The sequence below is a fragment of the Amblyomma mixtum genome, chromosome 6 (assembly GCF_055824585.1).
Source record: "Amblyomma mixtum isolate Tamu chromosome 6, ASM5582458v1, whole genome shotgun sequence".
Classification (NCBI taxonomy): Eukaryota; Metazoa; Arthropoda; class Arachnida; order Ixodida; family Ixodidae; genus Amblyomma; species Amblyomma mixtum.
The window spans coordinates 5,384,594-5,455,491 of NC_143017.1; positions in this window are offsets into that span (position 1 = coordinate 5,384,594).

Genomic DNA, 70,898 nt, shown 5'->3' on the forward strand with positions numbered 1-70,898 from the left:
TTTTCGACAGCCTCGAAACAATACGCGGGGGCTCGGAAAGCAGCGGGTAAAATTTCTGATTGGTTTTTGAGGAAGGAAAATGCGCCGTTTCTGTCCTCCAAAGCTTCGAAACCAGTAGACCGGGAGCTTGGAAAGCAAAGGGTAAAATTTGTGAATAGGTTTTTGAGGAAACGAAATGCACCATATCTGTTTTCCACAGCCCCGAAACCAATGCGCGGGGGCACGGAAAGCAAGGGTAAAATTTGTGATTAGTTTTTGAGGAAAGAAAATGCGCCGTATGTTTACCACAGCTCCGAAACCAATACGCGGGGGCTCGGAAAGCTGAGGGTAAAATTTTTTCATTGGCTTTTGAGAAAAAGAAACGCGCCGTATCTGCCTTCCACGGCTTCGAAACCAGTAGACCAGGGGCTTGGAAAGCGAAGGGTAAAATTTGTGAATAGATTTTGAGGAAGGGAAATGCGCCGTATCTGTTTTCCACAGCTCCGAAACCAATACTCGGGGGCTCGGAAAGCAGAGGGTAAACTTTGTTCATTGGTTTATGAGGAAATGAAATGCGCCGTATCAGCCTTCCGCAGCTTCGAAATCAGTAGACCGGGGGCTTGGAAAGCAGAGGGTAAAATTTGTGCTTTGGTGTTTGAGGAAAGGAAATGCGCCGTATCTGCCTTCCACAGCTTCGAAACCAGTAGACGGGGGCTTGGAAAGCTGAGGGTAAAATTTGTGTATTGGTTTTTGAGGAAAAGAAATGCGCCGTATCCGCCTTCCACAGCTTCGAAACCAGTAGACCGGGAGCTTGGAAACCAAAGGGTAAAATTTGTGCATAGGTTTTTGAGGAAGGGAAATGCGCCGTATCTGTCCACCAAAGCTTCGAAAGCAGTAGAGCGGAAGCTTGGAAAGCAAATGGTAAAATATGTGAATCGGTTTTTGAGGAAAGGAAATTCACTGTATCTGTTTTCCACAGCCCCGAGACCAATACGCGGGGGCTCGGAAAGCAAGGGTAAAATTTGTGATTGGTTTTTGAGGAAAGAAAATGCGAAGTATGTTTACCACAGCTCCGAAACCAATAGACCGGGAGCTTGGAAACCAAAGGGTAAAATTTGTGCATAGGTTTTTGAGGAAGGGAAATGCGCCGTATCTGTCCACCAAAGCTTCGAAAGCAGTAGAGCGGAAGCTTGGAAAGCAAATGGTAAAATATGTGAATCGGTTTTTGAGGAAAGGAAATTCACTGTATCTGTTTTCCACAGCCCCGAGACCAATACGCGGGGGCTCGGAAAGCAGAGGGTAAAATTTGTGTTTGGTTTTTGAGGAAATGAAATTCGCCATATCTCCCTTCCACAGCTTCGAAACCAATACGCGGGGGCTCGGAAAACAAAGGGTAAAATTTGTGATTGTTTTTTGAGGAAAGGAAATGCGCCGTATCTGCCTCCACAGCTTCGAAACCAGTAGACCGGGGACTTGGAAAGCAGAGGGTAACATTTGTGCATTGGTTTTTGAGGAAAGGAAATGCGCCGTATCTGCCCTCCACAGCTTCGAAAGGAGTAAACCGGGAGCTTGGAAAGCAAAGGGTAAAATTTGTGAATAGGATTTTGAGGAAAGGAAATCCACAGTATCTGTTTTCCACAGCCCCGAAACCAATACGCAGGGGCTCGTAAAGCAGAGGGCAAAATTTGTGATTGGTTTTTGCGGAAGGGAAATGCGCCGTATCTGTTTTCCACAGCTCCGAAACCAATACACGGGGGCTCGGAAAGCAGATATAATTGGTGAATAGGTTTTTGAGGAAAGGAAATGCACCATATCTGTATTCACAGCCCAGAAACCAATACGCGGAGGTACGGAAAGCAGAGGGTAAAATTTGTGATTGGTTTTTGAGGAAAGGAAATGCGCCGTATCTGTCCTCCGAAGGTTCGAAACCAGTAGACCGGGAGCTTGGAAATCAAAGGGTAAAATTTGTGAATAGGTTTTTGAGGAAAGGAAATGCACCGTATCTGTTTTCCGCAGCCCCGAAACCAATAAGCAGGGGCTCGAAAATCAGAGGGTAAAATTAGTTCATTGGTTTATGAGGAAGTGAAATGCGCTGTATCTGCCTTCTACAGCTTCGAAATTAGTAGACCGGGGGCTTGGAAAACAGACGGTAAAATTTGTTCATTAGTTTTTTAGGAAAGGAAATGCGCTGTATCTGCCTTCCACGGCTTCGAAACCAGCAGAGGGTAAAATTAGTGCATTGGTTTCTGAGGAAAGAAAATGCGCCGTATCAGTCCTACAAAGCTTCGAAACCAGGAGACCGGGATCTTGGAAAGCAAAGGGTAAAATTTGTGAATAGGATTTTGAGGAAAGTAAATGAACTGTATCTGTTTTCCGCAGCCCCGAAACCAATACGCGGAGGCTCGTAAAGCAGAGGGTAAAATTTGTGACTGGTTTTTGAGGAAGGGAAATGCGCCGTATCTGTTTTCCACAGCTCCGAAACCAATACGCGGGGCTCGGAAAGCAGAGGGTATAATTTGTAAATAGGTTTTTGAGGAAAGGAAATGCGCCATATCTGTTTTCACAGCCCAGAAACCAATACGCAGGGGCACAGAAAGCAGACGGTAAAATTTCTGATTGGTTTTCGAGGATAGGAAATGCGCCGTATCTGTCCTCCAAAACGTCGAAACAAGTAGACCGGGAGCTTGGAAATCAAAGTTTAAAATTTGTGAATCGGTTTTTGAGGAAGGGAAATGCGCCGTATCTCCCTTCCACAGCTTTGAAACCAGTAGACCAGGGACTTGGAAAGCTGAGGGTAAAATTTGTGCATTGGTTTTTTAGGAAAATAAATGCGCCGTATCTGTCTTCCACAGCTTCGAAACCAGTAGACAGGGGGCTCGGAAAGCAAAAGGTAAAATTGGAAATTGGTTTTTGAGAAAAGAAAACGCGCCGTATCTGTCCTCCAAAGCTTCGAAACCAGTAGACCGGGAGCTTGGAAAGCAAAGGGTCAAATTTCTGAATAGGTTTTTGAGGAAAGGAAATGCACCATACCTGTTTTCCACAGCCCAGAAACTAATGCGCGGGGGCACGGAAAGCAAGGGTAAAATTTGTGATTAGTTTTTGAGGAAAGAAAATGCGCCGTATGTTTACCACAGCTCCGAAACCAATACGCGGGGGCTCGGAAAGCTGAGGGTAAAATTTTTTCATTGGCTTTTGAGAAAAAGAAACGCGCCGTATCTGCCTTCCACGGCTTCGAAACCAGTAGACCAGGGCCTTGGAAAGCGAAGGGTAAAATTTGTGAATAGGTTTTTGAGGAAGGGAAATGCGCCGTATCTGTTTTCCACAGCTCCGAAACCACAGCTCCGACGAATCAGCCTTCCGCAGCTTCGAAATCAGTAGACCGGGGGCTTGGAAAGCAGAGGGTAAAATTTGTGAATAGGTTTTTGAGGAAGGGAAATGCGCCGTATCTGTCCACCAAAGCTTCGAAAGCAGCAGACCGGAAGCTTGGAAAGCAAAGGGTAAAATATGTGAATCGGTTTTTAAGGAAAGTAAATTCACTGTATCTGTTTTCCACAGCCCCGAGACCAATACGCGGAGGCTCGGAAAGCAAGGGTAAAATTTGTGACTGGTTTTTGAGGAAGGGAAATGCGCCGTATCTGTTTTCCACAGCCCGAAACCAATACGCGGGGGCTCGGAAAGCAGAGGGTAAAATTTGTTCAATAGTTTTTGAGGAAATGGAATTCGCCGTATCTGCCTTCCACAGCTTCGACAATACGCGGGGGCTCGGAAAGCAGAGGGTAAAATTTGTGATTGTTTTTTGAGGAAAGGAAATGCACTGTATCTGTTTTCCACAGCCCGAAACCAATACACGGGGGCTCCGAAAGCAGAGGATATAATTGGTGAATAGGTTTTTGAGGAAAGGAAATGCGCCGTATCTGTTTTCCACAGCTCCGAAACCAATACGCGGGGGCTCGGAAAGCTGAGGGTAAAATTTTTTCATTGGTTTTTGAGGAAAAGAAATGCGCCGTATCCGCCTTGCACAGCTTCGAAACCAGTAGACCGGGAGCTTGGAAAGGAAATGGTAAAATATGTGAATCGGTTTTTGAGGAAAGGAAATTCACTGTATCTGTTTTCCATAGCCCCGAGACCAATACGCGGGGGCTCGGAAAGCAAGGGTAAAATTTGTGATTGGTTTTTGAGGAAAGAAAATGCGAAGTATGTTTACCACAGCTCCGAAACCAATACGCGGGGGCTTCGAAAGTAGAGGGTAAAATTTTTTCATTGGTTTTTGAGGAAAAGACACGCGCCGTATCTCCCTTCCACAGCTTCGAAACCAGTAGACCGGGGGCTTGGAATGCAGAGGGTAAAATTTGTGCATTGGTTATTGAGGAAAAGAAATGCGCCGTATCTGCCTTCCACAGCTTCGAAACCAGTAGACCGGAAGCTTGGAAAGCAGAGGGTAAAATTTGTGAATATGTTTTTGAGGAAAGGAAACGCGCCGTATCTGTTTTCCACAGCACAGAAACCAATACGCAGGGGCACAGAAAGCAGACGGTCAAATTTCTGATTGGTTTTCGAGGATAGGAAATGCGCTGTATCTGTCCTCCAAAGCGTCGAAACCAGTAGACCGAAAGCTTGGCAATCAAAGTGTAAAATTTGTGAATAGGTGTTTGAGGAAGGGAAATGCGCCGTATCTCCCTTCCACAGCTTTGAAACCAGTAGACCGGGGACTTGGAAAGCTGAGGGTAAAATTTGTGCATTGGTTTTTGAGGAAAATAAATGCGCCGTATCAGTTTTCCACAGCTCCGAAACCAATACGCGGGGGCTCGGAAAGCTGAGGGTAAAATTTTTTCATTGGTTTTTGAGGAAAAGACACGCGCCGTATCTGCCTTCCTCAGCTTCGACACCAGTAGACCAGGGGATTGGAAAGCAAAGGGTAAAATTTGTGAATAGGTGTTTGAGGAAGGGAAATGCGCCGTATCTGTTTTCGACAGCCCCGAAACAATACGCGGGGGCTCGGAAAGCAGAGGGTAAAATTTCTGTTTGGCTTTTGATAAAAAGAAACGCGCCGTATCTGCCTTCCACGGCTTCGAAACCAGTAGACCAGGGGCTTGGAAAGCGAAGGGTAAAATTTGTGAATAGGTTTTTGAGGAAGAGAAATGCGCCGTATCTGTTTTCCACAGCTCCGAAACCAATACTCGGGGGCTCGGAAAGCAGAGGGTAAACTTTGGTCATTGGTTTATGAGGAAATGAAATGCGCCGTATTAGCCTTCCCAGCTTTGAAATCAGTAGACCGGGGGCTTGGAAAGCAGAGGGTAAAATTTGTGCTTTGGTGTTTGAGGAAAGGAAATGCGCCGTATCTGCCTTCCACAGCTTCGAAACCAGTAGACGGGGGCTTGGAAAGCAGAGGGTAAAATTTGTGTATTGGTTTTTGAGGAAGGGAAATGCACCGTATCTGTCCACCAAAACTTCGAAAGCAGTAGACCGGAAGCTTGGAAAGCAAAGGGTAAAATATGTGAATCGGTTTTTGAGGAAAGGAAATTCACTGTATCTGTTTTCCACAGCCCCGAGACCAATACGCGGGGGCTCGGAAAGCAAGGGTAAAATTTGTGATTGGTTTTTGAGGAAAGAAAATGCGAAGTATGTTTACCACAGCTCCGAAACCAATATGCGGGGGCTCGGAAAGCTGAGGGTAAAATTTTTTCATTGGTTTTTGATGAAAAGAAACGCGCCGTATCTGCCTTCCTCAGCTTCGAAACCAGTAGACCAGGGGCTTGGAAAGCAAAGGGTAAAATTTGTGCATAGGTTTTTGAGGAAGGGAAATGCGCCGTATCTGTTTTCCACAGCCCCGAGACCAATACGCGCGGGCTCGGAAAGCAGAGGGTAAAATTTGTGTTTGGTTTTTGAGGAAATGAAATTCGCCGTCTCTGCCTTCCACAGCTTCGAAACCAATACGCGGGGGCTCGGAAAGCAGAGGGTAAAATTTGTGATTGTTTTTTGAGGAAAGGAAATGCACTGTATCTGTTTTCCACAGCCCTAAACCAATACACGGGGGCTCGGAAAGCAGAGGATATAATTGTTGAATAGGTTTTTGAGGAAAGGAAATGCGCCGTATCTGTTTTCCACAGCTCCGAAACCAATACGCGGGGGCTCGGAAAGCTGAGGGTAAAATTTTTTCATTGGTTTTTGAGGAAAAGACACGCGCCGTATCTGCCTTCCTCAGCATCGAAACCAGTAGACCAGGGGCTTGGAAAGCAAAGGGTAAAATTTGTGAATAGGTGTTTGAGGAAGGGAAATGCGCCGTATCTGTTTTCCACAGCTCCGAAACCAATACTCGGGGGCTCGGAAAGCACAGTGTAAACTTTGTTCATTGGTTTATGAGGAAATGAAATGCGCCGTATCAGCCTTCCGCAGCTTCGAAATCAGTAGACCGGGGGCTTGGAAAGCAGGGGGTAAAATTTGTGCTGTGGTGTTTGAGGAAAGGAAATGCGCCGTATCTGAATTCCACAGCTTCGAAACAAGTAGACGGGGGCTTGGAAAGCAGAGGGTAATATTTGTGTATTGGTTTTTGAGGAAAATAAATGCGCCGTATCCGCCTTCCACAGCTTCGAAACCAGTAGACCGGGAGCTTGGAAACCAAAGGGTAAAATTTGTGAATAGGTTTTTGAGGAAGGGAAATGCACCGTATCTGTTTTCCACAGCTCCGAAACCAATACTCGGGGGCTCGGAAAGCAGAGGGTAAACTTTGTTCATTGGTTTTTGAGGAAAAGACACGCGCCGTATCTGCCTTCCTCAGCTTCGAAACCAGTAGACCAGGGGCTTGGAAAGCAATGGGTAAAATTTGTGAATAGGTGTTTGAGGAAGGGAAATGCGCCGTATCTGTTTTCCACAGCTCCGAAACCAATACTCGGGGGCTCGGAAAGCAGAGGGTAAACTTTGTTCATTGGTTTATGAGGAAATGAAATGCGCCGTATCAGCCTTCCGCAGCTTCGAAATCAGTAGACCGGGGGCTTGGAAAGCAGGGGGTAAAATTTGTGCTGTGGTGTTTGAGGAAAGGAAATGCGCCGTATCTGAATTCCACAGCTTCGAAACAAGTAGACGGGGGCTTGGAAAGCAGAGGGTAAAATTTGTGTATTGGTTTTTGAGGAAAAGAAATGCGCCGTATCCGCCTTCCACAGCTTCGAAACCAGTAGACCGGGAGCTTGGAAACCAAAGGGTAAAATTTGTGAATAGGTTTTTGAGGAAGGAAATGCACCGTATCTGTCCACCAAAGCTTCGAAAGCAGTAGACCGGAAGCTTGGAAAGCAAAGGGTAAAATTTGTGAATAGTTGTTTGAGGAAGGGAAATGCGCCGTATCTGTTTTTCACAGCTCCGAAACCAATACTCGGGGCTCGGAAAGCAGAGGGTAAACTTTGTTCATTGGTTTTTGAGGAAAAGACACGCGCCGTATCTGCCTTCCTCAGCTTCGAAACCAGTAGACCAGGGGCTTGGAAAGCAAGGGGTAAAATTTGTGAATAGGTGTTTGAGGAAGGGAAATGCGCCGTATCTGTTTTCCACAGCTCCGAAACCAATACTCGGGGGCTCGGAAAGCAGAGGGTAAACTTTGTTCATTGGTTTATGAGGAAATGAAATGCGCCGTATCAGCCTTCCGCAGCTTCGAAATCAGTAGACCGGGGGCTTGGAAAGCAGAGGGTAAAATTTGTGCTGTGGTGTTTGAGGAAAGGAAATGCGCCGTATCTGCCTTCCACAGCTTCGAAACCAGTAGACAGGGGCTTGGAAAGCAGAGGGTAAAATTTGTGTATTTGTTTTTGAGGAAAAGAAATGCGCCGTATCCGCCTTCCACAGCTTCGAAACCAGTAGACCGGGAGCTTGGAAAGCAAATGGTAAAATATGTGAATCGGTTTTTGAGGAAAGGAAATTCACTGTATCTGTTTTCCACAGCCCCGAGACCAATACGCGGGGGCTCGGAAAGCAAGGGTAAAATTTGTGATTGGTTTATGAGGAAAGAAAATGCGAAGTATGTTTACCACAGCTCCGAAACCAATACGCGGGGGCTTGGAAAGTAGAGGGTAAAATTTTTTCATTGGTTTTTGAGGAAAAGACACGCGCCGTATCTCCCTTCCACAGCTTCGAAACCAGTAGACCGGGGGCTTGGAATGCAGAGGGTAAAATTTGTGCATTGGTTATTGAGGAAAAGAAATGCGCCGTATCTGCCTTCCACAGCTTCGAAACCAGTAGACCGGAAGCTTGGAAAGCAAAGGGTAAAATTTGTGAATAGGTTTTTGAGGAAAGGAAACGCGCCGTATCTGCATTCCACAGCACAGAAACCAATACGCAGGGGCACAGAAAGCAGACGGTCAAATTTCTGATTGGTTTTCGAGGATAGGAAATGCGCTGTATCTGTCCTCCAAAGCGTCGAAACCAGTAGACCGAAAGCTTGGCAATCAAAGTGTAAAATTTGTGAATAGGTGTTTGAGGAAGGGAAATGCGCCGTATCTCCCTTCCACAGCTTTGAAACCAGTAGACCGGGGACTTGGAAAGCTGAGGGTAAAATTTGTGCATTGGTTTTTGAGGAAAATAAATGCGCCGTATCAGTTTTCCACAGCTCCGAAACCAATACGCGGGGGCTCGGAAAGCTGAGGGTAAAATTTTTTCATTGGTTTTTGAGGAAAAGACACGCGCCGTATCTGCCTTCCTCAGCTTCGACACCAGTAGACCAGGGGATTGGAAAGCAAAGGGTAAAATTTGTGAATAGGTGTTTGAGGAAGGGAAATGCGCCCTATCTGTTTTCGACAGCCCCGAAACAATACGCGGGGGCTCGGAAAGCAGAGGGTAAAATTTCTGATTGGCTTTTGAGGAAGGAAAATGCGCCGTTTCTGTCCACCAAAGCTTCGGAACCAGTAGACCGGGAGCTTGGAAAGCAAAGGGTAAAATTTGTGAATAGGTTTTTGAGGAAACGAAATGCACCATATCTGTTTTCCACAGCCCCGAAACCAATGCGCGGGGGCACGGAAAGCAAGGGTAAAATTTTTTCATTGGCTTTTGAGAAAAAGAAACGCGCCGTATCTGCCTTCCACGGCTTCGAAACCTGTAGACCAGGGGCTTGGAAAGCGAAGGGTAAAATTTGTGAATAGGTTTTTGAGGAAGAGAAATGCGCCGTATCTGTTTTCCACAGCTCCGAAACCAAATCTCGGGGGCTCGGAAAGCAGAGGGTAAACTTTGGTCATTGGTTTATGAGGAAATGAAATGCGCCGTATTAGCCTTCCGCAGCTTTGAAATCAGTAGACCGGGGGCTTGGAAAGCAGAGGGTAAAATTTGTGCTTTGGTTTGAGGAAAGGAAATGCGCCGTATCTGCCTTCCACAGCTTCGAAACCAGTAGACGGGGGCTTGGAAAGCAGAGGGTAAAATTTGTGTATTGGATTTTGAGGAAGGGAAATGCACCGTATCTGTCCACCAAAGCTTCGAAAGCAGTAGACCGGAAGCTTGGAAAGCAAAGGGTAAAATATGTGAATCGGTTTTTGAGGAAAGGAAATTCACTGTATCTGTTTTCCACAGCCCCGAGACCAATACGCGGGGGCTCGGAAAGCAAGGGTAAAATTTGTGATTGGTTTTTGAGGAAAGAAAATGCGAAGTATGTTTACCACAGCTCCGAAACCAATACGCGGGGGCTCGGAAAGCTGAGGGTAAAATTTTTTCATTGGTTTTTGATGAAAAGAACGCGCCGTATCTGCCTTCCTCAGCTTCGAAACCAGTAGCAAAGGGTAAAATTTGTGAATAGGTTTTTGAGGAAGGGAAATGCGCCGTATCTGTTTTGCACAGCCCCGAGACCAATACGCGGGGGCTCGGAAAGCAGAGGGTAAAATTTGTGTTTGGTTTTTGAGGATATGAAATTCGCCGTATCTGCCTTCCACAGCTTCGAAACCAATATGCGGGGGCTCGGAAAGCAGAGGGTAAAATTTGTGATTGTTTTTTGAGGAAAGGAAATGCACTGTATCTGTTTTCCACAGCCCGAAACCAATACGCGGGGGCTCGGAAAGCAGAGGGAAAAAATTTGTTCAATAGTTTTTGAGGAAATGGAATTCGCCGTATCTGCCTTCCACAGCTTCGAAACCAATACGCGGGGGCTCGGAAAGCAGAGGGTAAAATTTGTGATTGTTTTTTGAGGAAAGGAAATGCACTGTATCTGTTTTCCACAGCCCGAGACCAATACACGGGGGCTCGGAATGCAGAGGATATAATTGGTGAATAGGTTTTTGAGGAAAGGAAATGCGCCGTATCTGTTTTCCACAGCTCCGAAACCAATACGCGGGGGCTCGGAAAGCTGAGGGTAAAATTTTTTCATTGGTTTTTGAGGAAAAGACACGCGCCGTATCTGCCTTCCTCAGCTTCGAAACCAGTAGACCAGGGGCTTGGAAAGCAAAGGGTGAAATTTGTGAATAGGTGTTTGAGGAAGGGAAATGCACCGTATCTGTTTTCCACAGCTCCGAAACCAATACTCGGGGGCTCGGAAAGCAGAGGGTAAACTTTGTTCATTGGTTTATGAGGAAATGAAATGCGCGGTATCAGCCTTCCACAGCTTCGAAATCAATAGACCGGGGGCTTGGAAAGCAGAGGGTAAAATTTGTGCTGTGGTGTTTGAGGAAAGGAAATGCGCCGTATCTGCCTTCCACAGCTTCGAAACCAGTAGACGGGGGCTTGGAAAGCAGGGGGTAAAATTTGTGTATTGGTTTTTTAGGAAAAGAAATGCGCCGTATCCGCCTTCCACAGCTTCGAGACCAGTAGACCGGGAGCTTGGAAACCAAAGGGTAAAATTTGTGCATAGGTTTTTGAGGAAGGGAAATGCGCCGTATCTGTCCACCAAAGCTTCGAAAGCAGTAGAGCGGAAGCTTGGAAAGCAAATGGTAAAATATGTGAATCGGCTTTTGAGGAAAGGAAATTCACTGTATCGGTTTTCCACAGCCCCGAGACCAATACGCGGGGGCTCGGAAAGCAAGGGTAAAATTTGTGATTGGTTTTTGAGGAAACGAAATTCGCCATATCTGCCTTCCACAGCTTCGAAACCAATACGCGGGGGCTCGGAAAGCAGAGGGTAAAATTTGTGATTGCTTTTTGAGGAAAGGAAACGCGCCGTATCTGCCTCCACAGCTCCGAAACCAATACACGGGAGCTCGGAAAGCAGATATAATTGGTGAATAGGTTTTTGAGGAAAGGAAATGCGCCATATCTGTTTTCCACAGCTCAGAAACCATTACGCGGAGGTACGGAAAGCAGAGGGTAAAATTTGTGATTGGTTTTCGAGGAAAGGAAATGCGCCGTATCTGTCCTCCGAAGGTTCGAAACCAGTAGACCGGGAGCTTGGAAATCAAAGGGTAAAATTTGTGAATAGGTTTTTGAGGAAAGGAAATGCACCGTATCTGTTTTCCGCAGCCCCGAAACCAATAAGCAGGGGCTCGAAAATCAGAGGGTAAAATTAGTTCATTGGTTTATGAGGAAGTGAAATGCGCCATATCTGCCTTCCACAGCTTCGAAATTAGTAGACCGGGGGCTTGGAAAACAGACGGTAAAATTTGTTCATTAGTTTTTTAGGAAAGGAAATGCGCTGTATCTGCCTTCCACGACTTCGAAACCAGCAGAGGGTAAAATTAGTGCATTGGTTTCTGAGGAAAGAAAATGCGCCGTATCAGTCCTACAAAGCTTCGAAACCAGGAGACCGGGATCTTGGAAAGCAAAGGGTAAAATTTGTGAATAGGATTTTGAGGAAAGTAAATGCACTGTATCTGTTTTCCACAGCCCCGAAACAAATAGGCGGGGGCTCGTAAAGCAGAGGGTAAAATGTGTGACTGGTTTTTGAGGAAGGGAAATGCGGCGTATCTGTTTTCCACAGCTCCGAAACCAATACGCGGGGCTCGGAAAGCAGAGGGTATAATTTGTAAATAGGTTTTTGAGGAAAGGAAATGCGCCATATCTGTTTTCACAGCCCAGAAAACAATACGCAGGGGCACAGAAAGCAGACGGTAAAATCTCTGATTGGTTTTCGAGGATAGGAAATGCGCCATATCTGTCCTCCAAAGCGTCGAAACCAGTAGACAGGGAGCTTGGAAATCAAAGTTTAAAATTTGTGAATAGGTTTTTGAGGAAGGGAAATGCGCCGTATCTCCCTTCCACAGCTTTGAAACCAGTAGACCGGGGACTTGGAAAGCTGAGGGTAAAATTTCTGCATTGGTTTTTTAGGAAAATAAATGCGCCGTATCTGTCTTCCACAGCTTCGAAACCAGTAGACATGGGGCTCGGAAAGCAAAAGGTAAAATTGGAAATTGGTTTTTGAGAAAAGAAAACGCGCCGTATCTGTCCTCCAAAGCTTCGAAACCAGTAGACCGGGAGCTTGCAAAGCAAAGGGTCAAATTTCTGAATAGGTTTTTGAGGAAAGGAAATGCGCCGTATCTGTTTTCCACAGCTCCGAAACCAATACTCGGGGGCTCAGAAAGCAGAGGATAAACTTTGTTCATTGGTTTATGAGGAAATGAAATGCGCCGTATCAGCCTTCCGCAGCTTCGAAATCAGTAGACCGGGGGCTTGGAAAGCAGAGGGTAAAATTTGTGAATAGGTTTTTGAGGAAGGGAAATGCGCCGTATCTGTCCACCAAAGCTTCGAAAGCAGCAGACCGGAAGCTTGGAAAGCAAAGGGTAAAATATGTGAATCGGTTTTTGAGGAAAGGAAATTCACTGTATCTGTTTTCCACAGCCCCGAGACCAATACGCGGAGGCTCGGAAAGCAAGGGTAAAATTTGTGATTGCTTTTTGAGGAAAGAAAATGCGAAGTATGTATACCACAGCTCCGAAACCAATACGTGGGGGCTCGGAAAGCTGAGGGTAAAATTTTTTCATTGGTTTTTGAGGAAAAGAAACGCGCCGTATCTGCCTTCCTCAGCTTCGAAACCAGTAGAGCAGGGGCTTGGAAAGCAAAGGGTAAAATTTTTGAATAGGTTTTTGAGGAAGGGAAATGCGCCGTATCTGTTTTCCACTGCTCCGAAACCAATACTCGGGGGCTCGGAAAGCAGAGGGTAAACTTTGTTCATTGGTTTCTGAGGAAATGAAATGCGCCTTATCTGCCTTCCGCAGCTTTGAAACCAGTAGACCGGGGGCTTGGAAAGCAGAGGGTAAAATTTGTGCTTTGGGGTTTGAGGAAAGGAAATGCGCCGTATCTCCCTTCCACAGCTTCGAAACCAGTAGACCGGGGGCTTGGAATGCAGAGGGTAAAATTTGTGCATTGGTTATTGAGGAAAAGAAATGCGCCGTATCTGCCTTCCACAGTTTCGAAACCAGTAGACCGGAAGCTTGGAAAGCAAAGGGTAAAATTTGTGAATAGGTTTTTGAGGAAACGAAATGCACCATATCTGTTTTCCACAGCCCCGAAACCAATGCGCGGGGGCACGGAAAGCAAGGGTAAAATTTGTGATTAGTTTTTGAGGAAAGAAAATGCGCCGTATGTTTACCACAGCTCCGAAACCAATACGCGGGGGCTCGGAAAGCTGAGGGTAAAATTTTTTCATTGGCTTTTGAGAAAAAGAAACGCGCCGTATCTGCCTTCCACGGCTTCGAAACCAGTAGACCAGGGGCTTGGAAAGCGAAGGGTAAAATTTGTGAATAGATTTTGAGGAAGGGAAATGCGCCGTATCTGTTTTCCACAGCTCCGAAACCAATACTCGGGGGCTCGGAAAGCAGAGGGTAAACTTTGTTCATTGGTTTATGAGGAAATGAAATGCGCCGTATCAGCCTTCCGCAGCTTCGAAATCAGTAGACCGGGGGCTTGGAAAGCAGAGGGTAAAATTTGTGCTTTGGTGTTTGAGGAAAGGAAATGCGCCGTATCTGCCTTCCACAGCTTCGAAACCAGTAGACGGGGGCTTGGAAAGCTGAGGGTAAAATTTGTGTATTGGTTTTTGAGGAAAAGAAATGCGCCGTATCTGTCCACCAAAGCTTCGAAAGCAGTAGAGCGGAAGCTTGGAAAGCAAATGGTAAAATATGTGAATCGGTTTTTGAGGAAAGGAAATTCAGTGTATCTGTTTTCCACAGCCCCGAGACCAATACGCGGGGGCTTGGAAAGCAAGGGTAAAATTTGTGATTGGTTTTTGAGGAAAGAAAATGCGAAGTATGTTTACCACAGCTCCGAAACCAATAGACCGGGAGCTTGGAAACCAAAGGGTAAAATTTGTGCATAGGTTTTTGAGGAAGGGAAATGCGCCGTATCTGTCCACCAAAGCTTCGAAAGCAGTAGAGCGGAAGCTTGGAAAGCAAATGGTAAAATATGTGAATCGGTTTTTGAGGAAAGGAAATTCACTGTATCTGTTTTCCACAGCCCCGAGACCAATACGCGGGGGCTCGGAAAGCAGAGGGTAAAATTTGTGTTTGGTTTTTGAGGAAATGAAATTCGCCGTATCTCCCTTCCACAGCTTCGAAACCAATACGCGGGGGCTCGGAAAGCAGAGGGTAAAATTTGAGAGTCTTTTTTGAGGAAAGGAAATGCGCCGTATCTGCCTCCACAGCTTCGAAACCAGTAGACCGGGGACTTGGAAAGCAGAGGGTAACATTTGTGCATTGGTTTTTGAGGAAAGGAAATGCGCCGTATCTGCCCTCCACAGCTCGAAAGGAGTAAACCGGGAGCTTGGAAAGCAAAGGGTAAAATTTGTGAATAGGATTTTGAGGAAAAGAAATCCACTGTATCTGTTTTCCACAGCCCCGAAACCAATACGCGGGGGCTCGTAAAGCAGAGGGCAAAATTTGTGATTGGTTTTTGCGGAAGGGAAATGCGCCGTATCTGTCCACCGAAGGTTCGAAACCAGTAGACCGGGGCTTGGAAATCAAAGGGTAAAATTTGTGAATAGGTTTTTGAGGAAAGGAAATGCACCGTATCTGTTTTCCGCAGCCCCGAAACCAATAAGCAGGGGCTCGTAAAGCAGAGGGTAAAATTTGTGACTGGTTTTTGAGGAAGGGAAATGCGCCGTATCTGTTTTCCACAGCTCCGAAACCAATACGCGGGGCTCGGAAAGCAGAGGGTATAATTTGTAAATAGGTTTTTGAGGAAAGGAAATGCGCCATATCTGTTTTCACAGCCCAGAAACCAATACGCAGGGGCACAGATAGCAGACGGTAAAATTTCTGATTGGTTTTCGAGGATAGGAAATGCGCCGTATCTGTCCTCCAAAGCGTCGAAACAAGTAGACCGGGAGCTTGGAAACCAAAGTTTAAAATTTGTGAATCTGTTTTTGAGGAAGGGAAATGCGCCGTATCTCCCTTCCACAGCTTTGAAACCAGTAGACCGGGGACTTGGAAAGCTGAGGGTAAAATTTGTGCATTGGTTTTTTAGGAAAATAAATGCGCCGTATCTGTCTTCCACAGCTTCGAAACCAGTAGACAGGGGGCTCGGAAAGCAAAAGGTAAAATTGGAAATTGGTTTTTGAGAAAAGAAAACGCGCCGTATCTGTCTCCAAAACTTCGAAACCAGTAGACCGGGAGCTTGGAAAGCAAAGGGTCAAATTTCTGAATAGGTTTTTGAGGAAAGGAAATGCACCATATCTGTTTTCCACAGCCCAGAAACTAATGCGCGGGGGCACGGAAAGCAAGGGTAAAATTTGTGATTAGTTTTTGAGGAAAGAAAATGCGCCGTATGTTTACCACAGCTCCGAAACCAATACGCGGGGGCTCGGAAAGCTGAGGGTAAAATTTTTTCATTGGCTTTTGAGAAAAAGAAACGCGCCGTATCTGCCTTCCACGGCTTCGAAACCAGTAGACCAGGGCCTTGGAAAGCGAAGAGTAAAATTTGTGAATAGGTTTTTGAGGAAGGGAAATGCGCCGTATCTGTTTTCCACAGCTCCGAAACCACAGCTCCGACGAATCAGCCTTCCGCAGCTTCGAAATCAGTAGACCTGGGGCTTGGAAAGCAGAGGGTAAAATTTGTGAATAGGTTTTTGAGGAAGGGAAATGCGCCGTATCTGTCCACCAAAGCTTCGAAAGCAGCAGACCGGAAGCTTGGAAAGCAGAGGGTAAAATTTGTGCTTTGGTGTTTGAGGAAAGGAAATGCTCCGTATCTGAATTCCACAGCTTCGAAGCAAGTAGACGGGGGCTTGGAAAGCAGAGGGTAAAATTTGTGTATTGGTTTTTGAGGAAAAGAAATGCGCCGTATCCGCCTTCCACAGCTTCGAAACCAGTAGACCGGGAGCTTGGAAACCAAAGGGTAAAATTTGTGAATAGATTTTTGAGGAAGGGAAATGCGCCGTATCTGTCCACCAAAGCTTCGAAAGCAGCAGACCGGAAGCTTGGAAAGCAAAGGGTAAAATATGTGAATCGGTTTTTGAGGAAAGGAAATTCACTGTATCTGTTTTCCACAGCCCCGAGACCAATACGCGGGGGCTCGGAAAGCAGAGGGTAAAATTTGTGATTGTTTTTTGAGGACAGCAAATGCGCTGTATCTGCCTCCACAGCTTCGAAACCAGTAGACCGGGGACTTGGAAAGCAGAGGGTAAAATTTGTGCATTGGTTTTTGAGGAAAAGAAATGCGCCATATCTGCCTTCCACAGCTTCGAAACCAGTAGACCGGGGGCTTGGAAAAGAGACGGTAAAATTTGTGCATTGGTTTTTGAGGAAAGGAAATGCGCCGTATCTGCCCTCCACAGCTTCGAAACGAGTAAACCGGGAGCTTGGAAAGCAAAGGATAAAATTTGTGATAAGAATTTTGAGGAAAGGAAATCAACTGTATCTGTTTTCCACAGCCCCGAAACCAATACGCGGGGGCTCGTAAAGCAGAGGGCAAAATTTTTGATTGGTTTTTGAGGAAGGGAAATGCGCCGTATCTGTTTTCCACAGCTCTGAAACCAATACACGGGGGCTCGGAAAGCAGAGGATATAATTGGTGAATAGGATTTTGAGGAAAGGAAATGCGCCGTATCTGTTTTCCACAGCCCAGAAACCAATACGCGGAGGTACGGAAAGCAGAGGGTAAAATTTGTGATTGGATTTTGAGGAAAGGAAATGCGCCGTATCTGTCCTCCGAAGCTTCGAAACCAGTAGACCGGGAGCTTGAAAATCAAAGGGTAAACTTTGTGAATAGGTTTTTGAGGAAAGGAAATGCACTGTATCTGTTTTCCGCAGCCCCGAAACCAATAAGCAGGGGCTCAAAAATCAGAGGGTAAAATTAGTTCATTGTTTATGAGGAAATGAAAACCGCCGTATCAGCCTTCCGCAGCTTCGAAATCAGTAGACCGGGGGCTTGGAAAGCAGAGGGTAAAATTTGTGCTTTGGTGTTTGAGGAAAGGAAATGCGCAGTATCTGAATTCCACAGCTTCGAAACAAGTAGACGGGGGCTTGGAAAGCAGAGGGTAAAATTTGTGTATTGGTTTTTGAGGAAAAGAAATGCGCCGTATCCGCCTTCCACAGCTTCGAAACCAGTAGACCGGAGCTTGGAAACCAAAGGGTAAAATTTGTGAATAGGTTTTTGAGGAAGGGAAATGCACCGTATCTGTCCACCAAAGCTTCGAAAGCAGTAGACCGGAAGCTTGGAAAGCAAAGGGTAAAATATGTGAATCGGTTTTTGAGGGAAGTAAATTCACTGTATCTGTTTTCCCCAGCCCCGAAACCAATACGCGGGGGCTCGGAAAGCTGAGGGTAAAATTTTTTCATTGGTTTTTGAGGAAAAGACACGCGCCGTATCTGCCTTCCTCAGCTTCGAAACCAGTAGACCAGGGGCTTGGAAAGCAAAGGGTAAAATTTGTGAATAGGTGTTTGAGGAAGGTAAATGCGCCGTATCTGTTTTCCACAGCTCCGAAACCAATACTCGGGGGCTCGGAAAGCAGAGGGTAAACTTTGTTCATTGGTTTATGAGGAAATGAAATGCGCCGTATCAGCCTTCCGCAGCTTTGAAATCAGTAGACCGGGGGCTTGGAAAGCAGAGGGTAAAATTTGTGCTTTGGGGTTTGAGGAAAGGAAATGCGCCATATCTCCCTTCCACAGCTTCGAAACCAGTAGACCGGGGGCTTGGAATGCAGAGGGTAAAATTTGTGCATTGGTTATTGAGGAAAAGAAATGCGCCGTATCTGCCGTCCACAGCTTCGAAACCAGTAGACCGGAAGCTTGGAAAGCAAAGGTTAAAATTTGTGAATAGGTTTTTGAGGAAAGGAAACGCGCCGTATCTGTTTTCCACAGCACAGAACCCAATACGCGGGGGCACGGAAAGCAGAGGGTAAAACTTGTGATTGGTTTTCGAGGAAAGGAAATGCGCCGTATCTGTCCTCCAAAGCTTAGAAACCAGTAGACCGGGAGCTTGGAAAGCAGAGGGTAAAATTTGTGATTGGTTTTTGAGGAAAAGAAATGCGCCGTGTATGCCTTCCACAGCTTCGAAATCAGTAGACCGGGAGCTTGGAAGGAAGAGGGTTAAATTTGTGAATAGGTTTTTTGAGGAAAGGAAATGCACCGTATCTGTTTTCCACAGCCCCAAAACCAATACGCTATGGCTCGGAAAGCGGGGGGGAAACTTTGTTCAATAGTTTATGAGGAAATGAAATGCGCCGTATCTGTCTTCCACAGCTTCGAAATCAGTAGACCGGGGGCTTGGAAAAGAGACGGTAAAATTTGTGGATTGGTTTTTGAGGAAAGGAATTACGCCGTGTCTGCCTTCCACAGCTTCGAAACCAGTATACCGGGAGCTTGGAAAGCCAAGGGTAAAATATGTGAATCGGTTTTTGAGGAAAGGAAATTCACTGTATCTGTTTTCCACAGCCCCGAGACCAATACGTGGGGGCTCGGAAAGCAGAGGGTAAAATTTGTGTTTGGTTTTTGAGGAAATGAAATTCGCCGTATCTGCCTTCCACAGCTTCGAAACCAATACGCGGGGGCTCGGAAAGCAGAGGGTAAAATTTGTGATTGTTTTTTGAGGACAGCAAATGCGCTGTATCTGCCTCCACAGCTTCGAAACCAGTAGACCGGGGACTTGGAAAGCAGAGGGTAAATTTTGTGCATTGGTTTTTGAGGAAAAGAAATGCGCCGTATCTGCCTTCCACAGCTTCGAAACCAGTAGACCGGGGGCTTAGAAAAGAGACGGTAAAATTTGTGCATTGGTTTTTGAGGAAAGGAAATGCGCCGTATCTGCCCTGCACAGCTTCGAAACGAGTAAACCGGGAGCTTGGAAAGCAAAGGATAAAATTTGTGAATAGAATTTTGAGGAAAGGAAATCAACTGTATCTGTTTTCCACAGCCCGGAAACCAATACGCTGGGGCTCGGAAAGCAGAGGGTAAAATTTGTGATTGTTTTTTGAGGAAAGGAAATGCACTGTATCTGTTTTCCACAGCCCGAAACCAATACACGGGGGCTCCGAAAGCAGAGGATATAATTGGTGAATAGGTTTTTGAGGAAAGGAAATGCGCCGTATCTGTTTTCCACAGCTCCGAAACCAATACGCGGGGGCTCGGAAAGCTGAGGGTAAAATTTTTTCATTGGTTTTTGAGGAAAAGAAATGCGCCGTATCCGCCTTGCACAGCTTCGAAACCAGTAGACCGGGAGCTTGGAAAGCAAATGGTAAAATATGTGAATCGGTTTTTGAGGAAAGGAAATTCACTGTATCTGTTTTCCATAGCCCCGAGACCAATACGCGGGGGCTCGGAAAGCAAGGGTAAAATTTGTGATTGGTTTTTGAGGAAAGAAAATGCGAAGTATGTTTACCACAGCTCCGAAACCAATACGCGGGGGCTTCGAAAGTAGAGGGTAAAATTTTTTCATTGGTTTTTGAGGAAAAGACGCGCGCCGTATCTCCCTTCCACAGCTTCGAAACCAGTAGACCGGGGGCTTGGAATGCAGAGGGTAAAATTTGTGCATTGGTTATTGAGGAAAAGAAATGCGCCGTATCTGCCTTCCACAGCTTCGAAACCAGTAGACCGGAAGCTTGGAAAGCAAAGGGTAAAATTTGTGAATATGTTTTTGAGGAAAGGAAACGCGCCGTATCTGTTTTCCACAGCACAGAAACCAATACGCAGGGGCACAGAAAGCAGACGGTCAAATTTCTGATTGGTTTTCGAGGATAGGAAATGCGCTGTATCTGTCCTCCAAAGCGTCGAAACCAGTAGACCGAAAGCTTGGCAATCAAAGTGTAAAATTTGTGAATAGGTGTTTGAGGAAGGGAAATGCGCCGTATCTCCCTTCCACAGCTTTGAAACCAGTAGACCGGGGACTTGGAAAGCTGAGGGTAAAATTTGTGCATTGGCTTTTGAGGAAACTAAATGCGCCGTATCAGTTTTCCACAGCTCCGAAACCAATACGCGGGGGCTCGGAAAGCTGAGGGTAAAATTTTTTCATTGGTTTTTGAGGAAAAGACACGCGCCGTATCTGCCTTCCTCAGCTTCGACACCAGTAGACCAGGGGATTGGAAAGCAAAGGGTAAAATTTGTGAATAGGTGTTTGAGGAAGGGAAATGCGCCGTATCTGTTTTCGACAGCCCCGAAACAATACGCGGGGGCTCGGAAAGCAGAGGGTAAAATTTCTGATTGGCTTTTGAGAAAAAGAAACGCGCCGTATCTGCCTTCCACGGCTTCGAAACCAGAAGAACCAGGGGCTTGGAAAGCGAAGGGTAAAATTTGTGAATAGGTTTTTGAGGAAGAGAAATGCGCCGTATCTGTTTTCCACAGCTCCGAAACCAATACTCGGGGGCTCGGAAAGCAGAGGGTAAACTTTGGTCATTGGTTTATGAGGAAATGAAATGCGCCGTATTAGCCTTCCCAGCTTTGAAATCAGTAGACCGGGGGCTTGGAAAGCAGAGGGTAAAATTTGTGCTTTGGTGTTTGAGGAAAGGAAATGCGCCGTATCTGCCTTCCACAGCTTCGAAACCAGTAGACGGGGGCTTGGAAAGCAGAGGGTAAAATTTGTGTATTGGTTTTTGAGGAAGGGAAATGCACCGTATCTGTCCACCAAAGCTTCGAAAGCAGTAGACCGGAAGCTTGGCAAGCAAAGGGTAAAATTTGTGATTGGTTTTTGAGGAAAGAAAATGCGAAGTATGTTTACCACAGCTCCGAAACCAATATGCGGGGGCTCGGAAAGCTGAGGGTAAAATTTTTTCATTGGTTTTTGATGAAAAGAAACGCGCCGTATCTGCCTTCCTCAGCTTCGAAACCAGTAGACCAGGGGCTTGGAAAGCAAAGGGTAAAATTTGTGCATAGGTTTTTGAGGAAGGGAAATGCGCCGTATCTGTTTTCCACAGCCCCGAGACCAATACGCGCGGGCTCGGAAAGCAGAGGGTAAAATTTGTGTTTGGTTTTTGAGGAAATGAAATTCGCCGTCTCTGCCTTCCACAGCTTCGAAACCAATACGCGGGGGCTCGGAAAGCAGAGGGTAAAATTTGTGATTGTTTTTTGAGGAAAGGAAATGCACTGTATCTGTTTTCCACAGCCCGAAACCAATACACGGGGGCTCGGAAAGCAGAGGATATAATTGGTGAATAGGTTTTTGAGGAAAGGAAATGCGCCGTATCTGTTTTCCACAGCTCCGAAACCAATACGCGGGGGCTCGGAAAGCTGAGGGTAAAATTTTTTCATTGGTTTTTGAGGAAAAGACACGCGCCGTATCTGCCTTCCTCAGCATCGAAACCAGTAGACCAGGGGCTTGGAAAGCAAAGGGTAAAATTTGTGAATAGGTGTTTGAGGAAGGGAAATGCGCCGTATCTGTTTTCCACAGCTCCGAAACCAATAGTCGGGGGCTCGGAAAGCAGAGTGTAAACTTTGTTCATTGGTTTATGAGGAAATGAAATGCGCCGTATCAGCCTTCCGCAGCTTCGAAATCAGTAGACCGGGGGCTTGGAAAGCAGGGGGTAAAATTTGTGCTGTGGTGTTTGAGGAAAGGAAATGCGCCGTATCTGAATTCCACAGCTTCGAAACAAGTAGACGGGGGCTTGGAAAGCAGAGGGTGAAATTTGTGTATTGGTTTTTGAGGAAAAGAAATGCGCCGTATCCGCCTTCCACAGCTTCGAAACCAGTAGACCGGGAGCTTGGAAACCAAAGGGTAAAATTTGTGAATAGGTTTTTGAGGAAGGGAAATGCACCGTATCTGTCCACCAAAGCTTCGAAAGCAGTAGACCGGAAGCTTGGAAAGCAAAGGGTAAAATTTGTGAATAGGTGTTTGAGGAAGGGAAATGCGCCGTATCTGTTTTCCACAGCTCCGAAACCAATACTCGGGGGCTCGGAAAGCAGAGGGTAAACTTTGTTCATTGGTTTTTGAGGAAAAGACACGCGCCGTATCTGCCTTCCTCAGCTTCGAAACCAGTAGACCAGGGGCTTGGAAAGCAATGGGTAAAATTTGTGAATAGGTGTTTGAGGAAGGGAAATGCGCCGTATCTGTTTTCCACAGCTCCGAAACCAATACTCGGGGGCTCGGAAAGCAGAGGGTAAACTTTGTTCATTGGTTTATGAGGAAATGAAATGCGCCGTATCAGCCTTCCGCAGCTTCGAAATCAGTAGACCGGGGGCTTGGAAAGCAGGGGGTAAAATTTGTGCTGTGGTGTTTGAGGAAAGGAAATGCGCCGTATCTGAATTCCACAGCTTCGAAACAAGTAGACGGGGGCTTGGAAAGCAGAGGGTAAAATTTGTGTATTGGTTTTTGAGGAAAAGAAATGCGCCGTATCCGCCTTCCACAGCTTCGAAACCAGTAGACCGGGAGCTTGGAAACCAAAGGGTAAAATTTGTGAATAGGTTTTTGAGGAAGGGAAATGCACCGTATCTGTCCACCAAAGCTTCGAAAGCAGTAGACCGGAAGCTTGGAAAGCAAAGGGTAAAATTTGTGAATAGTTGTTTGAGGAAGGGAAATGCGCCGTATCTGTTTTCCACAGCTCCGAAACCAATACTCGGGGGCTCGGAAAGCAGAGGGTAAACTTTGTTCATTGGTTTTTGAGGAAAAGACACGCGCCGTATCTGCCTTCCTCAGCTTCGAAACCAGTAGACCAGGGGCTTGGAAAGCAAGGGGTAAAATTTGTGAATAGGTGTTTGAGGAAGGGAAATGCGCCGTATCTGTTTTCCACAGCTCCGAAACCAATACTCGGGGGCTCGGAAAGCAGAGGGTAAACTTTGTTCATTGGTTTATGAGGAAATGAAATGCGCCGTATCAGCCTTCCGCAGCTTCGAAATCAGTAGACCGGGGGCTTGGAAAGCAGAGGGTAAAATTTGTGCTGTGGTGTTTGAGGAAAGGAAATGCGCCGTATCTGCCTTCCACAGCTTCGAAACCAGTAGACAGGGGCTTGGAAAGCAGAGGGTAAAATTTGTGTATTTGTTTTTGAGGAAAAGAAATGCGCCGTATCCGCCTTCCACAGCTTCGAAACCAGTAGACCGGGAGCTTGGAAAGCAAATGGTAAAATATGTGAATCGGTTTTTGAGGAAAGGAAATTCACTGTATCTGTTTTCCACAGCCCCGAGACCAATTCGCGGGGGCTCGGAAAGCAAGGGTAAAATTTGTGATTGGTTTATGTGGAAAGAAAATGCGAAGTATGTTTACCACAGCTCCGAAACCAATACGCGGGGGCTTGGAAAGTAGAGGGTAAAATTTTTTCATTGGTTTTTGAGGAAAAGAAACGCGCCGTATCTCCCTTCCACAGCTTCGAAACCAGTAGACCGGGGGCTTGGAATACAGAGGGTAAAATTTGTGCATTGGTTATTGAGGAAAAGAAATGCGCCGTATCTGCCTTCCACAGCTTCGAAACCAGTAGACCGGAAGCTTGGAAAGCAAAGGGTAAAATTTGTGAATAGGTTTTTGAGGAAAGGAAACGCGCCGTATCTGCTTTCCACAGCACAGAAACCAATACGCAGGGGCACAGAAAGCAGACGGTCAAATTTCTGATTGGTTTTCGAGGATAGGAAATGCGCTGCATCTGTCCTCCAAAGCGTCGAAACCAGTAGACCGAAAGCTTGGCAATCAAAGTGTAAAATTTGTGAATAGGTGTTTGAGGAAGGTAAATGCGCCGTATCTCCCTTCCACAGCTTTGAAACCAGTAGACCGGGGACTTGGAAAGTTGAGGGTAAAATTTGTGCATTGGTTTTTGAGGAAAATAAATGCGCCGTATCAGTTTTCCACAGCTCCGAAACCAATACGCGGGGGCTCGGAAAGCTGAGGGTGAAATTTTTTCATTGGTTTTTGAGGAAAAGACACGCGCCGTATCTGCCTTCCTCAGCTTCGACACCAGTAGACCAGGGGATTGGAAAGCAAAGGGTAAAATTTGTGAATAGGTGTTTGAGGAAGGGAAATGCGCCGTATCTGTTTTCGACAGCCCCGAAACAATACGCGGGGGCTCGGAAAGCAGAGGGTAAAATTTCTGATTGGCTTTTGAGGAAGGAAAATGCGCCGTTTCTGTCCACCAAAGCTTCGAAACCAGTAGACCGGGAGCTTGGAAAGCAAAGGGTAAAATTTGTGAATAGGTTTTTGAGGAAACGAAATGCACCATATCTGTTTTCCACAGCCCCGAAACCAATGCGCGGGGGCACGGAAAGCAAGGGTAAAATTTTTTCATTGGCTTTTGAAAAAAAGAAACGCGCCGTATCTGCCTTCCACGGCTTCGAAACCTGTAGACCAGGGGCTTGGAAAGTTGAGGGTAAAATTTGTGCATTGGTTTTTGAGGAAAATAAATGCGCCGTATCTGTTTTCCACAGCCCCGAGACCAATACGCGGGGGCTCGGAAAGCAAGGGTAAAATTTGTGATTGGTTTTTGAGGAAAGAAAATGCGAAGTATGTTTACCACAGCTCCGAAACCAATACGCGGGGGCTCGGAAAGCTGAGGGTAAAATTTTTTTATTGGTTTTTGATGAAAAGAACGCGCCGTATCTGCCTTCCTCAGCTTCGAAACCAGTAGACCAGGGGCTTGGAAAGCAAAGGGTAAAATTTGTGAATAGGTTTTTGAGGAAGGGAAATGCGCCGTATCTGTTTTCCACAGCCCCGAGACCAATACGCGGGGGCTCGGAAAGCAGAGGGTAAAATTTGTGTTTGGTTTTTGAGGATATGAAATTCGCCGTATCTGCCTTCCACAGCTTCGAAACCAATATGCGGGGGCTCGGAAAGCAGAGGGTAAAATTTGTGATTGTTTTTTGAGGAAAGGAAATGCACTGTATCTGTTTTCCACAGCCCGAAACCAATACGCGGGGGCTCGGAAAGCAGAGGGAAAAAATTTGTTCAATAGTTTTTGAGGAAATGGAATTCGCCGTATCTGCCTTCCACAGCTTCGAAACCAATACGCGGGGGCTCGGAAAGCAGAGGGTAAAATTTGTGATTGTTTTTTGAGGAAAGGAAATTCACTGTATCTGTTTTCCACAGCCCGAGACCAATACACGGGGGCTCGGAATGCAGAGGATATAATTGGTGAATAGGTTTTTGAGGAAAGGAAATGCGCCGTATCTGTTTTCCACAGCTCCGAAACCAATACGCGGGGGCTCGGAAAGCTGAGGGTAAAATTTTTTCATTGGTTTTTGAGGAGAAGACACGCGCCGTATCTGCCTTCCTCAGCTTCGAAACCAGTAGACCAGGGGCTTGGAAAGCAAAGGGTAAAATTTGTGAATAGGTGTTTGAGGAAGGGAAATGCACCGTATCTGTTTTCCACAGCTCCGAAACCAATACTCGGGGGCTCGGAAAGCAGAGGGTAAACTTTGTTCATTGGTTTATGAGGAAATGAAATGCGCCGTATCAGCCTTCCGCAGCTTCGAAACCAGTAGACGGGGGCTTGGAAAGCAGGGGGTAAAATTTGTGTATTGGTTTTTGAGGAAAAGAAATGCGCCGTATCCGCCTTCCACAGCTTCGAGACCAGTAGACCGGGAGCTTGGAAACCAAAGGGTAAAATTTGTGCATAGGTTTTTGAGGAAGGGAAATGCGCCGTATCTGTCCACCAAAGCTTCGAAAGCAGTAGAGCGGAAGCTTGGAAAGCAAATGGTAAAATATGTGAATCGGTTTTTGAGGAAAGGAAATGCACCGTATCTGTTTTCCGCAGCCCCGAAACCAATAAGCAGGGGCTCGAAAATCAGAGGGTAAAATTAGTTCATTGGTTTATGAGGAAGTGAAATGCGCCATATCTGCCTTCCACAGCTTCGAAATTAGTAGACCGGGGGCTTGGAAAACAGACGGTAAAATTTGTTCATTAGTTTTTTAGGAAAGGAAATGCGCTGTATCTGCCTTCCACGACTTCGAAACCAGCAGAGGGTAAAATTAGTGCATTGGTTTCTGAGGAAAGAAAATGCGCCGTATCAGTCCTACAAAGCTTCGAAACCAGGAGACCGGGATCTTGGAAAGCAAAGGGTAAAATTTGTGAATAGGATTTTGAGGAAAGTAAATGCACTGTATCTGTTTTCCACAGCCCCGAAACAAATAGGCGGGGGCTCGTAAAGCAGAGGGTAAAATGTGTGACTGGTTTTTGAGGAAGGGAAATGCGGCGTATCTGTTTTCCACAGCTCCGAAACCAATACGCGGGGCTCGGAAAGCAGAGGGTATAATTTGTAAATAGGTTTTTGAGGAAAGGAAATGCGCCATATCTGTTTTCACAGCCCAGAAAACAATACGCAGGGGCACAGAAAGCAGACGGTAAAATCTCTGATTGGTTTTCGAGGATAGGAAATGCGCCATATCTGTCCTCCAAAGCGTCGAAACCAGTAGACCGGGAGCTTGGAAATCAAAGTTTAAAATTTGTGAATAGGTTTTTGAGGAAGGGAAATGCGCCGTATCTCCCTTCCACAGCTTTTAAACCAGTAGACCGGGGACTTGGAAAGCTGAGGGTAAAATTTGTGCATTGGTTTTTTAGGAAAATAAATGCGCCGTATCTGTCTTCCACAGCTTCGAAACCAGTAGACATGGGGCTCGGAAAGCAAAAGGTAAAATTGGAAATTGGTTTTTGAGAAAAGAAAACGCGCCGTATCTGTCCTCCAAAGCTTCGAAACCAGTAGAGCGGGAGCTTGCAAAGCAAAGGGTCAAATTTCTGAATAGGTTTTTGAGGAAAGAAAATGCACCATATCTGTTTTCCACAGCCCCGAAACTAATTCGCGGGGGCACGGAAAGCAAGGGTAAAATTTGTGATTAGTTTTTGAGGAAAGAAAATGCGCCGTATGTTTACCACAGCTCCGAAACCAATACGCGGGGGCTCGGAAAGCTGAGGGTCAAATTTTTTCATTGGCTTTTGAGAAAAAGAAACGCACCGTATCTGCCTTCCACGGCTTCGAAACCAGTAGACCAGGGCCTTGGAAAGCGAAGGGTAAAATTTGTGAATAGGTTTTTGAGGAAGGGAAATGCGCCGTATCTGTTTTCCACAGCTCCGAAACCAATACTCGGGGGCTCAGAAAGCAGAGGATAAACTTTGTTCATTGGTTTATGAGGAAATGAAATGCGCCGTATCAGCCTTCCGCAGCTTCGAAATCAGTAGACCGGGGGCTTGGAAAGCAGAGGGTAAAATTTGTGAATAGGTTTTTGAGGAAGGGAAATGCGCCGTATCTGTCCACCAAAGCTTCGAAAGCAGCAGACCGGAAGCTTGGAAAGCAAAGGGTAAAATATGTGAATCGGTTTTTGAGGAAAGGAAATTCACTGTATCTGTTTTCCACAGCCCCGAGACCAATACGCGGAGGCTCGGAAAGCAAGGGTAAAATTTGTGATTGCTTTTTGAGGAAAGAAAATGCGAAGTATGTTTACCACAGCTCCGAAACCAATACGTGGGGGCTCGGAAAGCTGAGGGTAAAATTTTTTCATTGGTTTTTGAGGAAAAGAAACGCGCCGTATCTGCCTTCCTCAGCTTCGAAACCAGTAGACCAGGGACTTGGAAAGCTGAGGGTAAAATTTGTGCATTGGTTTTTTAGGAAAATAAATGCGCCGTATCTGTCTTCCACAGCTTCGAAACCAGTAGACATGGGGCTCGGAAAGCAAAAGGTAAAATTGGAAATTGGTTTTTGAGAAAAAAAAACGCGCCGTATCTGTCCTCCAAAGCTTCGAAACCAGTAGACCGGGAGCTTGCAAAGCAAAGGGTCAAATTTCTGAATAGGTTTTTGAGGAAAGGAAATGCACCATATCTGTTTTCCACAGCCCCGAAACTAATGCGCGGGGGCACGGAAAGCAAGGGTAAAATTTGTGATTAGTTTTTGAGGAAAGAAAATGCGCCGTATGTTTACCACAGCTCCGAAACCAATACGCGGGGGCTCGGAAAGCTGAGGGTCAAATTTTTTCATTGGCTTTTGAGAAAAAGAAACGCGCCGTATCTGCCTTCCACGGCTTCGAAACCAGTAGACCAGGGCCTTGGAAAGCGAAGGGTAAAATTTGTGAATAGGTTTTTGAGGAAACGAAATGCACCATATCTGTTTTCCACAGCCCCGAAACCAATGCGCGGGGGCACGGAAAGCAAGGGTAAAATTTGTGATTAGTTTTTGAGGAAAGAAAATGCGCCGTATGTTTACCACAGCTCCGAAACCAATACGCGGGGGCTCGGAAAGCTGAGGGTAAAATTTTTTCATTGGCTTTTGAGAAAAAGAAACGCGCCGTATCTGCCTTCCACGGCTTCGAAACCAGTAGACCAGGGGCTTGGAAAGCGAAGGGTAAAATTTGTGAATAGATTTTGAGGAAGGGAAATGCGCCGTATCTGTTTTCCACAGCTCCGAAACCAATACTCGGGGGCTCGGAAAGCAGAGGGTAAACTTTGTTCATTGGTTTATGAGGAAATGAAATGCGCCGTATCAGCCTTCCGCAGCTTCGAAATCAGTAGACCGGGGGCTTGGAAAGCAGAGGGTAAAATTTTTTCATTGGTGTTTGAGAAAAAGAAACGCGCCGTATCTGCCTTCCACGGCTTCGAAACCAGTAGACCAGGGGCTTGGAAAGCGAAGGGTAAAATTTGTGAATAGATTTTGAGGAAGGGAAATGCGCCGTATCTGTTTTCCACAGCTCCGAAACCAATACTCGGGGGCTCGGAAAGCAGAGGGTAAACTTTGTTCATTGGTTTCTGAGGAAATGAAATGCGCCTTATCTGCCTTCCGCAGCTTTGAAACCAGTAGACCGGGGGCTTGGAAAGCAGAGGGTAAAATTTGTGCTTTGGGGTTTGAGGAAAGGAAATGCGCCGTATCTCCCTTCCACAGCTTCGAAACCAGTAGACCGGGGGCTTGGAATGCAGAGGGTAAAATTTGTGCAATGGTTATTGAGGAAAAGAAATGCGCCGTATCTGCCTTCCACAGTTTCGAAACCAGTAGACCGGAAGCTTGGAAAGCAAAGGGTAAAATTTGTGAATAGGTTTTTGAGGAAACGAAATGCACCATATCTGTTTTCCACAGCCCCGAAACCAATGCGCGGGGGCACGGAAAGCAAGGGTAAAATTTGTGATTAGTTTTTGAGGAAAGAAAATGCGCCGTATGTTTACCACAGCTCCGAAACCAATACGCGGGGGCTCGGAAAGCTGAGGGTAAAATTTTTTCATTGGCTTTTGAGAAAAAGAAACGCGCCGTATCTGCCTTCCACGGCTTCGAAACCAGTAGACCAGGGGCTTGGAAAGCGAAGGGTAAAATTTGTGAATAGATTTTGAGGAAGGGAAATGCGCCGTATCTGTTTTCCACAGCTCCGAAACCAATACTCGGGGGCTCGGAAAGCAGAGGGTAAACTTTGTTCATTGGTTTATGAGGAAATGAAATGCGCCGTATCAGCCTTCCGCAGCTTCGAAATCAGTAGACAGGGGGCTTGGATAGCAGAGGGTAAAATTTGTGCTTTGGTGTTTGAGGAAAAGAAATGCGCCGTATCTGCCTTCCACAGCTTCGAAACCAGTAGACGGGGGCTTGGAAAGCTGAGGGTAAAATTTGTGTATTGGTTTTTGAGGAAAAGAAATGCGCCGTATCTGTCCACCAAAGCTTCGAAAGCAGTAGAGCGGAAGCTTGGAAAGCAAATGGTAAAATATGTGAATCGGTTTTTGAGGAAAGGAAATTCAGTGTATCTGTTTTCCACAGCCCCGAGACCAATACGCGGGGGCTTGGAAAGCAAGGGTAAAATTTGTGATTGGTTTTTCAGGAAAGAAAATGCGAAGTATGTTTACCACAGCTCCGAAACCAATAGACCGGGAGCTTGGAAACCAAAGGGTAAAATTTGTGCATAGGTTTTTGAGGAAGGGAAATGCGCCGTATCTGTCCACCAAAGCTTCGAAAGCAGTAGAGCGGAAGCTTGGAAAGCAAATGGTAAAATATGTGAATCGGTTTTTGAGGAAAGGAAATTCACTGTATCTGTTTTCCACAGCCCCGAGACCAATACGCGGGGGCTCGGAAAGCAGAGGGTAAAATTTGTGTTTGGTTTTTGAGGAAATGAAATTCGCCATATCTCCCTTCCACAGCTTCGAAACCAATACGCGGGGGCTCGGAAAGCAGAGGGTAAAATTTGAGAGTGTTTTTTGAGGAAAGGAAATGCGCCGTATCTGCCTCCACAGCTTCGAAACCAGTAGACCGGGGACTTGGAAAGCAGAGGGTAACATTTGTGCATTGGTTTTTGAGGAAAGGAAATGCGCCGTATCTGCCCTCCACAGCTTCGAAAGGAGTAAACCGGGAGCTTGGAAAGCAAAGGGTAAAATTTGTGAATAGGATTTTGAGGAAAAGAAATCCACTGTATCTGTTTTCCACAGCCCCGAAACCAATACGCGGGGGCTCGTAAAGCAGAGGGCAAAATTTGTGATTGGTTTTTGCGGAAGGGAAATGCGCCGTATCTGTTTTCCACAGCTCCGAAACCAATACACGGGGGCTCGGAAAGCAGATATAATTGGTGAATAGGTTTTTGAGGAAAGGAAATGCACCATATCTGTTTTCCACAGCCCAGAAACCAATACGCGGAGGTACGGAAAGCACAGGGTAAAATTTGTGATTGGTTTTTGAGGAAAGGAAATGCGCCGTATCTGTCCTCCGAAGGTTCGAAACCAGTAAACCGGGAGCTTGGAAATCAAAGGGTAAAATTTGTGAATAGGTTTTTGAGGAAAGGAAATGCACCGTATCTGTTTTCCGCAGCCCCGAAACCAATAAGCAGGGGCTCGAAAATCAGAGGGTAAAATTAGTTCATTGGTTTATGAGGAAGTGAAATGCGCTGTATCTGCCTTCTACAGCTTCGAAATTAGTAGACCGGGGGCTTGGAAAACAGGCGGTAAAATTTGTTCATTAGTTTTTTAGGAAAGGAAATGCGCTGTATCTGCCTTCCACGGCTTCGAAACCAGCAGAGGGTAAAATTAGTGCATTGGTTTCTGAGGAAAGAAAATGCGCCGTATCAGTCCTACAAAGCTTCGAAAACAGGAGACCGGGATCTTGGAAAGCAAAGGGGAAAATTTGTGAATAGGATTTTGAGGAAAGTAAATGCACTGTATCTGTTTTCCGCAGCCCCGAAACCAATACGCGGAGGCTCGTAAAGCAGAGGGTAAAATTTGTGACTGGTTTTTGAGGAAGGGAAATGCGCCGTATCTGTTTTCCACAGCTCCGAAACCAATACGCGGGGCTCGGAAAGCAGAGGGTATAATTTGTAAATAGGTTTTTGAGGAAAGGAAATGCGCCATATCTGTTTTCACAGCCCAGAAACCAATACGCAGGGGCACAGATAGCAGACGGTAAAATTTCTGATTGGTTTTCGAGGATAGGAAATGCGCCGTATCTGTCGTCCAAAGCGTCGAAACAAGTAGACCGGGAGCTTGGAAATCAAAGTTTAAAATTTGTGAATCGGTTTTTGAGGAAGGGAAATGCGCCGTATCTCCCTTCCACAGCTTTGAAACCAGTAGACCGGGGACTCGGAAAGCTGAGGGTAAAATTTGTGCATTGGTTTTTTAGGAAAATAAATGCGCCGTATCTGTCTTCCACAGCTTCGAAACCAGTAGACAGGGGGCTCGGAAAGCAAAAGGTAAAATTGGAAATTGGTTTTTGAGAAAAGAAAACGCGCCGTATCTGTCTCCAAAGCTTCGAAACCAGTAGACCGGGAGCTTGGAAAGCAAAGGGTCAAATTTCTGAATAGGTTTTTGAGGAAAGGAAATGCACCATATCTGTTTTCCACAGCCCAGAAACTAATGGGCGGGGGCACGGAAAGCAAGGGTAAAATTTGTGATTAGTTTTTGAGGAAAGAAAATGCGCCGTATGTTTACCACAGCTCCGAAACCAATACGCGGGGGCTCGGAAAGCTGAGGGTAAATTTTTTTCATTGGCTTTTGAGAAAAAGAAACGCGCCGTATCTGCCTTCCACGGCTTCGAAACCAGTAGACCAGGGCCTTGGAAAGCGAAGGGTAAAATTTGTGAATAGGTTTTTGAGGAAGGGAAATGCGCCGTATCTGTTTTCCACAGCTCTGAAACCACAGCTCCGACGAATCAGCCTTCCCCAGCTTCGAAATCAGTAGACCGGGGGCTTGGAAAGCAGAGGGTAAAATTTGTGATTGCTTTTTGAGGAAAGAAAATGCGAAGTATGTTTACCACAGCTCCGAAACCAATACGTGGGGGCTCGGAAAGCTGAGGGTAAAATTTTTTCATTGGTTTTTGAGGAAAAGAAACGCGCCGTATTTGCCTTCCTCAGCTTCGAAACCAGTAGACCAGGGACTTGGAAAGCTGAGGGTAAAATTTGTGCATTGGTTTTTTAGGAAAATAAATGCGCCGTATCTGTCTTCCACAGCTTCGAAACCAGTAGACATGGGGCTCGGAAAGCAAAAGGTAAAATTGGAAATTGGTTTTTGAGAAAAGAAAACGCGCCGTATCTGTCCTCCAAAGCTTCGAAACCAGTAGACCGGGAGCTTGCAAAGCAAAGGGTCAAATTTCTGAATAGGTTTTTGAGGAAAGGAAATGCACCATATCTGTTTTCCACAGCCCCGAAACTAATGCGCGGGGGCACGGAAAGCAAGGGTAAAATTTGTGATTAGTTTTTGAGGAAAGAAAATGCGCCGTATGTTTACCACAGCTCCGAAACCAATACGCGGGGGCTCGGAAAGCTGAGGGTCAAATTTTTTCATTGGCTTTTGAGAAAAAGAAACGCGCCGTATCTGCCTTCCACGGCTTCGAAACCAGTAGACCAGGGCCTTGGAAAGCGAAGCGTAAAATTTGTGAATAGGTTTTTGAGGAAGGGAAATGCGCCGTATCTGTTTTCCACAGCTCCGAAACCAATACTCGGGGGCTCAGAAAGCAGAGGATAAACTTTGTTCATTGGTTTATGAGGAAATGAAATGCGCCGTATCAGCCTTCCGCAGCTTCGAAATCAGTAGACCGGGGGCTTGGAAAGCAGAGGGTAAAATTTGTGAATAGGTTTTTGAGGAAGGGAAATGCGCCGTATCTGTCCACCAAAGCTTCGAAAGCAGCAGACCGGAAGCTTGGAAAGCAAAGGGTAAAATATGTGAATCGGTTTTTGAGGAAAGGAAATTCACTGTATCTGTTTTCCACAGCCCCGAGACCAATACGCGGAGGCTCGGAAAGCAAGGGTAAAATTTGTGATTGCTTTTTGAGGAAAGAAAATGCGAAGTATGTTTACCACAGCTCCGAAACCAATACGTGGGGGCTCGGAAAGCTGAGGGTAAAATTTTTTCATTGGTTTTTGAGGAAAAGAAACGCGCCGTATCTGCCTTCCTCAGCTTCGAAACCAGTAGACCAGGGGCTTGGAAAGCAATGGGTAAAATTTTTGAATAGGTTTTTGAGGAAGGGAAATGCGCCGTATCTGTTTTCCACTGCTCCGAAACCAATACTCGGGGGCTCGGAAAGCAGAGGGTAAACTTTGTTCATTGGTTTCTGAGGAAATGAAATGCGCCTTATCTGCCTTCCGCAGCTTTGAAACCAGTAGACCGGGGGCTTGGAAAGCAGAGGGTAAAATTTGTGCTTTGGGGTTTGAGGAAAGGAAATGCGCCGTATCTCCCTTCCACAGCTTCGAAACCAGTAGACCGGGGGCTTGGAATGCAGAGGGTAAAATTTGTGCATTGGTTATTGAGGAAAAGAAATGCGCCGTATCTGCCTTCCACAGTTTCGAAACCAGTAGACCGGAAGCTTGGAAAGCAAAGGGTAAAATTTGTGAATAGGTTTTTGAGGAAACGAAATGCACCATATCTGTTTTCCACAGCCCCGAAACCAATGCGCGGGGGCACGGAAAGCAAGGGTAAAATTTGTGATTAGTTTTTGAGGAAAGAAAATGCGCCGTATGTTTACCACAGCTCCGAAACCAATACGCGGGGGCTCGGAAAGCTGAGGGTAAAATTTTTTCATTGGCTTTTGAGAAAAAGAAACGCGCCGTATCTGCCTTCCACGGCTTCGAAACCAGTAGACCAGGGGCTTGGAAAGCGAAGGGTAAAATTTGTGAATAGATTTTGAGGAAGGGAAATGCGCCGTATCTGTTTTCCACAGCTCCGAAACCAATACTCGGGGGCTCGGAAAGCAGAGGGTAAACTTTGTTCATTGGTTTATGAGGAAATGAAATGCGCCGTATCAGCCTTCCGCAGCTTCGAAATCAGTAGACCGGGGGCTTGGAAAGCAGAGGGTAAAATTTGTGCTTTGGTGTTTGAGGAAAGGAAATGCGCCGTATCTGCCTTCCACAGCTTCGAAACCAGTAGACGGGGGCTTGGAAAGCTGAGGGTAAAATTTGTGTATTGGTTTTTGAGGAAAAGAAATGCGCCGTATCTGTCCACCAAAGCTTCGAAAGCAGTAGAGCGGAAGCTTGGAAAGCAAATGGTAAAATATGTGAATCGGTTTTTGAGGAAAGGAAATTCAGTGTATCTGTTTTCCACAGCCCCGAGACCAATACGCGGGGGCTTGGAAAGCAAGGGTAAAATTTGTGATTGGTTTTTGAGGAAAGAAAATGCGAAGTATGTTTACCACAGCTCCGAAACCAATAGACCGGGAGCTTGGAAACCAAAGGGTAAAATTTGTGCATAGGTTTTTGAGGAAGGGAAATGCGCCGTATCTGTCCACCAAAGCTTCGAAAGCAGTAGAGCGGAAGCTTGGAAAGCAAATGGTAAAATATGTGAATCGGTTTTTGAGGAAAGGAAATTCACTGTATCTGTTTTCCACAGCCCCGAGACCAATACGCGGGGGCTCGGAAAGCAGAGGGTAAAATTTGTGTTTGGTTTTTGAGGAAATGAAATTCGCCATATCTCCCTTCCACAGCTTCGAAACCAATACGCGGGGGCTCGGAAAGCAGAGGGTAAAATTTGAGAGTGTTTTTTGAGGAAAGGAAATGCGCCGTATCTGCCTCCACAGCTTCGAAACCAGTAGACCGGGGACTTGGAAAGCAGAGGGTAACATTTGTGCATTGGTTTTTGAGGAAAGGAAATGCGCCGTATCTGCCCTCCACAGCTTCGAAAGGAGTAAACCGGGAGCTTGGAAAGCAAAGGGTAAAATTTGTGAATTGGATTTTGAGGAAAAGAAATCCACTGTATCTGTTTTCCACAGCCCCGAAACCAATACGCGGGGGCTCGTAAAGCAGAGGGCAAAATTTGTGATTGGTTTTTGCGGAAGGGAAATGCGCCGTATCTGTTTTCCACAGCTCCGAAACCAATACACGGGGGCTCGGAAAGCAGATATAATTGGTGAATAGGTTTTTGAGGAAAGGAAATGCACCATATCTGTTTTCCACAGCCCAGAAACCAATACGCGGAGGTACGGAAAGCACAGGGTAAAATTTGTGATTGGTTTTTGAGGAAAGGAAATGCGCCGTATCTGTCCTCCGAAGGTTCGAAACCAGTAGACCGGGAGCTTGGAAATCAAAGGGTAAAATTTGTGAATAGGTTTTTGAGGAAAGGAAATGCACCGTATCTGTTTTCCGCAGCCCCGAAACCAATAAGCAGGGGCTCGAAAATCAGAGGGTAAAATTAGTTCATTGGTTTATGAGGAAGTGAAATGCGCTGTATCTGCCTTCTACAGCTTCGAAATTAGTAGACCGGGGGCTTGGAAAACAGGCGGTAAAATTTGTTCATTAGTTTTTTAGGAAAGGAAATGCGCTGTATCTGCCTTCCACGGCTTCGAAACCAGCAGACGGTAAAATTAGTGCATTGGTTTCTGAGGAAAGAAAATGCGCCGTATCAGTCCTACAAAGCTTCGAAAACAGGAGACCGGGATCTTGGAAAGCAAAGGGTAAAATTTGTGAATAGGATTTTGAGGAATGTAAATGCACTGTATCTGTTTTCCGCAGCCCCGAAACCAATACGCTGAGGCTCGTAAAGCAGAGGGTAAAATTTGTGACTGGTTTTTGAGGAAGGGAAATGCGCCGTATCTGTTTTCCACAGCTCCGAAACCAATACGCGGGGCTCGGAAAGCAGAGGGTATAATTTGTAAATAGGTTTTTGAGGAAAGGAAATGCGCCATATCTGTTTTCACAGCCCAGAAACCAATACGCAGGGGCACAGATAGCAGACGGTAAAATTTCTGATTGGTTTTCGAGGATAGGAAATGCGCCGTATCTGTCCTCCAAAGCGTCGAAACAAGTAGACCGGGAGCTTGGAAATCAAAGTTTAAAATTTGTGAATCAGTTTTTGAGGAAGGGAAATGCGCCGTATCTCCCTTCCACAGCTTTGAAACCAGTAGACCGGGGACTTGGAAAGCTGAGGGTAAAATTTGTGCATTGGTTTTTTAGGAAAATAAATGCGCCGTATCTGTCTTCCACAGCTTCGAAACCAGTAGACAGGGGGCTCGGAAAGCAAAAGGTAAAATTGAAAATTGGTTTTTGAGAAAAGAAAACGCGCCGTATCTGTCTCCAAAGCTTCTAAACCAGTAGACCGGGAGCTTGGAAAGCAAAGGGTCAAATTTCTGAATAGGTTTTTGAGGAAAGGAAATGCACCATATCTGTTTTCCACAGCCCAGAAACTAATGCGCGGGGGCACGGAAAGCAAGGGTAAAATTTGTGATTAGTTTTTGAGGAAAGAAAATGCGCCGTATGTTTACCACAGCTCCGAAACCAATACGCGGGGGCTCGGAAAGCTGAGGGTAAAATTTTTTCATTGGCTTTTGAGAAAAAGAAACGCGCCGTATCTGCCTTCCACGGCTTCGAAATCAGTAGACCGGGGGCTTGGAAAGCAGAGGGTAAAATTTGTGAATAGGTTTTTGAGGAAGGGAAATGTGCCGTTTCTGTCCACCAAAGCTTCGAAAGCAGCAGACCGGAAGCTTGGAAAGCAGAGGGTAAAATTTGTGCTTTGGTGTTTGAGGAAAGGAAATGCTCCGTATCTGAATTCCACAGCTTCGAAGCAAGTAGACGGGGGCTTGGAAAGCAGAGGGTAAAATTTGTGTATTGGTTTTTGAGGAAAAGAAATGCGCCGTATCCGCCTTCCACAGCTTCGAAACCAGTAGACCGGGAGCTTGGAAACCAAAGGGTAAAATTTGTGAATAGATTTTTGAGGAAGGGAAATACGCCGTATCTGTCCACCAAAGCTTCGAAAGCAGCAGACCGGAAACTTGGAAAGCAAAGGGTAAAATATGTGAATCGGTTTTTGAGGAAAGGAAATTCACTGTATCTGTTTTCCACAGCCCCGAGACCAATACGCGGAGGCTCGGAAAGCAAGGGTAAAATTTGTGACTGGTTTTTGAGGAAGGGAAATGCGCCGTATCTGTTTTCCACAGCTCCGAAACCAATACGTGGGGGCTCGGAAAGCTGAGGGTAAAATTTTTTCATTGGTTTTTGAGGAAAAGAAACGCGCCGTAACTGTCTTCCTCAGCTTCGAAACCAGTAGACCAGCTTCGAAATCAGTAGACCGGGGGCTTGGAAAAGAGACGGTAAAATTTGTGGATTGGTTTTTGAGGAAAGGAATTGCGCCGTGTCTGCCTTCCACAGCTTCGAAACCAGTAGACAGGGAGCTTGGAAAGCCAAGGGTAAAATATGTGAATCGGTTTTTGAGGAAAGGAAATTCACTGTATCTGTTTTACACAGCCCCGAGACCAATACGCGGGGGCTCGGAAAGCAGAGGGTAAAATTTGTGATTGTTTTTTGAGGACAGCAAATGCGCTGTATCTGCCTCCACAGCTTCGAAACCAGTAGACCGGGGACTTGGAAAGCAGAGGGTAAAATTTGTGCATTGGTTTTTGAGGAAAAGAAATGCGCCATATCTGCCTTCCACAGCTTCGAAACCAGTAGACCGGGGGCTTGGAAAAGAGACGGTAAAATTTGTGCATTGGTTTTTGAGGAAAGGAAATGCGCCGTATCTGCCCTCCACAGCTTCGAAACGAGTAAACCGGGAGCTTGGAAAGCAAAGGATAAAATTTGTGATAAGAATTTTGAGGAAAGGAAATCAACTGTATCTGTTTTCCACAGCCCCGAAACCAATACGCGGGGGCTCGTAAAGCAGAGGGCAAAATTTTTGATTGGTTTTTGAGGAAGGGAAATGCGCCGTATCTGTTTTCCACAGCTCCGAAACCAATACACGGGGGCTCGGAAAGCAGAGGATATAATTGGTGAATAGGATTTTGAGGAAAGGAAATGCGCCGTATCTGTTTTCCACAGCCCAGAAACCAATACGCGGAGGTACGGAAAGCAGAGGGTAAAATTTGTGATTGGTTTTTGAGGAAAGGAAATGCGCTGTATCCGTCCTCCGAAGCTTCGAAACCAGTAGACCGGGAGCTTGGAAATCAAAGGGTAAACTTTGTGAATAGGTTTTTGAGGAAAGGAAATGCACCGTATCTGTTTTCCGCAGACCCGAAACCAATAAGCAGGGGCTCAAAAATCAGAGGGTAAAATTAGTTCATTGGTTTATGAGGAAATGAAAACCGCCGTATCAGCCTTCCGCAGCTTCGAAATCAGTAGACCGGGGGCTTGGAAAGCAGAGGGTAAAATTTGTGTATTGGTTTTTGAGGAAAAGAAATGCGCCGTATCCGCCTTCCACAGCTTCGAAACCAGTAGACCGGGAGCTTGGAAACCAAAGGGTAAAATTTGTGAATAGGTTTTTGAGGAAGGGAAATGCACCGTATCTGTCCACCAAAGCTTCGAAAGCAGTAGACCGGAAGCTTGGAAAGCAAAGGGTAAAATATGTGAATCGGTTTTTGAGGAAAGTAAATTCACTGTATCTGTTTTCCCCAGCCCCGAGACCAATACGCGGGGGCTCGGAAAGCAAGGGTAAAATTTGTGATTGGTTTTTGAGGAAAGAAAATGCGAAGTATGTTTACCACAGCTCCGAAACCAATACGCGGGGGCTTCGAAAGTAGAGGGTAAAATTTTTTCATTGGTTTTTGAGGAAAAGACGCGCGCCGTATCTCCCTTCCACAGCTTCGAAACCAGTAGACCGGGGGCTTGGAATGCAGAGGGTAAAATTTGTGCATTGGTTATTGAGGAAAAGAAATGCGCCGTATCTGCCTTCCACAGCTTCGAAACCAGTAGACCGGAAGCTTGGAAAGCAAAGGGTAAAATTTGTGAATATGTTTTTGGGGAAAGGAAACGCGCCGTATCTGTTTTCCACAGCACAGAAACCAATACGCAGGGGCACAGAAAGCAGACGGTCAAATTTCTGATTGGTTTTCGAGGATAGGAAATGCGCTGTATCTGTCCTCCAAAGCGTCGAAACCAGTAGACCGAAAGCTTGGCAATCAAAGTGTAAAATTTGTGAATAGGTGTTTGAGGAAGGGAAATGCGCCGTATCTCCCTTCCACAGCTTTGAAACCAGTAGACCGGGGACTTGGAAAGCTGAGGGTAAAATTTGTGCATTGGTTTTTGAGGAAACTAAATGCGCCGTATCAGTTTTCCACAGCTCCGAAACCAATGCGCGGGGGCTCGGAAAGCTGAGGGTAAACTTTTTTCATTGGTTTTTGAGGAAAAGACACGCGCCGTATCTGCCTTCCTCAGCTTCGACACCAGTAGACCAGGGGATTGGAAAGCAAAGGGTAAAATTTGTGAATAGGTGTTTGAGGAAGGGAAATGCGCCGTATCTGTTTTCGACAGCCCCGAAACAATACGCGGGGGCTCGGAAAGCAGAGGGTAAAATTTCTGATTGGCTTTTGAGAAAAAGAAACGCGCCGTATCTGCCTTCCACGGCTTCGAAACCAGTAGACCAGGGGCTTGGAAAGCGAAGGGTAAAATTTGTGAATAGGTTTTTGAGGAAGAGAAATGCGCCGTATCTGTTTTCCACAGCTCCGAAACCAATACTCGGGGGCTCGGAAAGCAGAGGGTAAACTTTGGTCATTGGTTTATGAGGAAATGAAATGCGCCGTATTAGCCTTCCCAGCTTTGAAATCAGTAGACCGGGGGCTTGGAAAGCAGAGGGTAAAATTTGTGCTTTGGTGTTTGAGGAAAGGAAATGCGCCGTATCTGCCTTCCACAGCTTCGAAACCAGTAGACGGGGGCTTGGAAAGCAGAGGGTAAAATTTGTGTATTGGTTTTTGAGGAAGGGAAATGCACCGTATCTGTCCACCAAAGCTTCGAAAGCAGTAGACCGGAAGCTTGGCAAGCAAAGGGTAAAATATGTGAATCGGTTTTTGAGGAAAGGAAATTCACTGTATCTGTTTTCCACAGCCCCGAGACCAATACGCGGGGGCTCGGAAAGCAAGGGTAAAATTTGTGATTGGTTTTTGAGGAAAGAAAATGCGAAGTATGTTTACCACAGCTCCGAAAGCAATATGCGGGGGCTCGGAAAGCTGAGGGTAAAATTTTTTCATTGGTTTTTGATGAAAAGAAACGCGCCGTATCTGCCTTCCTCAGCTTCGAAACCAGTAGACCAGGGGCTTGGAAAGCAAAGGGTAAAATTTGTGCATAGGTTTTTGAGGAAGGGAAATGCGCCGTATCTGTTTTCCACAGCCCCGAGACCAATACGCGCGGGCTCGGAAAGCAGAGGGTAAAATTTGTGTTTGGTTTTTGAGGAAATGAAATTCGCCGTCTCTGCCTTCCACAGCTTCGAAACCAATACGCGGGGGCTCGGAGAGCAGAGGGTAAAATTTGTGATTGTTTTTTGAGGAAAGGAAATGCACTGTATCTGTTTTCCACAGCCCGAAACCAATACACGGGGGCTCGGAAAGCAGAGGATATAATTGGTGAATAGGTTTTTGAGGAAAGGAAATGCGCCGTATCTGTTTTCCACAGCTCCGAAACCAATACGCGGGGGCTCGGAAAGCTGAGGGTAAAATTTTTTCATTGGTTTTTGAGGAAAAGACACGCGCCGTATCTGCCTTCCTCAGCATCGAAACCAGTAGACCAGGGGCTTGGAAAGCAAAGGGTAAAATTTGTGAATAGGTGTTTGAGGAAGGGAAATGCGCCGTATCTGTTTTCCACAGCTCCGAAACCAATACTCGGGGGCTCGGAAAGCAGAGTGTAAACTTTGTTCATTGGTTTATGAGGAAATGAAATGCGCCGTATCAGCCTTCCGCAGCTTCGAAATCAGTAGACCGGGGGCTTGGAAAGCAGGGGGTAAAATTTGTGCTGTGGTGTTTGAGGAAAGGAAATGCGCCGTATCTGAATTCCACAGCTTCGAAACAAGTAGACGGGGGCTTGGAAAGCAGAGGGTGAAATTTGTGTATTGGTTTTTGAGGAAAAGAAATGCGCCGTATCCGCCTTCCACAGCTTCGAAACCAGTAGACCGGGAGCTTGGAAACCAAAGGGTAAAATTTGTGAATAGGTTTTTGAGGAAGGGAAATGCACCGTATCTGTCCACCAAAGCTTCGAAAGCAGTAGACCGGAAGCTTGGAAAGCAAAGGGTAAAATTTGTGAATAGGTGTTTGAGGAAGGGAAATGCGCCGTATCTGTTTTCCACAGCTCCGAAACCAATACTCGGGGGCTCGGAAAGCAGAGGGTAAACTTTGTTCATTGGTTTTTGAGGAAAAGACACGCGCCGTATCTGCCTTCCTCAGCTTCGAAACCAGTAGACCAGGGGCTTGGAAAGCAATGGGTAAAATTTGTGAATAGGTGTTTGAGGAAGGGAAATGCGCCGTATCTGTTTTCCACAGCTCCGAAACCAATACTCGGGGGCTCGGAAAGCAGAGGGTAAACTTTGTTCATTGGTTTATGAGGAAATGAAATGCGCCGTATCAGCCTTCCGCAGCTTCGAAATCAGTAGACCGGGGGCTTGGAAAGCAGGGGGTAAAATTTGTGCTGTGGTGTTTGAGGAAAGGAAATGCGCCGTATCTGAATTCCACAGCTTCGAAACAAGTAGACGGGGGCTTGGAAAGCAGAGGGTAAAATTTGTGTATTGGTTTTTGAGGAAAAGAAATGCGCCGTATCCGCCTTCCACAGCTTCGAAACCAGTAGACCGGGAGCTTGGAAACCAAAGGGTAAAATTTGTGAATAGGTTTTTGAGGAAGGGAAATGCACCGTATCTGTCCACCAAAGCTTCGAAAGCAGTAGACCGGAAGCTTGGAAAGCAAAGGGTAAAATTTGTGAATAGTTGTTTGAGGAAGGGAAATGCGCCGTATCTGTTTTCCACAGCTCCGAAACCAATACTCGGGGGCTCGGAAAGCAGAGGGTAAACTTTGTTCATTGGTTTTTGAGGAAAAGACACGCGCCGTATCTGCCTTCCTCAGCTTCGAAACCAGTAGACCAGGGGCTTGGAAAGCAAGGGGTAAAATTTGTGAATAGGTGTTTGAGGAAGGGAAATGCGCCGTATCTGTTTTCCACAGCTCCGAAACCAATACTCGGGGGCTCGGAAAGCAGAGGGTAAACTTTGTTCATTGGTTTATGAGGAAATGAAATGCGCCGTATCAGCCTTCCGCAGCTTCGAAATCAGTAGACCGGGGGCTTGGAAAGCAGAGGGTAAAATTTGTGCTGTGGTGTTTGAGGAAAGGAAATGCGCCGTATCTGCCGTCCACAGCTTCGAAACCAGTAGACAGGGGCTTGGAAAGCAGAGGGTAAAATTTGTGTATTTGTTTTTGAGGAAAAGAAATGCGCCGTATCCGCCTTCCACAGCTTCGAAACCAGTAGACCGGGAGCTTGGAAAGCAAATGGTAAAATATGTGAATCGGTTTTTGAGGAAAGGAAATTCACTGTATCTGTTTTCCACAGCCCCGAGACCAATTCGCGGGGGCTCGGAAAGCAAGGGTAAAATTTGTGATTGGTTTATGTGGAAAGAAAATGCGAAGTATGTTTACCACAGCTCCGAAACCAATACGCGGGGGCTTGCAAAGTAGAGGGTAAAATTTTTTCATTGGTTTTTGAGGAAAAGAAACGCGCCGTATCTCCCTTCCGCAGCTTCGAAACCAGTAGACCGGGGGCTTGGAATACAGAGGGTAAAATTTGTGCATTGGTTATTGAGGAAAAGAAATGCGCCGTATCTGCCTTCCACAGCTTCGAAACCAGTAGACCGGAAGCTTGGAAAGCAAAGGGTAAAATTTGTGAATAGGTTTTTGAGGAAAGGAAACGCGCCGTATCTGCCTTCCACAGCACAGAAACCAATACGCAGGGGCACAGAAAGCAGACGGTCAAATTTCTGATTGGTTTTCGAGGATAGGAAATGCGCTGTATCTGTCCTCCAAAGCGTCGAAACCAGTAGACCGAAAGCTTGGCAATCAAAGTGTAAAATTTGTGAATAGGTGTTTGAGGAAGGGAAATGCGCCGTATCTCCCTTCCACAGCTTTGAAACCAGTAGACCGGGGACTTGGAAAGTTGAGGGTAAAATTTGTGCATTGGTTTTTGAGGAAAATAAATGCGCCGTATCAGTTTTCCACAGCTCCGAAACCAATACGCGGGGGCTCGGAAAGCTGAGGGTGAAATTTTTTCATTGGTTTTTGAGGAAAAGACACGCGCCGTATCTGCCTTCCTCAGCTTCGACACCAGTAGACCAGGGGATTGGAAAGCAAAGGGTAAAATTTGTGAATAGGTGTTTGAGGAAGGGAAATGCGCCGTATCTGTTTTCGACAGCCCCGAAACAATACGCGGGGGCTCGGAAAGCAGAGGGTAAAATTTCTGATTGGCTTTTGAGGAAGGAAAATGCGCCGTTTCTGTCCACCAAAGCTTCGAAACCAGTAGACCGGGAGCTTGGAAAGCAAAGGGTAAAATTTGTGAATAGGTTTTTGAGGAAACGAAATGCACCATATCTGTTTTCCACAGCCCCGAAACCAATGCGCGGGGGCACGGAAAGCAAGGGTAAAATTTTTTCATTGGCTTTTGAGAAAAAGAAACGCGCCGTATCTGCCTTCCACGGCTTCGAAACCTGTAGACCAGGGGCTTGGAAAGCGAAGGGTAAAATTTGTGAATAGGTTTTTGAGGAAGAGAAATGAGCCGTATCTGTTTTCCACAGCTCCGAAACCAATACTCGGGGGCTCGGAAAGCAGAGGGTAAACTTTGGTCATTGGTTTATGAGGAAATGAAATGCGCCGTATTAGCCTTCCGCAGCTTTGAAATCAGTAGACCGGGGGCTTGGAAAGCAGAGGGTAAAATTTGTGCTTTGGTTTGAGGAAAGGAAATGCGCCGTATCTGCCTTCCACAGCTTCGAAACCAGTAGACGGGGGCTTGGAAAGCAGAGGGTAAAATTTGTGTATTGGATTTTGAGGAAAGGAAATTCACTGTATCTGTTTTCCACAGCCCCGAGACCAATACGCGGGGGCTCGGAAAGCAAGGGTAAAATTTGTGATTGGTTTTTGAGGAAAGAAAATGCGAAGTATGTTTACCACAGCTCCGAAACCAATACGCGGGGGCTCGGAAAGCTGAGGGTAAAATTTTTTTATTGGTTTTTGATGAAAAGAACGCGCCGTATCTGCCTTCCTCAGCTTCGAAACCAGTAGACCAGGGGCTTGGAAAGCAAAGGGTAAAATTTGTGAATAGGTTTTTGAGGAAGGGAAATGCGCCGTATCTGTTTTCCACAGCCCCGAGACCAATACGCGGGGGCTCGGAAAGCAGAGGGTAAAATTTGTGTTTGGTTTTTGAGGATATGAAATTCGCCGTATCTGCCTTCCACAGCTTCGAAACCAATATGCGGGGGCTCGGAAAGCAGAGGGTAAAATTTGTGATTGTTTTTTGAGGAAAGGAAATGCACTGTATCTGTTTTCCACAGCCCGAAACCAATACGCGGGGGCTCGGAAAGCAGAGGGAAAAAATTTGTTCAATAGTTTTTGAGGAAATGGAATTCGCCGTATCTGCCTTCCACAGCTTCGAAACCAATACGCGGGGGCTCGGAAAGCAGAGGGTAAAATTTGTGATTGTTTTTTGAGGAAAGGAAATTCACTGTATCTGTTTTCCACAGCCCGAGACCAATACACGGGGGCTCGGAATGCAGAGGATATAATTGGTGAATAGGTTTTTGAGGAAAGGAAATGCGCCGTATCTGTTTTCCACAGCTCCGAAACCAATACGCGGGGGCTCGGAAAGCTGAGGGTAAAATTTTTTCATTGGTTTTTGAGGAAAAGACACGCGCCGTATCTGCCTTCCTCAGCTTCGAAACCAGTAGACCAGGGGCTTGGAAAGCAAAGGGTAAAATTTGTGAATAGGTGTTTGAGGAAGGGAAATGCACCGTATCTGTTTTCCACAGCTCCGAAACCAATACTCGGGGGCTCGGAAAGCAGAGGGTAAACTTTGTTCATTGGTTTATGAGGAAATGAAATGCGCCGTATCAGCCTTCCGCAGCTTCGAAACCAGTAGACGGGGGCTTGGAAAGCAGGGGGTAAAATTTGTGTATTGGTTTTTGAGGAAAAGAAATGCGCCGTATCCGCCTTCCACAGCTTCGAGACCAGTAGACCGGGAGCTTGGAAACCAAAGGGTAAAATTTGTGCATAGGTTTTTGAGGAAGGGAAATGCGCCGTATCTGTCCACCAAAGCTTCGAAAGCAGTAGAGCTGAAGCTTGGAAAGCAAATGGTAAAATATGTGAATCGGTTTTTGAGGAAAGGAAATGCACCGTATCTGTTTTCCGCAGCCCCGAAACCAATAAGCAGGGGCTCGAAAATCAGAGGGTAAAATTAGTTCATTGGTTTATGAGGAAGTGAAATGCGCCATATCTGCCTTCCACAGCTTCGAAATTAGTAGACCGGGGGCTTGGAAAGCAGACGGTAAAATTTGTTCATTAGTTTTTTAGGAAAGGAAATGCGCTGTATCTGCCTTCCACGACTTCGAAACCAGCAGAGGGTAAAATTAGTGCATTGGTTTCTGAGGAAAGAAAATGCGCCGTATCAGTCCTACAAAGCTTCGAAACCAGGAGACCGGGATCTTGGAAAGCAAAGGGTAAAATTTGTGAATAGGATTTTGAGGAAAGTAAATGCACTGTATCTGTTTTCCACAGCCCCGAAACAAATAGGCGGGGGCTCGTAAAGCAGAGGGTAAAATGTGTGACTGGTTTTTGAGGAAGGGAAATGCGGCGTATCTGTTTTCCACAGCTCCGAAACCAATACGCGGGGCTCGGAAAGCAGAGGGTATAATTTGTAAATAGGTTTTTGAGGAAAGGAAATGCGCCATATCTGTTTTCACAGCCCAGAAAACAATACGCAGGGGCACAGAAAGCAGACGGTAAAATCTCTGATTGGTTTTCGAGGATAGGAAATGCGCCATATCTGTCCTCCAAAGCGTCGAAACCAGTAGACCGGGAGCTTGGAAATCAAAGTTTAAAATTTGTGAATAGGTTTTTGAGGAAGGGAAATGCGCCGTATCTCCCTTCCACAGCTTTTAAACCAGTAGACCGGGGACTTGGAAAGCTGAGGGTAAAATTTGTGCATTGGTTTTTTAGGAAAATAAATGCGCCGTATCTGTCTTCCACAGCTTCGAAACCAGTAGACATGGGGCTCGGAAAGCAAAAGGTAAAATTGGAAATTGGTTTTTGAGAAAAGAAAACGCGCCGTATCTGTCCTCCAAAGCTTCGAAACCAGTAGACCGGGAGCTTGCAAAGCAAAGGGTCAAATTTCTGAATAGGTTTTTGAGGAAAGAAAATGCACCATATCTGTTTTCCACAGCCCCGAAACTAATTCGCGGGGGCACGGAAAGCAAGGGTAAAATTTGTGATTAGTTTTTGAGGAAAGAAAATGCGCCGTATGTTTACCACAGCTCCGAAACCAATACGCGGGGGCTCGGAAAGCTGAGGGTCAAATTTTTTCATTGGCTTTTGAGAAAAAGAAACGCGCCGTATCTGCCTTCCACGGCTTCGAAACCAGTAGACCAGGGCCTTGGAAAGCGAAGGGTAAAATTTGTGAATAGGTTTTTGAGGAAGGGAAATGCGCCGTATCTGTTTTCCACAGCTCCGAAACCAATACTCGGGGGCTCAGAAAGCAGAGGATAAACTTTGTTCATTGGTTTATGAGGAAATGAAATGCGCCGTATCAGCCTTCCGCAGCTTCGAAATCAGTAGACCGGGGGCTTGGAAAGCAGAGGGTAAAATTTGTGAATAGGTTTTTGAGGAAGGGAAATGCGCCGTATCTGTCCACCAAAGCTTCGAAAGCAGCAGACCGGAAGCTTGGAAAGCAAAGGGTAAAATATGTGAATCGGTTTTTGAGGAAAGGAAATTCACTGTATCTGTTTTCCACAGCCCCGAGACCAATACGCGGAGGCTCGGAAAGCAAGGGTAAAATTTGTGATTGCTTTTTGAGGAAAGAAAATGCGAAGTATGTTTACCACAGCTCCGAAACCAATACGTGGGGGCTCGGAAAGCTGAGGGTAAAATTTTTTCATTGGTTTTTGAGGAAAAGAAACGCGCCGTATCTGCCTTCCTCAGCTTCGAAACCAGTAGACCAGGGACTTGGAAAGCTGAGGGTAAAATTTGTGCATTGGTTTTTTAGGAAAATAAATGCGCCGTATCTGTCTTCCACAGCTTCGAAACCAGTAGACATGGGGCTCGGAAAGCAAAAGGTAAAATTGGAAATTGGTTTTTGAGAAAAGAAAACGCGCCGTATCTGTCCTCCAAAGCTTCGAAGCCAGTAGACCGGGAGCTTGCAAAGCAAAGGGTCAAATTTCTGAATAGGTTTTTGAGGAAAGGAAATGCACCATATCTGTTTTCCACAGCCCCGAAACTAATGCGCGGGGGCACGGAAAGCAAGGGTAAAATTTGTGATTAGTTTTTGAGGAAAGAAAATGCGCCGTATGTTTACCACAGCTCCGAAACCAATACGCGGGGGCTCGGAAAGCTGAGGGTCAAATTTTTTCATTGGCTTTTGAGAAAAAGAAACGCGCCGTATCTGCCTTCCACGGCTTCGAAACCAGTAGACCAGGGCCTTGGAAAGCGAAGGGTAAAATTTGTGAATAGGTTTTTGAGGAAACGAAATGCACCATATCTGTTTTCCACAGCCCCGAAACCAATGCGCGGGGGCACGGAAAGCAAGGGTAAAATTTGTGATTAGTTTTTGAGGAAAGAAAATGCGCCGTATGTTTACCACAGCTCCGAAACCAATACGCGGGGGCTCGGAAAGCTGAGGGTAAAATTTTTTCATTGGCTTTTGAGAAAAAGAAACGCGCCGTATCTGCCTTCCACGGCTTCGAAACCAGTAGACCAGGGGCTTGGAAAGCGAAGGGTAAAATTTGTGAATAGATTTTGAGGAAGGGAAATGCGCCGTATCTGTTTTCCACAGCTCCGAAACCAATACTCGGGGGCTCGGAAAGCAGAGGGTAAACTTTGTTCATTGGTTTATGAGGAAATGAAATGCGCCGTATCAGCCTTCCGCAGCTTCGAAATCAGCAGACCGGGGGCTTGGAAAGCAGAGGGTAAAATTTGTGCTTTGGTGTTTGAGGAAAGGAAATGCGCCGTATCTGCCTTCCACAGCTTCGAAACCAGTAGACCAGGGGCTTGGAAAGCAAAGGGTAAAATTTTTGAATAGGTTTTTGAGGAAGGGAAATGCGCCGTATCTGTTTTCCACTGCTCCGAAACCAATACTCGGGGGCTCGGAAAGCAGAGGGTAAACTTTGTTCATTGGTTTCTGAGGAAATGAAATGCGCCTTATCTGCCTTCCGCAGCTTTGAAACCAGTAGACCGGGGGCTTGGAAAGCAGAGGGTAAAATTTGTGCTTTGGGGTTTGAGGAAAGGAAATGCGCCGTATCTCCCTTCCACAGCTTCGAAACCAGTAGACCGGGGGCTTGGAATGCAGAGGGTAAAATTTGTGCAATGGTTATTGAGGAAAAGAAATGCGCCGTATCTGCCTTCCACAGTTTCGAAACCAGTAGACCGGAAGCTTGGAAAGCAAAGGGTAAAATTTGTGAATAGGTTTTTGAGGAAACGAAATGCACCATATCTGTTTTCCACAGCCCCGAAACCAATGCGCGGGGGCACGGAAAGCAAGGGTAAAATTTGTGATTAGTTTTTGAGGAAAGAAAATGCGCCGTATGTTTACCACAGCTCCGAAACCAATACGCGGGGGCTCGGAAAGCTGAGGGTAAAATTTTTTCATTGGCTTTTGAGAAAAAGAAACGCGCCGTATCTGCCTTCCACGGCTTCGAAACCAGTAGACCAGGGGCTTGGAAAGCGAAGGGTAAAATTTGTGAATAGATTTTGAGGAAGGGAAATGCGCCGTATCTGTTTTCCACAGCTCCGAAACCAATACTCGGGGGCTCGGAAAGCAGAGGGTAAACTTTGTTCATTGGTTTATGAGGAAATGAAATGCGCCGTATCAGCCTTCCGCAGCTTCGAAATCAGTAGACAGGGGGCTTGGATAGCAGAGGGTAAAATTTGTGCTTTGGTGTTTGAGGAAAGGAAATGCGCCGTATCTGCCTTCCACAGCTTCGAAACCAGTAGACGGGGGCTTGGAAAGCTGAGGGTAAAATTTGTGTATTGGTTTTTGAGGAAAAGAAATGCGCCGTATCTGTCCACCAAAGCTTCGAAAGCAGTAGAGCGGAAGCTTGGAAAGCAAATGGTAAAATATGTGAATCGGTTTTTGAGGAAAGGAAATTCAGTGTATCTGTTTTCCACAGCCCCGAGACCAATACGCGGGGGCTTGGAAAGCAAGGGTAAAATTTGTGATTGGTTTTTCAGGAAAGAAAATGCGAAGTATGTTTACCACAGCTCCGAAACCAATAGACCGGGAGCTTGGAAACCAAAGGGTAAAATTTGTGCATAGGTTTTTGAGGAAGGGAAATGCGCCGTATCTGTCCACCAAAGCTTCGAAAGCAGTAGAGCGGAAGCTTGGAAAGCAAATGGTAAAATATGTGAATCGGTTTTTGAGGAAAGGAAATTCACTGTATCTGTTTTCCACAGCCCCGAAACCAATACGCGGGGGCTCGTAAAGCAGAGGGCAAAATTTGTGATTGGTTTTTGCGGAAGGGAAATGCGCCGTATCTGTTTTCCACAGCTCCGAAACCAATACACGGGGGCTCGGAAAGCAGATATAATTGGTGAATAGGTTTTTGAGGAAAGGAAATGCACCATATCTGTTTTCCACAGCCCAGAAACCAATACGCGGAGGTACGGAAAGCACAGGGTAAAATTTGTGATTGGTTTTTGAGGAAAGGAAATGCGCCGTATCTGTCCTCCGAAGGTTCGAAACCAGTAAACCGGGAGCTTGGAAATCAAAGGGTAAAATTTGTGAATAGGTTTTTGAGGAAAGGAAATGCACCGTATCTGTTTTCCGCAGCCCCGAAACCAATAAGCAGGGGCTCGAAAATCAGAGGGTAAAATTAGTTCATTGGTTTATGAGGAAGTGAAATGCGCTGTATCTGCCTTCTACAGCTTCGAAATTAGTAGACCGGGGGCTTGGAAAACAGGCGGTAAAATTTGTTCATTAGTTTATTAGGAAAGGAAATGCGCTGTATCTGCCTTCCACGGCTTCGAAACCAGCAGAGGGTAAAATTAGTGCATTGGTTTCTGAGGAAAGAAAATGCGCCGTATCAGTCCTACAAAGCTTCGAAAACAGGAGACTGGGATCTTGGAAAGCAAAGGGTAAAATTTGTGAATAGGATTTTGAGGAAAGTAAATGCACTGTATCTGTTTTCCGCAGCCCCGAAACCAATACGCGGAGGCTCGTAAAGCAGAGGGTAAAATTTGTGACTGGTTTTTGAGGAAGGGAAATGCGCCGTATCTGTTTTCCACAGCTCCGAAACCAATACGCGGGGCTCGGAAAGCAGAGGGTATAATTTGTAAATAGGTTTTTGAGGAAAGGAAATGCGCCATATCTGTTTTCACAGCCCAGAAACCAATACGCAGGGGCACAGATAGCAGACGGTAAAATTTCTGATTGGTTTTCGAGGATAGGAAATGCGCCGTATCTGTCGTCCAAAGCGTCGAAACAAGTAGACCGGGAGCTTGGAAATCAAAGTTTAAAATTTGTGAATCGGTTTTTGAGGAAGGGAAATGCGCCGTATCTCCCTTCCACAGCTTTGAAACCAGTAGACCGGGGACTCGGAAAGCTGAGGGTAAAATTTGTGCATTGGTTTTTTAGGAAAATAAATGCGCCGTATCTGTCTTCCACAGCTTCGAAACCAGTAGACAGGGGGCTCGGAAAGCAAAAGGTAAAATTGGAAATTGGTTTTTGAGAAAAGAAAACGCGCCGTATCTGTCTCCAAAGCTTCGAAACCAGTAGACCGGGAGCTTGGAAAGCAAAGGGTCAAATTTCTGAATAGGTTTTTGAGGAAAGGAAATGCACCATATCTGTTTTCCACAGCCCAGAAACTAATGGGCGGGGGCACGGAAAGCAAGGGTAAAATTTGTGATTAGTTTTTGAGGAAAGAAAATGCGCCGTATGTTTACCACAGCTCCGAAACCAATACGCGGGGGCTCGGAAAGCTGAGGGTAAAATTTTTTCATTGGCTTTTGAGAAAAAGAAACGCGCCGTATCTGCCTTCCACGGCTTCGAAACCAGTAGACCAGGGCCTTGGAAAGCGAAGGGTAAAATTTGTGAATAGGTTTTTGAGGAAGGGAAATGCGCCGTATCTGTTTTCCACAGCTCTGAAACCACAGCTCCGACGAATCAGCCTTCCCCAGCTTCGAAATCAGTAGACCGGGGGCTTGGAAAGCAGAGGGTAAAATTTGTGATTGCTTTTTGAGGAAAGAAAATGCGAAGTATGTTTACCACAGCTCCGAAACCAATACGTGGGGGCTCGGAAAGCTGAGGGTAAAATTTTTTCATTGGTTTTTGAGGAAAAGAAACGCGCCGTATCTGCCTTCCTCAGCTTCGAAACCAGTAGACCAGGGACTTGGAAAGCTGAGGGTAAAATTTGTGCATTGGTTTTTTAGGAAAATAAATGCGCCGTATCTGTCTTCCACAGCTTCGAAACCAGTAGACATGGGGCTCGGAAAGCAAAAGGTAAAATTGGAAATTGGTTTTTGAGAAAAGAAAACGCGCCGTATCTGTCCTCCAAAGCTTCGAAACCAGTAGACCGGGAGCTTGCAAAGCAAAGGGTCAAATTTCTGAATAGGTTTTTGAGGAAAGGAAATGCACCATATCTGTTTTCCACAGCCCCGAAACTAATGCGCGGGGGCACGGAAAGCAAGGGTAAAATTTGTGATTAGTTTTTGAGGAAAGAAAATGCGCCGTATGTTTACCACAGCTCCGAAACCAATACGCGGGGGCTCGGAAAGCTGAGGGTCAAATTTTTTCATTGGCTTTTGAGAAAAAGAAACGCGCCGTATCTGCCTTCCACGGCTTCGAAACCAGTAGACCAGGGCCTTGGAAAGCGAAGGGTAAAATTTGTGAATAGGTTTTTGAGGAAGGGAAATGCGCCGTATCTGTTTTCCACAGCTCCGAAACCAATACTCGGGGGCTCAGAAAGCAGAGGATAAACTTTGTTCATTGGTTTATGAGGAAATGAAATGCGCCGTATCAGCCTTCCGCAGCTTCGAAATCAGTAGACCGGGGGCTTGGAAAGCAGAGGGTAAAATTTGTGAATAGGTTTTTGAGGAAGGGAAATGCGCCGTATCTGTCCACCAAAGCTTCGAAAGCAGCAGACCGGAAGCTTGGAAAGCAAAGGGTAAAATATGTGAATCGGTTTTTGAGGAAAGGAAATTCACTGTATCTGTTTTCCACAGCCCCGAGACCAATACGCGGAGGCTCGGAAAGCAAGGGTAAAATTTGTGATTGCTTTTTGAGGAAAGAAAATGCGAAGTATGTTTACCACAGCTCCGAAACCAATACGTGGGGGCTCGGAAAGCTGAGGGTAAAATTTTTTCATTGGTTTTTGAGGAAAAGAAACGCGCCGTATCTGCCTTCCTCAGCTTCGAAACCAGTAGACCAGGGGCTTGGAAAGCAAAGGGTAAAATTTTTGAATAGGTTTTTGAGGAAGGGAAATGCGCCGTATCTGTTTTCCACTGCTCCGAAACCAATACTCGGGGGCTCGGAAAGCAGAGGGTAAACTTTGTTCATTGGTTTCTGAGGAAATGAAATGCGCCTTATCTGCCTTCCGCAGCTTTGAAACCAGTAGACCGGGGGCTTGGAAAGCAGAGGGTAAAATTTGTGCTTTGGGGTTTGAGGAAAGGAAATGCGCCGTATCTCCCTTCCACAGCTTCGAAACCAGTAGACCGGGGGCTTGGAATGCAGAGGGTAAAATTTGTGCATTGGTTATTGAGGAAAAGAAATGCGCCGTATCTGCCTTCCACAGTTTCGAAACCAGTAGACCGGAAGCTTGGAAAGCAAAGGGTAAAATTTGTGAATAGCTTTTTGAGGAAACGAAATGCACCATATCTGTTTTCCACAGCCCCGAAACCAATGCGCGGGGGCACGGAAAGCAAGGGTAAAATTTGTGATTAGTTTTTGAGGAAAGAAAATGCGCCGTATGTTTACCACAGCTCCGAAACCAATACGCGGGGGCTCGGAAAGCTGAGGGTAAAATTTTTTCATTGGCTTTTGAGAAAAAGAAACGCGCCGTATCTGCCTTCCACGGCTTCGAAACCAGTAGACCAGGGGCTTGGAAAGCGAAGGGTAAAATTTGTGAATAGATTTTGAGGAAGGGAAATGCGCCGTATCTGTTTTCCACAGCTCCGAAACCAATACTCGGGGGCTCGGAAAGCAGAGGGTAAACTTTGTTCATTGGTTTATGAGGAAATGAAATGCGCCGTATCAGCCTTCCGCAGCTTCGAAATCAGTAGACCGGGGGCTTGGAAAGCAGAGGGTAAAATTTGTGCTTTGGTGTTTGAGGAAAGGAAATGCGCCGTATCTGCCTTCCACAGCTTCGAAACCAGTAGACGGGGGCTTGGAAAGCTGAGGGTAAAATTTGTGTATTGGTTTTTGAGGAAAAGAAATGCGCCGTATCTGTCCACCAAAGCTTCGAAAGCAGTAGAGCGGAAGCTTGGAAAGCAAATGGTAAAATATGTGAATCGGTTTTTGAGGAAAGGAAATTCAGTGTATCTGTTTTCCACAGCCCCGAGACCAATACGCGGGGGCTTGGAAAGCAAGGGTAAAATTTGTGATTGGTTTTTGAGGAAAGAAAATGCGAAGTATGTTTACCACAGCTCCGAAACCAATAGACCGGGAGCTTGGAAACCAAAGGGTAAAATTTGTGCATAGGTTTTTGAGGAAGGGAAATGCGCCGTATCTGTCCACCAAAGCTTCGAAAGCAGTAGAGCGGAAGCTTGGAAAGCAAATGGTAAAATATGTGAATCGGTTTTTGAGGAAAGGAAATTCACTGTATCTGTTTTCCACAGCCCCGAGACCAATACGCGGGGGCTCGGAAAGCAGAGGGTAAAATTTGTGTTTGGTTTTTGAGGAAATGAAATTCGCCATATCTCCCTTCCACAGCTTCGAAACCAATACGCGGGGGCTCGGAAAGCAGAGGGTAAAATTTGAGAGTGTTTTTTGAGGAAAGGAAATGCGCCGTATCTGCCTCCACAGCTTCGAAACCAGTAGACCGGGGACTTGGAAAGCAGAGGGTAACATTTGTGCATTGGTTTTTGAGGAAAGGAAATGCGCCGTATCTGCCCTCCACAGCTTCGAAAGGAGTAAACCGGGAGCTTGGAAAGCAAAGGGTAAAATTTGTGAATTGGATTTTGAGGAAAAGAAATCCACTGTATCTGTTTTCCACAGCCCGGAAACCAATACGCGGGGGCTCGTAAAGCAGAGGGCAAAATTTGTGATTGGTTTTTGCGGAAGGGAAATGCGCCGTATCTGTTTTCCACAGCTCCGAAACCAATACACGGGGGCTCGGAAAGCAGATATAATTGGTGAATAGGTTTTTGAGGAAAGGAAATGCACCATATCTGTTTTCCACAGCCCAGAAACCAATACGCGGAGGTACGGAAAGCACAGGGTAAAATTTGTGATTGGTTTTTGAGGAAAGGAAATGCGCCGTATCTGTCCTCCGAAGGTTCGAAACCAGTAGACCGGGAGCTTGGAAATCAAAGGGTAAAATTTGTGAATAGGTTTTTGAGGAAAGGAAATGCACCGTATCTGTTTTCCGCAGCCCCGAAACCAATAAGCAGGGGCTCGAAAATCAGAGGGTAAAATTAGTTCATTGGTTTATGAGGAAGTGAAATGCGCTGTATCTGCCTTCTACAGCTTCGAAATTAGTAGACCGGGGGCTTGGAAAACAGGCGGTAAAATTTGTTCATTAGTTTTTTAGGAAAGGAAATGCGCTGTATCTGCCTTCCACGGCTTCGAAACCAGCAGAGGGTAAAATTAGTGCATTGGTTTCTGAGGAAAGAAAATGCGCCGTATCAGTCCTACAAAGCTTCGAAAACAGGAGACCGGGATCTTGGAAAGCAAAGGGTAAAATTTGTGAATAGGATTTTGAGGAATGTAAATGCACTGTATCTGTTTTCCGCAGCCCCGAAACCAATACGCGGAGGCTCGTAAAGCAGAGGGTAAAATTTGTGACTGGTTTTTGAGGAAGGGAAATGCGCCGTATCTGTTTTCCACAGCTCCGAAACCAATACGCGGGGCTCGGAAAGCAGAGGGTATAATTTGTAAATAGGTTTTTGAGGAAAGGAAATGCGCCATATCTGTTTTCACAGCCCAGAAACCAATACGCAGGGGCACAGATAGCAGACGGTAAAATTTCTGATTGGTTTTCGAGGATAGGAAATGCGCCGTATCTGTCCTCCAAAGCGTCGAAACAAGTAGACCGGGAGCTTGGAAATCAAAGTTTAAAATTTGTGAATCAGTTTTTGAGGAAGGGAAATGCGCCGTATCTCCCTTCCACAGCTTTGAAACCAGTAGACCGGGGACTTGGAAAGCTGAGGGTAAAATTTGTGCATTGGTTTTTTAGGAAAATAAATGCGCCGTATCTGTCTTCCACAGCTTCGAAACCAGTAGACAGGGGGCTCGGAAAGCAAAAGGTAAAATTGAAAATTGGTTTTTGAGAAAAGAAAACGCGCCGTATCTGTCTCCAAAGCTTCTAAACCAGTAGACCGGGAGCTTGGAAAGCAAAGGGTCAAATTTCTGAATAGGTTTTTGAGGAAAGGAAATGCACCATATCTGTTTTCCACAGCCCAGAAACTAATGCGCGGGGGCACGGAAAGCAAGGGTAAAATTTGTGATTAGTTTTTGAGGAAAGAAAATGCGCCGTATGTTTACCACAGCTCCGAAACCAATACGCGGGGGCTCGGAAAGCTGAGGGTAAAATTTTTTCATTGGCTTTTGAGAAAAAGAAACGCGCCGTATCTGCCTTCCACGGCTTCGAAATCAGTAGACCGGGGGCTTGGAAAGCAGAGGGTAAAATTTGTGAATAGGTTTTTGAGGAAGGGAAATGTGCCGTTTCTGTCCACCAAAGCTTCGAAAGCAGCAGACCGGAAGCTTGGAAAGCAGAGGGTAAAATTTGTGCTTTGGTGTTTGAGGAAAGGAAATGCTCCGTATCTGAATTCCACAGCTTCGAAGCAAGTAGACGGGGGCTTGGAAAGCAGAGGGTAAAATTTGTGTATTGGTTTTTGAGGAAAAGAAATGCGCCGTATCCGCCTTCCACAGCTTCGAAACCAGTAGACCGGGAGCTTGGAAACCAAAGGGTAAAATTTGTGAATAGATTTTTGAGGAAGGGAAATACGCCGTATCTGTCCACCAAAGCTTCGAAAGCAGCAGACCGGAAGCTTGGAAAGCAAAGGGTAAAATATGTGAATCGGTTTTTGAGGAAAGGAAATTCACTGTATCTGTTTTCCACAGCCCCGAGACCAATACGCGGAGGCTCGGAAAGCAAGGGTAAAATTTGTGACTGGTTTTTGAGGAAGGGAAATGCGCCGTATCTGTTTTCCACAGCTCCGAAACCAATACGTGGGGGCTCGGAAAGCTGAGGGTAAAATTTTTTCATTGGTTTTTGAGGAAAAGAAACGCGCCGTAACTGCCTTCCTCAGCTTCGAAACCAGTAGACCAGCTTCGAAATCAGTAGACCGGGGGCTTGGAAAAGAGACGGTAAAATTTGTGGATTGGTTTTTGAGGAAAGGAATTGCGCCGTGTCTGCCTTCCACAGCTTCGAAACCAGTAGACAGGGAGCTTGGAAAGCCAAGGGTAAAATATGTGAATCGGTTTTTGAGGAAAGGAAATTCACTGTATCTGTTTTACACAGCCCCGAGACCAATACGCGGGGGCTCGGAAAGCAGAGGGTAAAATTTGTGATTGTTTTTTGAGGACAGCAAATGCGCTGTATCTGCCTCCACAGCTTCGAAACCAGTAGACCGGGGACTTGGAAAGCAGAGGGTAAAATTTGTGCATTGGTTTTTGAGGAAAAGAAATGCGCCATATCTGCCTTCCACAGCTTCGAAACCAGTAGACCGGGGGCTTGGAAAAGAGACGGTAAAATTTGTGCATTGGTTTTTGAGGAAAGGAAATGCGCCGTATCTGCCCTCCACAGCTTCGAAACGAGTAAACCGGGAGCTTGGAAAGCAAAGGATAAAATTTGTGATAAGAATTTTGAGGAAAGGAAATCAACTGTATCTGTTTTCCACAGCCCCGAAACCAATACGCGGGGGCTCGTAAAGCAGAGGGCAAAATTTTTGATTGGTTTTTGAGGAAGGGAAATGCGCCGTATCTGTTTTCCACAGCTCCGAAACCAATACACGGGGGCTCGGAAAGCAGAGGATATAATTGGTGAATAGGATTTTGAGGAAAGGAAATGCGCCGTATCTGTTTTCCACAGCCCAGAAACCAATACGCGGAGGTACGGAAAGCAGAGGGTAAAATTTGTGATTGGTTTTTGAGGAAAGGAAATGCGCTGTATCCGTCCTCCGAAGCTTCGAAACCAGTAGACCGGGAGCTTGGAAATCAAAGGGTAAACTTTGTGAATAGGTTTTTGAGGAAAGGAAATGCACCGTATCTGTTTTCCGCAGACCCGAAACCAATAAGCAGGGGCTCAAAAATCAGAGGGTAAAATTAGTTCATTGGTTTATGAGGAAATGAAAACCGCCGTATCAGCCTTCCGCAGCTTCGAAATCAGTAGACCGGGGGCTTGGAAAGCAGAGGGTAAAATTTGTGTATTGGTTTTTGAGGAAAAGAAATGCGCCGTATCCGCCTTCCACAGCTTCGAAACCAGTAGACCGGGGGCTTGGAATGCAGAGGGTAAAATTTGTGCATTGGTTATTGAGGAAAAGAAATGCGCCGTATCTGCCGTCCACAGCTTCGAAACCAGTAGACCGGAAGCTTGGAAAGCAAGGGTAAAATTTGTGAATAGGTTTTTGAGGAAAGGAAACGCGCCGTATCTGTTTTCCACAGCACAGAACCCAATACGCGGGGGCACGGAAAGCAGAGGGTAAAACTTGTGATTGGTTTTCGAGGAAAGAAAATGCGCCGTATCTGTCCTCCAAAGCTTCAAAACCAGTAGACCGGGAGCTTGGAAAGCAGAGGGTAAAATTTGTGATTGGTTTTTGAGGAAAAGAAATGCGCCGTGTCTGCCTTCCACAGCTTCGAAATCAATAGACCGGGAGCTTGGAAGGAAGATGGTTAAATTTGTGAATAGGTTCTTTGAGGAAAGGAAATGCACCGTATCTGTTTTCCACAGCCCCAAAACCAATACGCTATGGCTCGGAAAGCGGGGGATAAACTTTGTTCAATAGTTTATGAGGAAATGAAATGCGCTGTATCTGTCTTCCACAGCTTCGAAATCAGTAGACCGGGAGCTTGGAAAAGAGACGGTAAAATTTGTGGATTGGTTTTTGAGGAAAGGAATTGCGCCGTGTCTGCCTTCCACAGCTTCGAAACCAGTAGACCGGGAGCTTGGAAAGCCAAGGGTAAAATATGTGAATCGGTTTTTGAGGAAAGGAAATTCACTGTATCTGTTTTCCACAGCCCCAAGACCAATACGCGGGGGCTCGGAAAGCAGAGGGTAAAATTTGTGTTTGGTTTTTGAGGAAATGAAATTCGCCGTATCTGCCTTCCACAGCTTCGAAACCAATACGCGGGGGCTCGGAAAGCCGAGGGTAAAATTTGTGATTGTTTATTGAGGACAGGAAATGCGCTGTATCTGCCTCCACAGCTTCGAAACCAGTAGACCGGGGACTTGGAAAGCAGAGGGTAAAATTTGTGCATTGGTTTTTGAGGAAAAGAAATGCGCCGTATCTGCCTTCCACAGCTTCGAAACCAGTAGACCGGGGGCTTGGAAAAGAGACGGTAAAATTTGTGCATTGGTTTTTGAGGAAAGGAAATGCGCCGTATCTGCCCTCCACAGCTTCGAAACGAGTAAACCAGGAGCTTGGAAAGCAAAGGATAAAATTTGTGAATAGAATTTTGAGGAAAGGAAATCAACTGTATCTGTTTTCCACAGCCCCGAAACTAATACGCGGGGGCTCGTAAAGGAGAGGGCAAAATTTTTGATTGGTTTTTGAGGAAGGGAAATGCGCCGTATCTGTTTTCCACAGCTCCGAAACCAATACACGGGGGCTCGGAAAGCAGAAGATATAATTGGTGAATAGGGTTTTTGAGAAAGGAAATGCGCCGTATCTGTTTTCCGCAGCCCAGAAACCAATACGCGGAGGTACGGAAAGCAGAGGGTAAAAGTTGTGATTGGTTTTTGAGGAAAGGAAATGCGCTGTATCCGTCCTCCGAAGCTTCGAAACCAGTAGACCGGGAGCTTGGAAATCAAAGGGTAAACTTTGTGAATAGGTTTTTGAGGAAAGGAAATGCACCGTATCTGTTTTCCGCAGCCCCGAAACCAATAAGCAGGGGCTCAAAAATCAGAGGGTAAAATTAGTTCATTGGTTTATGAGGAAATGAAAACCGCCGTATCAGCCTTCCGCAGCTTCGAAATCAGTAGACCGGGGGCTTGGAAAGCAGAGGGTAAAATTTGTGCTTTGGTGTTTGAGGAAAGGAAATGCGCCGTATCTGAATTCCACAGCTTCGAAACAAGTAGACGGGGGCTTGGAAAGCAGAGGGTAAAATTTGTGTATTGGTTTTTGAGGAAAAGAAATGCGCCGTATCCGCCTTCCACAGCTTCGAAACCAGTAGACTGGGAGCTTGGAAACCAAAGGGTAAAATTTGTGAATAGGTTTTTCAGGAAGGGAAATGCACCGTATCTGTCCACCAAAGCTTCGAAAGCAGTAGACCGGAAGCTTGGAAAGCAAAGGGTAAAATATGTGAATCGGTTTTTGAGGAAAGTAAATTCACTGTATCTGTTTTCCCCAGCCCCGAGACCAATACGCGGGGGCTCGGAAAGCAAGGGTAAAATTTGTGATTGGTTTTTGAGGAAAGAAAATGCGAAGTATGTTTACCACAGCTCCGAAACCAATACGCGGGGGCTCGGAAAGCTGAGGGTAAAATTTTTTCATTGGTTTTTGAGGAAAAGACACGCGCCGTATCTGCCTTCCTCAGCTTCGAAACCAGTAGACCAGGGGCTTGGAAAGCAAAGGGTAAAATTTGTGAATAGGTGTTTGAGGAAGGTAAATGCGCCGTATCTGTTTTCCACAGCTCCGAAACCAATACTCGGGGGCTCGGAAAGCAGAGGGTAAACTTTGTTCATTGGTTTATGAGGAAATGAAATGCGCCGTATCAGCCTTCCGCAGCTTTGAAATCAGTAGACCGGGCGCTTGGAAAGCAGAGGGTAAAATTTGTGCTTTGGGGTTTGAGGAAAGGAAATGCGCCATATCTCCCTTCCACAGCTTCGAAACCAGTAGACCGGGGGCTTGGAATGCAGAGGGTAAAATTTGTGCATTGGTTATTGAGGAAAAGAAATGCGCCGTATCTGCCGTCCACAGCTTCGAAACCAGTAGACCGGAAGCTTGGAAAGCAAAGGGTAAAATTTGTGAATAGGTTTTTGAGGAAAGGAAACGCGCCGTATCTGTTTTCCACAGCACAGAACCCAATACGCGGGGGCACGGAAAGCAGAGGGTAAAACTTGTGATTGGATTTCGAGGAAAGAAAATGCGCCGTATCTGTCCTCCAAAGCTTCAAAACCAGTAGACCGGGAGCTTGGAAAGCAGAGGGTAAAATTTGTGATTGGTTTTTGAGGAAAAGAAATGCGCCGTGTCTGCCTTCCACAGCTTCGAAATCAATAGACCGGGAGCTTGGAAGGAAGAGGGTTAAATTTGTGAATAGGTTCTTTGAGGAAAGGAAATGCACCGTATCTGTTTTCCACAGCCCCAAAACCAATACGCTATGGCTCGGAAAGCGGGGGATAAACTTTGTTCAATAGTTTATGAGGAAATGAAATGCGCCGTATCTGTCTTCCACAGCTTCGAAATCAGTAGACCGGGGGCTTGGAAGGAAGAGGGTTAAATTTCTGAATAGGTTCTTTGAGGAAAGGAAATGCACCGTATCTGTTTTCCACAGCCCCAAAACCAATACGCTATGGCTCGGAAAGTTGGAGGTAAACTTTGTTCAATACTTTATGAGGAAATGAAATGCGCTGTATCTGTCTTCCACAGCTTCGAAATCAGTAGACCGGGAGCTTGGAAAAGAGACGGTAAAATTTGTGGATTGGTTTTTGAGGAAAGGAATTGCGCCGTGTCTGCCTTCCACAGCTTCGAAACCAGTAGACCGGGAGCTTGGAAAGCCAAGGGTAAAATATGTGAATCGGTTTTTGAGGAAAGGAAATTCACTGTATCTGTTTTCCACAGCCCCGAGACCAATACGAGGGGGCTCGGAAAGCAGAGGGTAAAATTTGTGTTTGGTTTTTGAGGAAATGAAATTCGCCGTATCTGCCTTCCACAGCTTCGAAACCAATACGCGGGGGCTCGGAAAGCCGAGGGTAAAATTTGTGATTGTTTATTGAGGACAGGAAATGCGCTGTATCTGCCTCCACAGCTTCGAAACCAGTAGACCGGGGACTTGGAAAGCAGAGGGTAAAATTTGTGCATTGGTTTTTGAGGAAAAGAAATGCGCCGTATCTGCCTTCCACAGCTTCGAAACCAGTAGACCGGGGGCTTGGAAAAGAGACGGTAAAATTTGTGCATTGGTTTTTGAGGAAAGGAAATGCGCCGTATCTGCCCTCCACAGCTTCGAAACGAGTAAACCAGGAGCTTGGAAAGCAAAGGATAAAATTTGTGAATAGAATTTTGAGGAAAGGAAATCAACTGTATCTGTTTTCCACAGCCCCGAAACTAATACGCGGGGGCTCGTAAAGGAGAGGGCAAAATTTTTGATTGGTTTTTGAGGAAGGGAAATGCGCCATATCTGTTTTCCACAGCTCCGAAACCAATACACGGGGGCTCGGAAAGCAGAGGATATAATTGGTGAATAGGGTTTTTGAGAAAGGAAATGCGCCGTATCTGTTTTCCGCAGCCCAGAAACCAATACGCGGAGGTACGGAAAGCAGAGGGTAAAATTTGTGATTGGTTTTTGAGGAAAGGAAATGCGCCGTATCTATCCTCCGAAGCTTCGAAACCAGTAGACCGGGAGCTTGGAAATCAAAGGGTAAACTTTGTGAATAGTTTTTGAGGAAAGGAAATGCACCGTATCTGTTTTCCGCAGCCACGAAACCAATAAGCAGGGGCTAAAAAATCAGAGGGTAAAATTAGTTCATTGGTTTATGAGGAAATGAAAACCGCCGTATCAGCCTTCCGCAGCTTCGAAATCAGTAGACTGGGGGCTTGGAAAGCAGAGGGTAAAATTTGTGCTTTGGTGTTTGAGGAAAGGAAATGCTCCGTATCTGAATTCCACAGCTTCGAAGCAAGTAGACGGGGGCTTGGAAAGCAGAGGGTAAAATTTGTGTATTGGTTTTTGAGGAAAAGAAATGCGCCGTATCCGCCTTCCACAGCTTCGAAACCAGTAGACCGGGAGCTTGGAAACCAAAGGGTAAAATTTGTGAATAGGTTTTTGAGGAAGGAAAATGCACCGTATCTGTCCACCAAAGCTTCGAAAGCAGGCGACCGGAAGCTTGGAAAGCAAAGGGTAAAATATGTGAATCGGTTTTTGAGGAAAGTAAATTCACTGTATCTGTTTTCCCCAGCCCCGAGACCAATACGCGGGGGCTCGGAAAGCAAGGGTAAAATTTGTGATTGGTTTTTGAGGAAAGAAAATGCGAAGTATGTTTACCACAGCTCCGAAACCAATACGCGGGGGCTCGAAAAGCTCAGGGTAAAATTTTTTCATTGGTTTTTGAGGAAAAGAAACGCGCCGTATCTGCCTTCCTCAGCTTCGAAACCAGTAGACCAGGGGCTTGGAAAGCAAAGGGTAAAATTTGTGAATAGGTGTTTGAGGAAGGTAAATGCGCCGTATCTGTTTTCCACAGCTCCGAAACCAATACTCGGGGGCTCGGAAAGCAGAGGGTAAACTTTGTTCATTGGTTTATGAGGAAATGAAATGCGCCGTATCAGCCTTCCGCAGCTTTGAAATCAGTAGACCGGGCGCTTGGAAAGCAGAGGGTAAAATTTGTGCTTTGGGGTTTGAGGAAAGGAAATGCGCCATATCTCCCTTCCACAGCTTCGAAACCAGTAGACCGGGGGCTTGGAATTCAGAGGGTAAAAGTTGTGCATTGGTTATTGAGGAAAGGAAACGCGCCGTATCTGTTTTCCACAGCACAGAACCCAATACGCGGGGGCACGGAAAGCAGAGGGTAAAACTTGTGATTGGTTTTCGAGGAAAGAAAATGCGCCGTATCTGAACCTCCAAAGCTTCGAAACCAGTAGACCGGGAGCTTGGAAAGCAGAGGGTAAAATTTGTGATTGGTTTGTGAGGAAAAGAAATGCGCCGTCTCTGCCTTCCACAGCTTCGAAATCAGTAGACCGGGAGCTTGGAAGGAAGAGGGTTAAATTTGTGAATAGGTTTTTTGAGGAAAGGAAATGCACCGTATCTGTTTTCCACAGCCCCAAAACCAATACGCTATGGCTCGGAAAGCAGGGGGTAAACTTTGTTCAATAGTTTATGAGGAAATGAAATGCGCCGTATCTGTCTTCCACAGCTTCGAAATCAGTAGACCGGGGGCTTGGAAAAGAGACGGTAAAATTTGTGGATTGCTTTTGAGGAAAGGAATCGCGCCGTGTCTGCCTTCCACAGCTTCGAAACCAGTAGACCGGGAGCTTGGAAAGCCAAGGGTAAAATATGTGAATCGGTTTTTGAGGAAAGGAAATTCACTGTATCTGTTTTCCAGAGCCCCAAGACCAATACGCGGGGGCTCGGAAAGCAGAGGGTAAAATTTGTGTTTGGTTTTTGAGGAAATGAAATTCGCCGTATCTGCCTTCCACAGCTTCGAAACCAATACGCGGGGGCTCAAAGCAGAGGATAAAATTTGTGATTGTTTTTTGAGGACAGCAAATGCGCTGTATCTGCCTCCACAGCTTCGAAACCAGTAGACCGGGGACTTGGAAAGCAGAGGGTAAAATTTGTGCATTGGTTTTTGAGGAAAAGAAATGCGCCGTATCTGCCTTCCACAGCTTCGAAACCAGTAGACCGGGGGCTTGGAAAAGAGACGGTAAAATTTGTGCATTGGTTTTTGAGGAAAGGAAATGCGCCGTATCTGTCCTCCGAAGCTTCGAAACCAGTAGACCGGGAGCTTGGAAATCAAAGGGTAAACTTTGTGAATAGGTTTTTGAGGAAAGGAAATGCACCGTATCTGTTTTCCGCAGCCATGAAACCAATAAGCAGGGGCTCAGAAATCAGAGGGTAAAATTAGTTCATTGGTTTATGAGGAAATGAAAACCGCCGTATCAGCCTTCCGCAGCTTCGAAATCAGTAGACCGGGGGCTTGGAAAGCAGAGGGTAAAATTTGTGCTTTGGTGTTTGAGGAAAGGAAATGCGCCGTATCTGAATTCCACAGCTTGGAAACAAGTAGACGGGGGCTTGGAAAGCAGAGGGTAAAATTTGTGTATTGGTTTTTGAGGAAAAGAAATGCGCCGTATCCGCCTTCCACAGCTTCGAAACCAGTAGACCGGGAGCTTGGAAACCAAAGGGTAAAATTTGTGCATAAGTTTTTGAGGAAGGGAAATGCGCCGTATCTGTCCACCAAAGCTTCGAAAGCAGTAGAGCGGAAGCTTGGAAAGCAAATGGTAAAATATGTGAATCGGTTTTTGAGGAAAGGAAATTCACTGTATCTGTTTTCCACAGCCCCGAGACCAATACGCGGGGGCTCGGAAAGCAAGGGTAAAATTTGTGATTGGTTTTTGAGGAAAGAAAATGCGAAGTATGTTTACCACAGCTCCGAAACCAATACGCGGGGGCTCGGAAAGCTGAGGGTAAAATTTTTTCATTGGTTTTTGAGGAAAAGAAACGCGCCGTATCTGCCTTCCTCAGCTTCGAAACCAGTAGACCAGGGGCTTGGAAAGCAAAGGGTAAAATTTGTGAATAGGATTTTGAGGAAGGGAAATGCGCCGTATCTGTTTTCCACAGCCCCGAGACCAATACGCGGGGGCTCGGAAAGCAGATGGTAAAATTTGTGTTTGTTTTTTGAGGAAATGAAATTCGCCGTATCAGCCTTCCACAGCTTCGAAACCAATACGCGGGGGCTCGGAAAGCAGAGGGTAAAATTTGTGATTGTTTTTTGAGGAAAGGAAATGCACTGTATCTGTTTTCCACAGCCCGAAACCAATACGCGGGGGCTCGGAAAGCAGAGGGTAAAATTTGTGCTTTGGGGTTTGAGGAAAGGAAATGCGCCATATCTCCCTTCCACAGCTTCGAAAGCAGTAGACCGGGGCCTTGGAATGCAGAGGGTAAAATTTGTGCATTGGTTATTGAGGAAAAGAATTGCGCCGTATCTGCCTTCCACAGCTTCGAAACCAGTAGACCGGAAGCTTGGAAAGCAAAGGGTAAAATTTGTGAATAGGTTTTTGAGGAAAGGAAACGCGCCGTATCTGTTTTACACAGCACAGAACCCAATACGCGGGGGCACGGAAAGCAGAGGGTAAAACTTGTGATTGGTTTTCGAGGAAAGAAAATGCGCCGTATCTGTCCTCCAAAGCTTCGAAACCAGTAGGCCGGGAGCTTGGAAAGCAGAGGGTAAAATTTGTGTTTGGTTTTTGAGGAAAAGAAATGCGCCGTGTCTGCCTTCCACAGCTTCGAAATCAGTAGACCGGGAGCTTGGAAGGAAGAGGGTTAAATTTGTAAATAGGTAAAATTAGTTCATTGGTTTATGAGGAAGTGAAATGCGCCGTATCTGCCTTCCACAGCTTCGAAATTAGTAGACCGGGGGCTTGGAAAACAGACGGTAAAATTTGTTCATTAGTTTTTTAGGAAAGGAAATGCGCTGTATCTGCCTTCCACGGCTTCGAAACCAGCAGAGGGTAAAATTAGTGCATTGGTTTCTGAGGAAAGAAAATGCGCCGTATCAGTCCTACAAAGCTTCGAAACCAGGAGACCGGGATCTTGGAAAGCAAAGGGTAAAATTTGTGAATAGGATTTTGAGGAAAGTAAATGCACTGTATCTGTTTTCCACAGCCCCGAAACCAATACGCGGAGGCTCGTAAAGCAGAAGGTAAAATTTGTGACTGGTTTTTGAGGAAGGGAAATGCGCCGTATCTGTTTTCCACAGCTCCGAAACCGATACGCGGGGCTCGGAAAGCAGAGGGTATAATTTGTAAATAGGTTTTCGAGGATAGGAAATGCGCCGTATCTGTCCTCCAAAGTGTCGAAACCAGTAGACCGGGAGCTTGGAAATCAAAGTTTAAAATTTTTGAATAGGTTTTTGAGGAAGGGAAATGCGCCGCATCTCCCAGATTTGAAACCAGTAGACCGGGGACTTGGAAAGCTGAGGGTGAAATTTGTGCATTGGTTTTTTAGGAAAATAAATGCGCCGTATCTGTCTTCCACAGCTTCGAAACCAGTAGACAGGGGGCTCGGGAAGCAAAAGGTAAAATTGGAAATTGGTTTTTGCGAAAAGAAAACGCGCCGTATCTGTCCTCCAAAGCTTCGAAACCAGTAGACCGGGAGCTTGGAAAGCAAAGGGTCAAATTTCTGAATAGGTTTTTGAGGAAGGGAAATGCGCCGTATCTGTTTTCCACAGCTCCGAAACCAATACTCGGGGGCTCGGAAAGCAGAGGGTAAACTTTGTTCATTGGTTTATGAGGAAATGAAATGCGGCGTATCAGCCTTCCGCAGCTTCGAAATCAGTAGACCGGGGGCTTGGAAAGCAGAGGGTAAAATTTGTGAATAGGTTTTTGAGGAAGGGAAATGCGCCGTATCTGTCCACCAAAGCTTCAAAAGCAGCAGACCGGAAGCTTGGAAAGCAAAGGGTAAAATATGTGAATCGGTTTTTGAGGAAAGGAAATTCACTGTATCTGTTTTCCACAGCCCCGAGACCAATACGCGGAGGCTCGGAAAGCAAGGGTAAAATTTGTGATTGGTTTTTGAGGAAAGAAAATGCGAAGTATGTTTACCACAGCTCCGAAACCAATACGTGGGGGCTCGGAAAGCTGAGGGTAAAATTTTTTCATTGGTTTTTGAGGAAAAGAAACGCGCCGTATCTGCCTTCCTCAGCTTCGAAACCAGTAGACCAGGGGCTTGCAAAGCAAAGGGTAAAATTTGTGAATAGGTTTTTGATAAAGGGAAATGCGCCGTATCTGTTTTCCACAGCTCCGAAACCAATACGCGGGGGCACGGAAAGCAGAGGGTAAAACTTGTGATTGGTTTTCGAGGAAAGAAAATGCGCCGTATCTGTCCTCCAAAGCTTCGAAACCAGTAGACCGGGAGCTTGGAAAGCAGAGGGTATAATTTGTGATTGGTTTTTGAGGAAAAAAAATGCGCCGTGTCTGCCTTCCACAGCTTCGAAATCAGTAGACCGGGAGCTTGGAAGGAAGAGGGTTAAATTTGTGACTAGGTTTTTTGAGGAAAGGAAATGCACCGTATCTGTTTTCCACAGCCCCAAAACCAATAAGCTATGGCTCGGAAAGCGGGGGGTAAACTTTGTTCAATAGTTTATGAGGAAATGAAATGCGCCGTATCTGTCTTCCACAGCTTCGAAATCAGTAGACCGGGGGCTTGGAAAAGAAAGAAACGGGCGGTGGCGGCGGCGGCGGCGGTGGAAGGACGCTCCCCTTATCTATATTTTTTTTCCTGCCTACCCAGACTTCCCCTGCAACTGCTGCCCTAGCTGCAACACTGTGCCCTGCTTGACGTCATCCAACCCGTGATCCACCCACCAAGTGTTGTCGCGTTTCCTGTGCCGGAATTACAGCTGGACACACGGGCGGCGGCGGCGGTGGCGAAAGGACGCTTGGCTTATCTGCTCTTTTTTGCTTATCCAGGTTGGTAAAATTCACTTAATCGCTGCTTAACGCTGCGTTACTGCTACCGCCGTTGCCACCGTGTTCCGTGCTTTGCTCATTGGTATGTGCTCTATATATCTTTGCTGTACTGTGTGATACCTCGGGCTTCTGGTCCACGAGTCATGGCAGACACTTGCCAGTCCTGCAATGAGTCCCTGCCAGATGACGGCCAATTCCTGATGTGCAGCGAATGTGAGTCCTCCTATCATATTGGTAGTTGTTCTGGCTGGTCGGAGTCAACATTTAAGGCCAAAGGAGAGAGCGGCCGCAGAGCATGGCGATGCGTGGCATGCCGTCCATCTAAAGCTAAAAGTGGGGAAAAAGGGAACATGGACTCTGAGCTAACTGTTTGCCTGGCAGATATAACTCGAAGGCTTGATGCTCTAGCAGGATTGCCTGCTCAGGTTGGGGAAATTAAGGACTCCATCGAGTTATTGTCCCAGAAGTACGACGATATCCTGAATCGACAAGTTAAACAAGAGAAAGACATTAGTAACTTGAACAGACGTGTAGACAAATTAGAGGCTGTATGTACTTCAAGTGACGTTCACCAACTGAAAGCGACTGTCAATGATTTGGAATTTCGTAGCAGGAAATTGAACGTAGAAGTTCATGGCATCCAAGCTACGCCAAATGAGGACTTGATGTGCAAGTTGAATGCTGTGGCTAAGACTGTTAACCTGCCAGAGCTGACGGCAAATGACATTGGCGCTATTCACAGGCTTCCTTCCAAACCAAACAAAACGCCTGGAATTCTTGTTAGGTTTGCCCAGCAGTCAACTCGAGATAAATGGCTGGAAAAGCGTAAAGCCCTCCGAAATGGTTCATCTGGAGTCTCGATTACTGAAAACATGACACACCAAAACAGAGAGCTGCTCCGTCGCGCTAAGGAATGGGCAGAGGACAACGACTACCGATTTTCATGGCACTGCAATGGCAAGATCCTGGTGAGGAAGAGAGAAGGTGATAGCGCCGTTGTCATTCGTTGCGTGGCTGACCTTGATAAGCTGTGACATAGTTCAACCTGAAAAAGCCTTCCGTTTATCTCGGTTTTTGCTCCGATCATGCTTGATCCTTCGACTGCGCAGGTAGACGTTGCAAACCTTAAATACTTTTGCGATGCTAGTTTTTAGAATTGTCTTAGTTGTGTTCATTTTAACTTGAGGTCTGGCAGAAATAAGCAGGATGCACTTGACTATTTTTTCGGCGAAGCGCAAATACGCTTTAATGTCATGATGTTTTCAGAAACATGGTTTGCCTCGGAAGAGGATGTGTTTACACCTCCGACGTATAAATCTTATTACATGAACCGCACAGGCAAAAGGGGTGGTGGCGTAGCAATGCTAATCTCTAACTCGATGGATTCTGAACTAATGTCAGAATTCAGCTGTATCACTCCTTTTTACGAAACGCTTGCCATTAGATGTGGTACTTCTGTTTTTTGTGTTTGTTATCGCCCGCCTTCAAATGACGTTCGTCTGTTCTTGCCTTTTTTAGACTCTTTCTTAGAATTTGTCAGTGAAAGAAAATATACATTAATTCTAGGTGGTGATCTGAACATTGACATGTTACAGAATAGCAGGGTTAAATTAGAACTAGAATCATTATTAAGCTCTCACTACTGTCAAAACTTTATAACGTCTCCTACACGAATAACTACACAATCAACTACACTTTTAGATCTGTTTGTCACCAATATTGATCCTTCCCTTGTTAGAGCTGGCACTTTGATTTACGATATCAGCGACCACTTGCCTATATTTATGTTTGTCAGTCAAGTCGTTAACACGCCTACACCAATGCGCTCTGAATTTTCATACAGACGCATGACTCCTGATACGCTCTCCGCTTTTAGAGACTGCTTAAGCAGAGAAAACTGGAACGATGTGTTCGCAGTGAGCGATCCTAACTTAGCGTATGAGTTATTTATGAGCAAGTTCTCTAAGGTATACCTTGCGTGTTTTCCTATCAAGACGTTTCGAATTTGTAAGAAAAGTAGGAAGCCTTGGATGGATAAAGAGTGCCTCAAGCTTATTAAAAAACGGGACCAGTTGTTTAAGGCATTTATAGAGAGTAAGTCCCTTGAAGCCCTCAAAGTGTTCAAGAAGTACAGGAATTCAGTCACAAAACATCTTCGTAATGCAAAAAAGCAATATTACTCTAACCTGTTCGAAGCAACACAAGGACGCACAAACAACGTTTGGAAGGCACTAAACACTGTATTTGGTAATGATTCAGAAGCGGTAACCACAATCGTAAAAGATGGCATAGAACTTCAAGGCACTAAGTTAGCTGACGCATTTAATGACTTCTTTTTATCAATCGGTGGTGCTACCAGTAGAAACCCTGATTTAATATATATGAAGGAGCGAAGTAATCCAACTATATTTTTAGACCCAGTCACTAATAGTGAGCTTGTAGCGACATTTTTAACCCTAAGCAATAGTAGAGCTGCTGACGCGGACGATATTCAAGTGAAACCTGTAAAATTTGCCATTGATGTATTAGCACCTTGTCTTACCCACATTTTTAATATGTGTTTGTCCACAGGATGCTTTCCTCAAAAAATGCAGCGAGCAAAAGTGACAGTTGTGTTTAAGAAGGGAAATAGAAATGACATGTCAAACTACCGCCCCATATCCGTTTTACCTGTATTCTCCAAAGGTTTAGAGAAAATAATTCTGAAACGCTTGACCT